General features: G+C 38.6%; 1 non-coding gene and 1 pseudogene across 1 annotated transcript; one reads left to right on the forward strand and one right to left on the reverse strand.

The window, feature by feature from the left end:
* The first annotated feature begins 35,729 nt into the window (after nucleotides 1-35,729).
* On the forward strand, nucleotides 35,730-36,273 carry LOC124971438 (60S ribosomal protein L18a-like; annotated as a pseudogene).
* Nucleotides 36,274-54,667: 18,394 nt separating this feature from the next.
* On the reverse strand, nucleotides 54,668-54,740 carry Trnav-aac (transfer RNA valine (anticodon AAC)). The gene has a single exon. It is a non-coding gene; the product is annotated as a tRNA-Val (tRNA).
* Nucleotides 54,741-68,671: the final 13,931 nt, after the last annotated feature.

A 68,671-nucleotide genomic window follows, 5' to 3' on the forward strand; every position in this document is an offset into this window, starting at 1 on the left:
TTTATTTTTATAGTTGTGTTTTGCAAGTGGAGTCCAACAGGGTAAGGAAACAGGTAGTAGGCACTTGGAAAGTTGGCTTATACATATCTCCCTGATCTCCCCAGGTGGGTTCTTGCTGGCTACTCCTCCACCTCCTAGCACCCTTGACCCTACCCAGCCTCCCTGTCTCCGGCACTTGCAAGCAACCACAGTTGCCCACAACACTGAGTGGGAGCCTGAATGGGAGCGTGGGGAAAGTCAGGTAGAGTGGGTTCGCCTTGTTGAATCTTGGGACAAGGCATAGTGGTAGCATTCCCATGGTGAGTGCCATATCAAATTCAGCAGGTGACTAGGCAGGGGTAGCCTGTCACCCACCATTATCGAGGTACTTAGTCTAGTGCACAGAGGTTACAGCATGCTTAGAAGTCTCCCATTCCCAGTTGGGGTGGGACAGCAGGCTGGCAAAAAGGAGAAATGACTAGCTAGCTGCCCTGCTCTCAGCAGGGGCATATCACATCAATCTAGAGGCTATGCAGAAAGGAAACCTGGCAACCATCAGGCTCAAAGGAGAGTGCGTATGCCATGTGTCACAGGACAGGGTCCCAAGCTGCCTGTGAGCATCTGTACTTGTCTTGAGAGTAGCCCAAACAAAGGGAACATCCTGTGTCTAGGGAGAAACTTTCTTCCTCCTTCGAACCTTCCTGAATCTTGTTTTTGTTCATCTCTTCTGGCCAGATCCAACCAGTCTCCAGGACAACTCACAAAATACACAAAATACAAATTGTGAAATTTCTGTTATTCTACCTAGGAATTAAATATTCTCACATTTGCTTCAAAAACTAAAGGTATACAACATAAAGATGCAGGATAAAATTCATACTAATAAAACACTTATATATATTTGAATTGAACCCAGGGTACTTAACCACTTAGCTGTATCCCCAGTTCTTTTAATTTTTTTTTTTTTTTTGGCAGTGCTGGGGATTGAACCCAGGGCCTTGTGCTTGCGAGGCAAGCACTCTACCAACAGAGCTATATCCCCAACCCCTTAATTTATTTTTTTGACACAGGGTCATGACAAGTTGCTGAGGGTATTGCTAAATGGCTGAGACCGGCCTTGAATTTGCAATCCTCCTGCCTCAGCCTCCCAAGTGGCTGACTGGGTACAGGCATGTATATGGTCATAAGATTATATTAATATTTTCCATTCAAATATAACATTATAGGGTTTTCCCAAATGATTATTTTATATACACACACACACATATATATGATATATATATATATATATATATATATATATATTTTTTTTTTTTTTTTATACTGGGTATTGAACCCAGGGGTGCTTTACCACTGAGCCACATCCCTAGCCCTTTTTACTTTTTATTTTGAGACAGGGTCACACTAAGCTGCTTAGAGCCTCACTAAATTTTCCATGCTGGCCTTGAATTGGCCATCATCCTGCCTCAGCCTCCCTAGTTGCTGGGATCACAGTCGTGCACTACCATGCTGGGCATATTTCTTTTTCTTACACTGAAAGTTTCGGTTCCTTATATTATTAACATAGTTACTCATTTTCTTTATCTCTAATATATACACACGTATATAAGTTTCAATTTTTTTGTTTGTGGTGTTGAGTGGAACACAGAGACTCACACATACCAGGTGAACATTTTACCACTGAACTCCAGCCCAGGTCTTAAATTTTTTTTTTTTTTTTTGGGGTGCTGGGAATTGAACCCATGGCCTTATGCTTGCGAGGCAAGCACTCTACCAACTGAGCTATCTCCCCAGCCCCAGGTCTTAAATTTTTAAAACCAATGTTACCACTAACAATAGAACTACCAAACAGTGTTTAAGATTTATTTTTACTTCTTTTTTACTTTAGTACAGTCTGAATACTGAGTTCATAAGTTATTTGAAATAATTCTTATCTCTGTGTGATTTTGTTACTTTGATACATAGTTAGGTTCTTTGTTTTTGGAATCATAGTTTGGTTTGTCTTTTTTAAATTTAATTTTGTAATTTGGATGCTAAACTTATAAATGAAAACTATATAAAAAGGTTGGGTGCAGTGGTGCATACCTGAAATCTCAGTAGTTCAGGAGGCTGAGGCAGGAGGATCATGAGTTCAAAGCCAGCCTCAGCAACTTAGTGAGGCCCTAAGCAACTTAGTGAGACCCTGTCTCTAAATTAAAAAAAATTAAAAATGGCTAGGAGTGTGGCTCAATGATTAAGTGCCCCTGAGTTCAATCCTCAGTACCAAAAATCAAGCAAACAAACAAAAAAACTGCATAAAAAGGCATACTCGGAGAACTCCTATCCTCTCTTCCTTAGTCACTCCAACTCCAAGACCTCTATAATGGCCATTTCTATTAGTTTCTAGTTATTCTTTCAGTATTTGGGGGGGTTATCAAACACACAAACACACACGTATATTCTTTTTTTTTGTCCTGAGGATTGAACTCAGGAATGCTCTACCACTGAGCCAAATCCCCAGCCCTTTTTATTTTTTATTTTGACAAGGGTGTCATTAAGTTGCTTAGGGCCTCACTCTGAGGCTGGCCTTGAACTTGTGATTCTCCTGCCTCAGTATCCCAAGTCACTGGGATTACAGGCATGTGCCACCATGCCCTGCCAACACATATATATTATTTCCCTCCTTTCATATACAAATTATAAAACACTGTATACAAGCTCTATACTTTAAAAAAAACAGCCTCTATGTCAGTAACATATGTCATAAACATATTCTCATCTTTATTATATAACTGAATAGTACTTCATTATGAGGCCATAACTTAGGTTATTCAATAAGCCACTTACAAGTGGACATTTCAGATACTTCTAGTCTTCATTATTTCAAGAATGTCATAATAGATAATCTCATGCATTCATTATTTCATAATTATGGAAGGATACTTTTGGAATTAATTCCTAGGTATAAAATTGCTGGGTCATGGGGTAAATATAATTTTGTTAGATATTGCCTACTTCCCCTCTTTGAGAATTGTACCATGTTACCCTCCCACCAGCAATGTATGAAAGGGCTTATTTCTCCACAGAATTGTCAATACAGTCATTTGCAAATTTTAGGGTTTTGGACAATCTGATTTGTGTAAAATGGTCACAAAGCAGTTTTAATTGGCATTTATATTATTTAGGAGTCTTTCAAATGTTCATTTGTATTTCTCTGTCCTTTGGGCCCATTTTTTCTTATCAAGGCCATGGTCTTTTTCTCCCCTGCCTCCAGTCAGTGGAAATCAAACTCAGGGGCACTCTACCACTGAGCTATATCCCTAGCCCTTCTTTTAATTTTTTTATTTGTTCTCTTTAGTTATGCATGACAGTAGAGTATATTTTGACATATCATACATACATGGAGTATAACTCTCCATTCTTGTGGTTGTACATGATGTGGAGTTTCACTGTGGTGTATTCATATATGAACACAGGAAAGTGATGTCCCATTCATTCCACTGTCTTTCCCATTCCACCCCCTCCCTTCCCTTCATTACCCTTTGTCTAATCCAAAGTACTTCTATTCTTCCCTCCCCGCTTACTGTGTGTTAGCATTCACATATCAGAAAATTCAGCCTTTGTTTTTTTGGGATTGACTTATTTCACTTAGCATAAGAGTCTCCAGTTCCATCCATTTGCCAGCAAATCCCAGCCTTTTTATTATTTTTTTTTTATTTTGAGATAGGTTCTCTCTAAGTTGTATAGGGCCTTGCTAAGTTACTGAGGCTGACTCCTGCCTCAGTCTCCCCAGCCATTGAGAATACAGGTGTGTGCCACCGTGCCCAGCCAGTCTTTTTCTTATTTCTTAAGATCTCTTAATTGATTAGGGAGATTAATCTTTTTATCTATCAAATACTTTTTGCAGGCTTGTCATTTCACATTTGATTATCATCGTGTGTGCGTGTGCGTGTGTGTGTGTGTGTGTGTGTGTGTGTGTGTGTCTGTGTGTATGTGTGTATGTTTGTTGGTACCAGAGATTGAACCCAGGGGCACTTTACCACTGAGCCATATCACCAGTCCTTTTTATTTTTTATTTTGAGACAGGGTCTTACTAAGTTGCTTAGGGCCTTGCTAAATTGCTGAAGCTGTCCTTGAACTTGGAATGCTTCTGCCTCAGCCTCCAAAGTACCTGGAATTACAGGGATGTACCACCATGCCTGGCATGATCATGTGTTTTTAATGTAAATAAACTTATTAATCTTTTATTTATTGATTCTGATTTTTGAGACAGAGTTTGAAAATCTTTCCCTACACTCACATTAAAAAGAAATATGGGGAATTTGGGATTCAGGCCAAGATGGAGTACCTATTTTTCCCAGGCTCTTCCTCAATGAAACCTTGATTGTAGCACAGCAAATAATCATAAGACTCTGAAACATTGAAAGAAGAGGGCAGATTTCATCAGGTCCTTGGATTTGAGGGAAAGCACAACAGTGAATTCCTTTGGCTTCCTTGCTGCTCCCCCATATCCCAGACTGGTCACTAACTGAAGCCTCTAAACTAGAAGAGCCAACAAGCACAGATTTTAAAAAAGAAACAATCTCCAAGAAAAGCCTGACAGCTGTAGTCAAAGGACCAGGGAAACAACAGCAGCATAACAGGAAACCACCGTACTCCAACCAAGCACCAGTAGAATATCTGTACCCCTTCCCTCAACCCCACAGGGTTTTCCAGTGCTCATGCAGAGCAGATGATGCTGATTCCCTTGCCAAGGTGCCAGTAAGGCTTAGCAGAGAGCTGAGGTTCTATTCCTTTCCAAATGGGAGCAGGCAGTTGTCCGGTTCCCCCACAAAGCAGTGTCAGTGAGGTCCAATAGTGAGCTGAGCCTACATCCCCACCAGATAGTACTGAGACTTAAAGAGACAAAGAGAAAAGGGACTAGTCCACACTCTTGTCTCCTCCCATTCCAAGGGCGAGCAGGCTCAGCGGTGGAAAGTAAGTATCCACCCCCATCTGGCATCAACAAGACTGAACAAGGCCATGCCAGTCAGATCTAGTCAGCATCCTGTTACCAACTCTCCCCAGCCTCTGCAGTTAACAGAGTGCTGTAGGGAGCTGAACCTCCACGCTGACCCAACAACTCTGAATAGTTGATGTGAAATAAGAAACTCATATTCCCACCTTCTCCTGGCATCATCAGGTCGCAGTAGAGAGCTGAGGCTCCAACTCCTCCCAACATGAAGAAGACTGAATAAGGTGTTGCAAGGTAGGTCAACCCAACCACTACTTCTTCCCCTAGTGTCAGCAGGACTCAGTTGAGAGATGAACCTCCATCCCCACTAGGCATCAGTGAGGCAGAAAGAGCTATTAAGAGATGGGGTTTTCTCTCCTGTAGTGTCTGCAGGATCCAGCACAAAGCTGAGCTATTGCCTCCACTCTGTCCCCAAAAGGCAGAATGTATCAACCCTTGGCTTCCTTCTTTACTGGTCTCCATAAAGACCAATGGGAAGCTGAGCTCACATTTCCACTAGAGGTAGCATGATGGCACAAGTCACTGCCCCATTTTCACCGGGAAGATGTTGATGGAGACAACATCTTGCCCTCTACCCATGTAAAATATGGGGGCAGTTAGGGACAGAGCCTGACTGGTATCCACAGAACAGGTCATCCTATCTATACATTTCATTTTGGAAGTAGATATTGCCTTCCTCTACCACTGAGCTATATCCCCAGCCTTTTATTTATTTATTTTTTTAAATGTTGAGATAAGATCTGGCTAAGTTGCTCAGTCTGTCCTTGAACTTGCAATCCTCCTGCCTGAGTCTCCTGAGTCACTGGAATTATAAGCATGCCCCATTTTGTTATTATTTTAGTAAAATATAGATAATGTTAAATTTAGAATGATGACCATTTTAAGTGTATAATTCAGTAGCATTAAATGTATTCACAATGCTCTCTAACTATCACCACCTCCTATTTCTAAAACTTCTATCACTCAAAACAAAGATTCTTAGGATTAATTAAAATTCCCCCAACTCCTGGTAAACTTATTCCACTTTCTCTATGAATTTGCCCATTTGTACTATAATTTTGCAAGATGTTATCATTGGGTAAAACTGCATAAAGTTTGGTACACAGGATCTCCCTGTATTATTTCTTTATTTTCTTTTTTTCTTTTTGATACTGGGGATTGAACCCAGGGGCACCCTACCACTGAGCCATATCCACAACCTTTTAATATTTTTATTTTGAGACAAAGCCTTATTAAGTTGCTGAGGCTGGCTTTGAACTTGTGATCCTCCTGCCTCAGCCTCCTAAATCACTGGGATTACAGGCATGTGCCACTGTGCTAGTTTCTGTATTATTGAGATCCAAGATGGTGGACTAGAGGGAGGCTGCATTCCGTGTCACTCCGTAACTCCGGTTTCAAGCAGAGGATATCTGTTTCTCAGTGAGGCAGTTTTTGCTGCTTATCAATCCCCTGCTATTTACCCATTTGTCTGCTGTGATGACCTGCAATCTGCCAGCATATTTCTTAAAGCTGTATATGAATTCACGATTATTTCAAAATTTAAAATAGGAAATTCATCCAGATTTTCTCCTAATTTTTATATATTTTTTAGTATTATTATGATCTAGATCTCTGATCCACCTCCTAATCAACCTCTTTGTCTTTGGAACTGCTGTTGCATCACACAGCAATGTGACAACCATCCTTGCCCTCACCCAACTCTTTCTACACTGGCTGGCTCAAATTATATACACATAATTTTTTTTAACTGGGGATTGAACCCATGGGCCATTAACCACCAAGCCACATCCCTAACCCTTTTTATTTTTTTTTATTTCGATACAGGGTCTCACTACGTTGCTCAGAGCCTCACTAAATTGCTGAGGCTGGCTTTGAACTCACAGTTCTCCTGCCTCAGCCTTTAGAGCTGCTGGGGTTACAGGCATGTGTCACCATGCCAATCTTGGCTCAAATAATTTTGGTCTTTCAGCTTCTCTCATGCATGCTTTCTACCCCTTAACCATTTCACTTGATGCTACCAGAAAACCATATAATTTAAAGGAAAGACAAAAATTCTAACAGCTACAGAATCAATACATTATATTAATACATATCAACAACAATAACAATAGGAACTGCTGCAATAGTTTATTGCTTGCTAAGGGTTGTATGTGATTATATCATTTATTCTTTACATCAATATGGCAGGACAGGTGTTAGTTCAAATTTATAAGTTAGGAAATTCAATCTTAGGTTAAATAACTAAGTCAAAACCACACCTTTATTCAAATGATGGAGCAGCTCTAAGAATGCAGATGAATTTGGCATACAAGTCTATATGCTTTCCTTCATGAAGAACTGAACTGAACCAGGAAAGTGGCAGGATTATTCAATTAGTCCAGATCTTTTCTTGCTATAGACCCCAGAAATAGAACAGTATTAGTCAGTTCAGGCTGCTGTAACAAAATATCACAGACTTAATTAAAAGATGAAAGTTATTGGCTTAATGACAGAAATTGTCTCGCAGTTGTGGAAGCTGCAAGTTCCAAGTTGAGGTGTTGGCAGGGTTGATTTCTCCTGAAGCCCCTCTCCTTGGCTTGCAGATGGTCACCTGCTCTTATGGTCCTTCCTCTATCACATACAACCCAGGTGTATCTTTTTGTGTCCAAATGTTCTCTAATAGCAGATTGGATTATGGCCTACCCTCATTTCTTTGTTTGAATTTAATCTCTTCTTTAAAGGTCCTGTCTCCAAATATAATCACATACCCAAGTACTAGAGGTTAGGGGTTCAACATATGAATTTTAAGAAGTTCAACTCAAAATAGGCCCCGAGACTGAAAAGGAAAAAAGGAAGTATAAAATCAACATAAACACCTCTAGAAAAATCATAATTCAAGCATGTGTGATCATTCTTATGCTTGTTATAGCCCAATATTCAAGTGTTTTTTACAATGTCAATAAACTAAAGTTTAATTTCCCAAACATTCATATTCCACCTATTTACATGAGTTTATCAAATAATTACATAAATACTTTGTCTAATAGTCCCATTCTTTCTTTATTATTTTTTAAAACCTTGATATTGCATATACAGGAAAGAGAACAAACTGCCAAAGAGGGATGTGAATATGGCTACAGAGCTCAGATAAAATAAATTCAGTTTTTGTTTCCCCCACCCCTTCTCTGTAAGTCCTCCCCACCCCACTTCCTTGGGTTTGCTGACTCGAGAGCCCAGGTTGAGGAGAGGGGATGGGGTTGGGTTGCAAAACTTTTTTTTTAATCATGGTAAAGACTTTAGAACACATACATTTTGTCATTTTGACTTGTGGCTCAATACATACAAATTTTTAAAAATAAAATCGGACAAGTTTCACCAATTCATGCTGATCTTCTGACATTTTCTCTTTCATTCTATTCTATTTTATTCTGTTCTCTTTTAACCAAAAGCTTGCTATTAGTTGCCCCTCATCAAATTGATGTTAGGAATTACTTTTTTTGTAATGTATATTTTTAGTTGTAGGTAGACATGATACCTTTTTTTTGTTTTGTTTTGTTTTTGTGGTGCTGAGGATTGAACCCAGTGCCTCACACATGCCAGGAATGCTTGCTGCCACTGAGCCACAATCCCAGCCTGGAACTATTCTTTACCATCTGCTGTTTGAAAAAGCAATGTTCTAGGTTGCATTGTCAGCTGTGATTATCAACATTTTTTGTGTATTTTATCCCCTCATCATTTTCAGGCATATGTCCAAGCCCCTATAGATGCCTGAAATCACAGGTACAATACTGAACCTTATGTTGTTTCCTATACTTTACTACATCTGTCTGATAAAATTATGAATAATCATACTAAGAGATTAACAGCAATAACTTTCTATAGATTTTAGCAATCTCAGCATACATTTATCTCCTTTCCTTCTTAAGTTGAGAACTTTCACCTTTTTACTTAGTAGAAGTACTTTATGACTTCTCTTGGGTACATCTGAATTGCCAGCATCACTACTCTTGAAATTAGGGGCCATTATTGTGTAGAATAAGGGTTATTTACACAAGCATTATGATCCTATGACAGTGGATAGTCCATCTGATAACTGAGACTGCTACTGAGTGACTAGAAAGTGATTAGTGGATAGGGTGTGGATGTGGACACCCTGGACAAAGGGGAGGGAGTCAGAAAGCTCAAGATTTTGTCACACTACTCAAAATAGCAGGCAATTTAAAAACTTGAGAATTGTTTATTTCTGGAATTTTCCACTTAATATTGTCACATCACACTTGGAATCATGTAACTGAAACCACAAAAAGTGAATCCACTACTGTGGACTACAGTATTCTCAAAGCCCTGATTACCCTATCCTATCACCCCACAAATTATTGGATCAACTGCATTTTGTTGTTTTCAAAACCTTGATCCACTCATTAGTTTTATGCATCTGTATTATCAACTGTCCAGGAAACCCTGTTGCCATTTTCTCTGTAACAAATAGTAAATTGCCGTCTCATGGTAGAAGGGAGACAATGCAGGCCTACAGTTAGCATCTTCCCTTCCAGTTCTTTCTTTATCCCTGCATGCCTCCTTTCCTTCTTTCTTTTCTTCTTTCTTTTTTTTTTTTTTTCTGGTACTAGGGATTGAACCCAGGGGCATTTAACCACTGAACCCAGCTCTTTTTTTTTTTTTTTTTTTTTTGAGACAGAGTCTTGCTAAGTTGCTGAGGGCTTCACTAAGTTGCTGAAGCTGCCCTCGAACTTGCAATCTTCCTGCCTCAGCCTCCCTAGTTTCTGGGACGATAGGCATGCCCCACCACACCTGGCATCATGCCTCCTTTGTGAAGCAATTTTTAAAAAACATTTAACAGTGTTTTCTAGCAGGGACTTTGTCCTTCCCTAGAATTTTTAACTCTTCCTAAAATGTTATTACAGTCTGTAAATATGGCTACTCCTTTCCTTCCAAAGAAGTTTGAAGATCTGGGTGCTAGATGCATGTTTTAGTTGGGTTTTGTGATGCTGTGACCAAAATGCCTTATAAGAACAACTTAGAGGAGTAAAGTGTATTTGGGGCTCACAGTTTCAGAGACTTCAGTCCATAGAGGCCCAAATCCATTGCTCTGAGCCCAAAGTGAAGCAGCATATCATGGTGGGAGGACCCATGGGAGGAAAACTACTCAACTTATGGTGGGGACAGGAAGCAGAGAGATGAAGAGGGGAAGGGACCAAAGGGAACATGTACCCTTCCAAGGCATGCCCTCAATGATCTATTGCTTCCAACCATGCCCCACCTGCTTATATTTACCACTCAGTCAGTCTACAAACAAGGATGGAAGGCCAGGCGTGGTAGCACACACCTGTAATCTCAGCAACTTGGGAGGCTGAAACAGGAAGATTGAAAGTTCAAGGCCAACCTCAACAATTTAGGAGGCCCTAAGCAACTTAGTGAGACCCTGTCTCCAAATAAAAAAATAAAAAAGGACTGAGGACATAGTTCAGAAGTAAATCACCCCACCCCAAACTAGCATGAACTGATTACATTGTGGCTCTCATTTCACATCTGAATATTCCTGCTTTAACAGGAGTTTTGGGGGGACACCTCATATCCAAACCATAACAGTGCAGTTCTATCTTATACTAGCTGTGTGACCTTACACATGCCACTTGCCTCTCAGCCACAGTTGTTTTAACTACAAAGTGAACATAATAAAATATGTCCTGACAGCTTCATTGGGTTGTTTTGAGGTTTGACAATGAAAATACATCTTGGTTCTGCCCCTTTCTCCTTCAGTCTGTTTTCAACTCATCAGCTAGATTCTGTTAAAATTAAATCAGACCATGCCATTCCCTGCTCTAAACACTTCATTGGTTTCTCAGAGTAAAGAGCCAAGTCCTCACAATCACCTAGAAGACCCCACATAATGTGCTGTCTGATTGTCTTGTTGTCCCCATCACTAGTGTCTCCTGCCTCAGCTCACTGTTGCAGATATCTGTTCTTGTTTTATGTCTCAGGAACTTTGCATTGGCTATTGCTTCTGATATATGTTTTTATATATTGAACCCAGGAGCACTTATCCACGGAACCACATCCCCAGCCCTTTTTAAATATTTTATTTAAAGACAGGTTCTTGCTAAGTTGCTGAGGCTGGCTTTGAATTTGTGATCTTCCTGCCTCAGCATCCCAAAGCACTGGGATTACAGGTATATGCCAGCATACCTGGCTTCTGTTTGGTATACTATTGCCTCCAGACATCCAAATGGCTCTTGCTTCTTCAGATCCTTATTCAAACATCACCTATCAGTGAGGCCTTGTCTAACCACTATATTTCTAAGTATACCACCAGGACTCCCTAGAACATTCCTTGCTTTATTTGTCTCCATAACACTTATTGGCATCTAACCTATGATCAGAACACATACTTTTGATCTGGTTTATTTACTGCTGTATCCTCTAGCCTATGATAATGCCTGACATGTATTTGCATACTTAGTAAATATTTGTTGAATACATGAATAATTGGGTGAATGCGTGAATTTAGTTCAATAAGCATGTTCTGAGTAGCAGCTAGGTACTAACACTCTGCTCAGAACTCAAGAGTTAGAGGTTACTAGTAAAGACAGTTTCTGACAGAAGGACCTTATGTTTTAATAAGGACATCAAGATGAAAAGATACTGTCACCATATAATAGAAAGAACTGGGGACTGTGAGGTCCAATATGATGTCTGCTTTGGGGGTGTGAGGGAATTCAGGAAGTCCTCTGAAGATGAAAAATGAGTCTTGAAAAAATGTGAAAAAGTTAGCCAGAGCAAGAAGGGAAATGTGCCGCAGGCAAATTGACATTAATGTTATAGTGGTAGTGTTTAAGAATGAAAGGTGCTCTAAGAATTGGGTGCTTGCAATTTAGAAACAATTGTAAGTAATACCTCTGGAGAGTTGAAATAGGCTTTTAAGTTTTCATATCTAGAGAACCTTAAGAGCTAAATGTTAGTTTAATCGTAAAAAATACTTTATATAACCATCTTTCCCAGATATGAGCTAGAAATCAGTATTTATGATATAGTCTATAACTTACTCCTATATACCTATAAAACTTATGTTTCTATTTCAATTAAATAACCATTTGCAAGACACATTGTGTGGAAAGCATTAATGTTATAAGACTGTCAATATACAGTTAGGCAAGTTGTATGCTGTATAATCTCAGAGGGCACATCCTTAGACTAGGACTCACAACCTACGCCACCATTAGGTGGAGACCCTGTTATGGGACAAAATAAGGAATAAGAATTCTGAACTCAGGGGGCTGGGGTTGTGGCTCAGTGGTCAAGCGCTTGCCTAGCATGTGTGAGGCACTGGGTTTGATTCTCAGCACCACATATAAATAAATTAAATAAAGGTATTGTGTCCATCTTCAACTAAAAAAAAATTTACAAAGAATCCCAAACTCAGATTGACATTCTAGGAGGAGGAATAGGACGAGCACCAAAATGATAGTCCTCACCTTATAGGACAAAAGGGGATGTGGTCACAGCTTAATGAGGCTTCTTAGGAAAAGGTAAACAGGTAATATTTTAATGTTGATAGGGCAAAGGAATAAGGAAAGAAGGAAGAGCAACATGAAAGAAGGGTGGGGAAAAATCTGAACATGTTGACTAATGAGAAAGTGGTCTTTTTAAACTAAAGGATGGAGTAAGGAACACTCGCTAAAGGGAGATTTGGCTGGAAATAGTCCATATTATAGAGGATGTTAAAGTTCTGGCACTAATATTCACATCAATTCAGTGTAGGAGGTCAAGCCAACATTCAAAACCACTGATTTTCTGATGTGACATTTGTATGATTGTGCAGTTTGCACACTGCCCAACCTTCAGGGACACTAGTTACATGGTGGTCTACATGAATAATGCTTATAGGATTGTGCAGTGCTCAGTCTACACGACTGTACTCAGAGGCTCTGACTCCCCAGTCTCTCTTCTAGGGTGGTTAGCCCCTATACCAATGGCTCATGTGTAGACTTATTTCAATTAATTGGTTGAAAATATTTAAAATTGAATTTCACATAACAATCCGGATATCAGCATGGTATTATTCATAAGAAATGTACTCCAGTGCTAGAATCAACCATTTTTCCAAGGGATCTTGCTTCTTGTTATAGAAAATACTATTAAAAAATCAGGATCTGGGCATTGAGTGTGCTCATTAGTACCGAGGTATTATTGCTTCTAGATCTTCTTAGCAGACAGAGCAAGGAAATTCATGTATGAATCCTAACTCTTGTATGTATGCATGTGCATGCACACATACACACTCACATTCACGTATATTCATCCTGATATTCCTGGTTACAATTCAGTACCCCTTTACAGTACTTATTTATTTGTAAATTCTTTCCCTGTCAGTACTGGGGATAGAATTTGATAGTGCTCTACCACTAACATACATTCCCAGCCTTTTGTATATTTTATTTTGAGACAAGGGCTCACTAAGTTGCACAGGCTGGCCTTGAACTTGCAATCCTCCTTCCTCAGCCTCCTAAATCGCTGGGATTACAGGTATGTGCCACCATATCCAGCTGTACTCTCTTTGTTACTTTTCTCTAACTTTAAAATTATACCAAATTTTTTTTAAAAAATTAATTAGCTCAGTTTCTTTTTTTCCTCACAGCCTTCACTAAAATTATATCATACATTTGGAATATACTAGAATTCATATGTCACAAATTCAATTCCATCCCAGAATACTCTGAAATCTTGGTTGATTTCTTAATATTGCAGACAATAAAGTTCACTCATTGTGCTGTAAAGTTCTACAGACTTTTACAAATCTACATAATCATGTATCCAGTACCATACAGAACAGTTCCATCACATAAAAATTTTTCTGTGCAGGGACTGGGTTGTGACTCAATGGTAAAGTTTTTGCCTGGCATATGTGAGGCCCCAGCACTGCAAAAACAATTCCCTGTGCAATTCATTTTTACTTAACCACTCCTTTACCTGAACCTTTGACAACTACTAATTACTAACCCATTTTCCATTCTATAGTTTTACATTTTACAAAGTGTCATATAAATGGAATCTTATAACATATAGCCTTCTGGACCTAGCTTCTTTTATTTACCAAAATGCATTTATGATTCATTCATGTCACTGCATGAATCAAGTATGTTCCTTTTTATTACTCAATAGTATTTTATTGTACAGATATACCATCCCCCATCATTGGTTCATGGATACCTTGATTATTTCCAGTTTGGGGTGATTATGAACAAATCTGCTCTAACATATAGATTTTTTTAATGTGAACATAATCTTTCATTTCACTTGGATAAATACCTAGAGGCAGGATTGTTGAGTCATATTATAAAACTATGTTTCACTTTATAAGAAACTGCCAAATAATCTTCCAAAGTAGTTGTAACATTTGGCTTTTCCAACAGCAATAAATAAGATCCCTATTACTTGTGTTGTTGACAGTGTTTGCTATTATTATAGGGGGAGGGCTCCCAAGACCACCTGCAGGTTCAATAATTCATTATAAGGATTCACAGAAACTCAGAAAATCTGTTCAACTCATGGTTATAGTTTACTACAGTGAAAGAATATAGATTTAAAATCAGCTAAGGGAAAGGGTGTATAAGGCAGGGTCCAGGAGAGTTCCAAGTTGAGAACCTTCTAGTTGTTCCCTCCCAGTGGAGTCATGGACAGTGCTAATTCTTCTCACCAATGATGTGCAACAATACACACAGAATATTACTAGCCAGGGAAGTTCACCTGAGTCTTGGATTCAGAGTTCTTATTGAACTCACTCATATACACATAGTTGATCACTTGTGTGGTTGACCCAGAGGGGAGCTGATTTTACATGACCCAAACTCTCCACCATAAATCACATTGTTAGGGGGTGTCTGTTGTGGGCAGTGGTACCCTAGTAGGGGAGTCAGAACAGTCACTGCTCTGTCAGCTGATGATGACATTCATCAGGAAGCTAATTCTCTGCCCTTCTCCCACCCCCAGTAGAACCAGGAAGTGCTCCCATTCCCTTGCTAGAAGATGAGTCTCTGCCCCCACCCAGGAGCTACAAAACATAATGATGCTATGTCCCCACTATGCATGATATTCACCTGTTGTGTGAGCAGATATCAGCCAAGAGCTGAGCCTCCAACCACAACCAACATCAACAACGCAGAATAAAGTGGTAGGAGATGGGTCCAGTTGGCAGACCAGGTGAGGGATCACTGGGCAGCCGATCTTCCACCTCACTCAGAGGCAATGAGGCAGCATCAGTGAGTGCCACACATTTGCAGGGCAGGTGTCAGTGAGCAGAAATGAACTTTCACACAACACATCTTCAGTGAAGTCATATGAGGCAGTGACCCACTTTTCCTGGGATGGGAGATCAGTTTCCCCATAAATCCCACCTTCAAGGCACATCCCAACAGTGGAACTGCCTGCTAGGAAAAAAAAGACTAAATAGGATCCATAGTATCATGATACAGTATTACAAAGTGTTCAGGATACTGTAGAAAATCACTCATCATATCAAGAACCAAGAAACTCACAACATGAACAAGAAATCAATAGCTGCCAACATCAGTATGATACAAATGATGGAACTGTCTGACAAGGATTGTAAGACAGCCATAATAACAATGCTTCAATGAGAAATTTAAAAGTCTCTTGAAATGAATAAAAGAAGTATAGAAAATCTCAGCAAAAAGTTATGAGAAATAACAAAATGGAAATTATAAAACTAAAGTATCAACATCTGAAGTGAAAATCCTATTGGGTGGGTCTGATAGCAGACTGGAGATGACAGGTTAGAATCAGTGGAGTACAAATCAACAGACTTTATGCAATCCGAACAATAGAGTGAAAATCAGTGAAGAGTCTCAGGGACAGCAGGACAGGAACAAAAATACCTCTTATTCACATCATCAGATATTGGAAAAAGTATTCAAAAAAGTCAGGTGTGGTGGCACACAATTAGGAGGCTGATTCAGAAGGATCACAAATTCAAGGCCAGTCTCAACAATTGAGAAAAAACCTATCTCAAAGCAAAAATACAAAGGTTAGGGATGTAGCTCAGTGGTGCAGTATCCCTGGGCTCAATCTCCAGTACCAAAGAAAAAAGTATTCAAAGAAATAAGAGCTGAATACTTCCCAAATTTGAGAAAATACCCAAACCTACTGATTTCAGAATATGAGTGAATCCCAAATATAATATACCCAAAGAAATCCACATCAAGAGACATCTTTTTTTTTGTACCAAGGATTGAACCCAGGGGTGTTTAACCACTGAGCCATATCCCTGACCCTTTTTATTTTTAATTTAGGGACAGAGGCTTACTAAGTTTTTTAGGGCCGCACTAAGTTGCTGAGGCTGGTCTCGAACTTCTGATCCTCCTACCTCAGTCTCCCAAGCAGCTGGGATTACATGTGTGTGCCACCACACTTGGCTCAAAAAAACTTAATTTCTGAAAACAAAGCTTTGAGATACCATCTCACCCCAGGTAGAATGGCTATTATCAAAATATAATAGTGAGAATGCAGAAAAGAAGGAACCCTTTATTGTGTGTGGTAATGGGGATTGAAACCAGGGCTTCATACATGCTAGGCAAGTGCTGTACCATTTAGCTAAACCCCAACTGAAAAATAAACTCTTATACACTGTTGGTTGGAATGTAAACTAGTATAGCCATCATGGAGAACAATATGGAGGTTCCTTAAGAAACTAAAAATAGAACTATCATATGATCCAACTATCTCACTCCTGGATATATATTCAAGGGAAATGAAATCAGCATACCAAAGAGATACCTGCTTACCCATATTTATTGTGGCACTGTCCTTAATAGCTAAGATATGAAATCAGCCCAGGTGCCCCTCAAGAGATGAAAAGATTTTAAAATGTGGTATATACACACAGTGGAGTATTACTCAGCCATAAAGAAGCATGAAATACTGTCATTTGCAGGAAAGTGAATGGAATTGGAGGGTATCATGTAAAGTGAAATTAGGCACAGAAAGACAAGTACTACATATTTCTCTCTCATATATGGAAGCCAAAAGAATGTCAAGCTAAAAGTAGAATATTGATCACTAGCAATTGGAAAGGGTTGGGGGAGAGAGGAAAAAAGGTTGGATTTGATTAATGAACATTCTATACATATATGAAACTATCACATTGAACCCCATTAATATGTACAATATATTAATGGGCTGGGGATATATATAAATTATATATATAAATTACATATAGTATATATTAATTATATATATATATATGTATATATAATCTTGGAAATATCTAGAGAGAAATGATGCATTATTGGCAGGGGCATACCAATTTCAATGATAACAGATTTTTCATTTGAAATCATTGAGGCCAGAAGACAGTGGCACAATATTTTTCAAGTGCTAAAAGACAAAAATGCCAACCAAGAATTCCACATTGATTTTAAAGTATCCTTAAGGAATGAAGGGGAAATAAAAGCTATCTTAGACAAAGCAACTGAGGGAATCTGTCATGAACAAACCTATCCTTTAAAGAATGGCTAAAGGAAATTCTGTAAACATAAAGAAAATGATCACAGAAGGTAGCTCAGAAATTCAGAAAGGATAGAATGTCAGGATGGGTAAAATAGGAGTAAATATAATAAACCATCTCCATGATAATCTTAAATGATAATTGATGGTTGATGCTAAAATTTTATCATCTGATGTAGTGCTCAGTTGATGTGGAGGAAATAATGCAACTGTTTTTAAAAGTTGAGAGGTTAAGCTGCATGCAGTGATGTTTCCTACAATCCCAGCTACTCAGGAGGATGAGGAAAGAGGATCACTTAAGCCCAGGCGTTCCAAAGTCAGCCTGGGTAACATAGCAAGACTCTGTTTCAAAACAATTTATCAAACAAAACCATAGGTTAAAAGAAAATAATGGAAAGTAAAGTTCATACACTTTTCACTCAAGATAGTGAAAGGTAGACACTAGTACACTCTGACAATTTACCTAAGCATATTGTAATCTCTATAATAACCACCAAGAAAATTATGCAAATAATATTTTCAAATATATTATAAAATATCAAAATGGAATTACAAAAACTGTTCCCAAAACACAAGAAGACAAGAAAAGAGAAAATACAAGCAGAGGAGATTTTTTTTTTGTATTGGGGATTGAATCCAGGGGCACTTAACCACTGAGCCACATCCCCAGCCCTTTTTATTTTTAATTTTGAGACAGGGTCTCTCACTGAGTTGCTTAGGGCCTTGCTAAGTTGTTAAGGCTGGCTTCGAACTTGTTATCTTCCTGCTTCAGCTTCCCAAGTTGCTGGGATTATAGGCATGCACCACTGTGCCCAGCTAGAAGCAAAAGAAATGAACAGAGAATATGTAACAAACTCAGGAACTAAAGTGCTAAAATAATAATTAATTACATTAGATATTAATGGTATATGTACATCATAAAATCTACCCTTTAAAAGTGTGGATCTGCTAGGTGCAATGGCCCATGTCTGTAATCTCTGTCACTCAGGAGGCTGAGGCAGAAGGATCTCAAGTTTCAGGTCAGTCTCAGCAACTTAATGAGACCCTATCTCAAAAAAAATAAGCCAAACTTTATTATGACTTTATGACTTTACTTTAACCTCCCTTTGCCAGTGGCCTCTACAGCCCTTTCTGGTTCCTTCTGCCATTTCACCAGCATATGCTCACCTCAACTTTTACACATTCTGTTCTTCTGTTTGGAACACAAGTTTAAGGTCAGCCTCAGAAATTTAATGAGATACTGTGGTAAAGTACCCTGGATTCAATCCCTAGTACCAAAAAAAAAATGTGATTTCAATCCCAAGCATCACAGAAAATAAATAAATAAATAAATATAGTTGTTTCCCTAAAAACTACAAGGCAATCCTACTAAGACAGTTGAATAACTTTTCAATAGTCAATTATAATCAAACAGAAACTATGAAGACTAAATATGCCACTTATTATGGAAGCAAGCCTATTTTGAGACCTAAGAATAATTTGACCAGATGTGAGAATAGTGCCTGACACATAGTAAATACTCAATAAATATTTGTTGGATGAGTGACCAAATGAAGGGCAGACATATTACTTTTATGTAATTAGCTAAATTAACAAAGTGTTGAGTAGGAAAAGTCATTAGGGGATTCTTTGAGGAAGAGATAAGGTACATTTGTAATTTGCATAATTCTAGTGACAGGCAGTTGAAAATACTTGATCTTTTTATTTCTTAGCTATTTAACATATCATTCTCAAGTCTTATAAAATTATTATCTATGGTGTCCAACTGAATATAATTTTTCTGTACATGGATGAAATCCATAATTATTTGCTTTTGGATTTTTTTCAATTGAATGAATTCATAGCTCAATTTGTGTTGCCAAATCTATGCCATAATTTCCTTAACTTAGTGGCAAATTATTGATCGCAGTTCCTTAATTTTTCAGGTCCCATAACTTCTCCTAATCCTGCATAACCTGATTGTCAACTTCCCTATAACAAGCAGCCCATAACTTCCTTCATTATGATGCTCAAAGCAACAGGAGAGTAAAACGTCATGTTCTTCTTTGTTATTAATAAACCCCTCATCTCCCCATTAGAAATGGATGGGAGAGCTTGTTTACTGCTCAATAACCGTTTCTCTGTTCTGTATGCCTCCCGAAACTGCTTGGTACCTCTTCTAGGAAATGTCAAAGGATTTTTTCATCTTATGAAAGGGTCATTTCTAATTTTTCCTCTGATGAAAAGAGAGACTTTTGAATCCCTTACCTGATAGTTTAAGTAAATGATCTTTTAAGTCAGAGTGGGAAAAAAAGAAGGTAGGATAAAGGAATATACTAGAAAAAGTATATACAGCAGATCTGTCTTATAAGATGAAAAGCAGACAACAGTAAAGAGAAATTTGGGGCACCAGTTTCTGGAGTCAAATGCTGTGCTTCAGGGGGCTAACACACCAGTCTTGCCCCATGAGTCGTCCATCTTCTCGGCAGGCTTCAAAAGTGAGAGTATTCATTTCTGTTTGATGCACTCAAAATATGAGTCTTTGATTTATCTCCTACTAGTCTTCCACTCAACATTCTTTGAAATACAACTTCCATCTTTTTTCCTTACCTAAATTGTAATCTGTCCTTCTAATTACAGATCGTCTCACCTCCTTGAACCCTTTTCTGACCTTACCCATGGCATCACTGTCTTCTCTAAATTCCCAAATCACTTCTTAGAGTCAATGCACAGCAAGGAAATCACCATGAAGGACACGAATACAATATACCATACCTGCTCTTCACTATCCAAGGGGTTTCCTACCCATTAGGCAAATAAAACAAAAATATACCACAGTAAGGAAATGTCTCCAGTAATTAATTGCATGAGAGTTTAGAGAAGGGAAAAATCGCTGAACCCTAAAGTGCTTTAGAAAGGATTTGCCACAGAGACATTTGACCTAGGTCTAAAGGAATGAGTAGAGTGTAAATAGATGGAGAGGAAGCCATTACAGGTGGATAGGACAGGAGAAAATGAAGAATTAAAATTTAAAAAAAAAAAAAGAACAGGGCATGTTCCAGGAATAGGAAATAGGAAAACTCAACCCTATTTTTTTGTTGTTGTTACTGGGGATTGAACCAAGGGGCACTCAATCACTGAGCCACATCCACAGCCCTGATCTATTTTTCATTTAGACACAGGGTCATGCTAAGTTGCTTAGGTCCTGGCTAAGTTGCTGAGGTTGGTCTTGAACTTGGAATCCCCTTGTCTCAGCATCCTGAGTCTCAGGGGTTATAGGTGTGTGCTACCACACCAGACTTCAGTTTTATATATATATATTGTGTATGTGTGGTGCTGCGAATCGAACCCAGGGCCTTGTGCTTGCAAGGCAAGCACTCTACCAACTGAGCCATCTCCCCAGCTCTCAGTTATATTTTTAAATGTTCCTGGTCCTGTGTTTTACCATAGTAGGTGCTCAGAATGTATAATTGATTGTATACACTGAGAAAGGCAATGATTTTATTCTAGTAATAATCTGTCATTCAGTTAATAGATGATCAGAAGTTACCTTCATTTCAAGGAAATGTAAGAGCATTAACTTCCCACATAATATCAAAAAGGAACTTGTTATCCTATCTTCCTTATAGATGGCATTAACAAAGTAAACTGAAGTACCACATATTTTTAAATTATTTGAAGTTAATAATAGAGAAATAAATATGATCCCAATCAATAACATTGATAATGGTTGTTCTCTATATTTATATTCAGTGGTCTGAAAGGTCAGTATTTGGGTCAATTATCTACATAAATATATGCAGCAGATTTTAGCATAGTTCCCTTTTATTAAAAGTGTTGACCCTTTTTATTTTTGAAAATGCCTCTTTTGAGATAATGCTTCACAATGCCTTCTATAAATAAAGACCTATGCACTCAAGTCACACTGTGTCTGTGACTTGTCTGTGAGAGCAAGCAGTGACTACAAGAAGAAAATTTCTCCTTTTGGTTCCCCGAACCACTGTTCCACAATCGCTTAAGGCAATATCACAGCATTCTTGAGTCAAGGCTCTTCTCCTGCTGAAATCTGCAACATGTCCCAGCAGAAGTTGGGATGGCTGCTGTGGACTTGTGTGACCCGTTCCCTCATGCCTGCCTTTGAGCAACAAACTGATCCCTTATCAGCCTTTGTCCCCCTGAGGATCACACAACCTGCATCAACTGTGAGAAACCTAACTGTCCAGTTGCTTAATTTCACTAACCAAGTGAGCTGGTTTGCGTTGTGTGGGTGTGTTTGCACATGTGGCATGTGTACATAAACTGAGAGGGATGTTTACAGACTGTAAAAACACAAACTTGAAAAGAAAACTAGATCTCAGGGAATATAAACTAACATGTCCAAACCATGACTGACTGTGGGGAAGATGTCACATTTTCCTCCATATAAGGCAGTTCTGACAACATCAGTTTCTTTACTCCTGTGAATAACTCTTGGTGGGTCATTAATTAGGCCTTTACACAATAACATAGAAATTAATAAGAAAGTTTGATATTAAATTAAAGAGATGGAAAAAGAATTATTTCTCATTAAGAAAGAACAAAGCTATTTTCATACTCTTAAGCAAATGAACTGAAGTGTTTTGTTGAGTTAAATACAGGTTTAGTTAATTCACATAAAGGTACCTTGGAAGATAAAGATTTTTTAGTAGAAGTGTTATTCTCGAAGAATACCCATGAGGAAGAAAAATGTAAATGAAATCAAATTGGAAGAGAAAATTAATACATTGCTACAATAGACTGGCTAATATTCATCTCAAAACTCCGTTATGAGAGATATATGAAAACCAAATACACCTCTATTAATACAAGTGAGAGTGAACAGAGTCACTTTCTCCTCATAATTGGGTCAAGAACCCATAGTGAAGAATATACACAAAATGGTACAAAAATAAGAGATGGGCAGAGAACAAAGTTTACAAATTTCCTAACTATTGTCAAACACACCAAACTCTGAGCCCGAGGTTCAGAGACATGAGAATCCTTCTAGATCATGTCTAGACACACTTTTTCCTGTTTTTTCCTTTTTCTTTTTGGTCCTAGAGATTGAACCCAGAGGTGCTCTACCACTGAGCTACATCCCAACCCTTTTTATTTTTTATTTTCATATAGGATCTTGCTAAGTTACTCAGGTTGGCCTTGAACTTGCCATCCTCAGGCCTCAGCCTCCTGAGATGCTAGGATTACAGACATGTGGCACTGCACCTGGCCAGATTCCTTTCCTCCTTCTATTTTTTTGTCTTGGACCACAGTTAACTACTTTTCAAAATGGCATGGCTTTCAGGGACACAGTTATTTCTCTGCCCACCCACTCTCCTCGTATCACAGAATCAAGAGTATAAGTACCTTGCCCATGGCAGATAACCCCAGCTCACTTGCTTATGAATTTCCAAACCCCATGGAAACCTGGCCAATAGGACCTTAAAAACTATAAGAGAGTGCATTTTAAAAACAACCTAACAAAACAAGATCATTTTTGTATTTATTTTGTTAACACTATGCTTGTGCTCAGGAGATGAGGAAAAGCCTTATTTTCTGTGTTAGTTCTTACTTAGTTTAAGGCATTTCTTCCCCCATAAAACACACAACTGAAACTAGAAAGTCCTTCAACTAGATGACCAATATTTTTGTAGAATGTCATAAAAATGTCATGCCTTATCACCTGGTGATATACTACTAGAAGGTCACCCTCAAACTTCTAAGGTAGAAAGTGACTAGGGGATGGGATGATCCATATTGTTCAAATATCCTTAGAGAAGATATGGTGGACTCATGAACTCACCTATAGACTTTGATAAAGCATCAGTCATTATATACCTCATCCTGACTCCAGCCTGAGATTCATCTTCTGAATCCTGAGTTTCAGTAAGAGTGATTAGCCATACCTGGAGATGTGGGACAGAACTCTACTGAAAAATGAAAAATCAAATTTGTCAAAAAAATGATCTTTTAGCTGGGTGTGATGTGAATGCCTGTAATCCCAGTGACTTGGGAGACTGAGACAGGAAAATCTCAAGTTTGAGGCCAGCCTCAGCAACTTAGCAAGACCCTGTCTCAAAATTTAAAAAATAAAAATCTATGGCTAGGGGTGTATCTCAGTGATAGAGTGTCTCTGGGTTCAATTCCTGATACCACAGAGAAAAAAATCAAAAAAGAAAGAAGAAAGATCTCTTCCCCATACCTAAACAATTTCCCTCCAAAGAGACAAAAGAACTAACACAGTTTTCTTAAAAAAGAAAAGTGAGAACCCAAAAGGTGACATATTTTAAAAAAACTTCAGTTTTCACACCAAGATTCCACATCACTACATTGATGATGTAATGAAAGCAGTTTCTTGTGGGCTGACTGAGCAAAGGTACACAGTGCCTCACACATGGAGGAAGAGCCTGCATCAGCAGCAGCCCTGCGCATGGACCAATGACTGAGCACACCAACAGAAATAAAATGATCACTGGTGTTGAGTGCAGGTCAGTCCCTATGCCAGCTACTTGACCTGCACTTTATCACTTCACTCTCATGGCAACCATCTGAAATAGGCATTTTTATTTCCACCTTAAAGATGAGGGGACAGAAGCATCCAGAGGCTAAGTAACTTGTCAAGCTAATTGTATGGAGGCTAACACAACTAGCAACAGGCAGAGGCAGGAGCCTGGAGCTTTCTGACTCTTCCCCTTTAGCAACATTGCCTCCCTGTGTTCAGGGATGACTGATGGATCCCTCACAGGTTTCACAGCCATTTCTTGAACAGATACTCAAAGAACAAAGCCATGGTTAACTCAAACCACATGGAAAAACACCATTATATTAATTCACTATGTCTGGATTGAGTGCTATTTTTTTTTGTTTGTTGTTCTTGGTTTTTGTCCAGGAATTGAACTCAGGGGCACTCAACCACTGAGCCACATCCCCAGCCCATTTTTGTATTTTATTTAGAGACAGGGTCTTGTTGAGTTGCTTATTGTCTAGCTTTTGCTGAGGCTGGCTTTGAATTTGTGATCCTCCTGCCTCAACCTCCTGAGCCACTGGGATTACAGGCATGCACCACCATGCCCAGCAAGTGCTGTTTTTTTATTTGCTAATATACCTGTTATTCAGCTTTCTCAAAAATCTGAGATAATCAACATATAAAGAGAAAAGTTTCATTTTGGTGTATGGTTTAGGAGGTTCCTATCCATGATCGATTGATCCTGTTGCTCTTAGGCCTATGGTGAGACAGCACATCATGATGTATCATGAGTTCAGGAGTAAAGAGAAGAAAGAGACCAGGATATAACAATCCCCTTCAAGGGTGCACCCCTAATGACCTAAAGACCCCTCCCTAGGCCTCATCCCAAAGGTTCTACCACTTCCCAATACTGCTAATCTGGGGACCGAGTCATTAACACTTGGGCCTTTGGGAGACATTCAAGATCCAAACTGTACACTGGATGTGAAGGTACACACCTATAATCCTAGCTACTCATGAAGCTAAAGCAGGAGGATCCCAGTTCAAGGACAGCCTCGGCAATTTAATAAGACCTGATCTCAAAATAAAAGATAAGGGTTAAGAATTTAGCTCAGGAGGCTGGGGTCATGGCTCAGAGGTAGGGTACTTGCCTAGCATGTGTGAGGCACTGGGCTTAATTCTCAGCACCGCATATAAATAAGTAAATAAAATAAAAGTCATCAATTAATAAAAATATTTTTTAAAAAAAGAATGTAGCTCAGTGTACCCTGAGGTTTAATTTCCAGTTACCCACAGATCCAAACTATAGCAATATGCCATTCCTTAAAGTGTTATATAGCTGATGTTTTTATTTTAAATTAAAATAAAAAAGATCCAGGTTTTAAAACTGTTAAAGATGTCATAGCAGTGCTCAAATTTGTTTTTCGACTGGGAAGTTTCAAAACCAGAACTGAGAATAGCTTGTTTGAATCATTACAAAAAGAACTAGCCTTGTAGACTTATCTAGATGAAGCTCACCTCTTGGCACCATGAAGTTCTGAAGGACACTTTGACAGAAGGAAGGTGGGAGATATCTGTTATAATCCACACCTCAACTTTCTCCTGCCATCCTTTGGTCTCCTCAATAACAATAACTTTTATACTTAAAACCTCTGAAACAGCTCTATGCTCTGTCAATTGCTAACTACTTTAATTCTATCTCTGCAATTTTTCCCTCTCTCTCCCTTTTGTTGCAACTGCCCATATCCCATTTCAGATCCTTCTTAACTCTCACCTCTGAAGTGGCTTCTTTCCCTGCCCCCAGTTCTTCCTGCTCTATCATATTAAGCCAGAGTTTATCTTCTAATGCACATTAGTCTGTTAACATAAAGCACAGATCATCTTCAAAACCTTCAGTCGTTTCCTATTGCCAAGCCAGAAACAAACAAAACAATACAAACCAAAATAAAAAGCAAAACACACTTGTCAGTTTGGTTTTAAAGGCCCTCCCTAATCTGACCTGTTTACTTTTCCAGATCACACTGTTTCCCAATATCCCAGCTCCCACCCCCATATCCTCTTCTGCAGCCCCAGAAGACAATGTAGCATGTCCCTAAATGCCTTACATTCTTCTTCCAGACAATTCTCTGCTTTCAAGTACTTATTGTGATCTCACATGTAAATTCCATGAAGACAGAAACTTTGGTGCACCAAAAGTATCCCCAACACCTAAGCATGCTATAAACATTTGTTAAATGAATGAGTGAATGAATGATGTTCGCCCTGCAGAATGTCCTTTTCTTCCATCCTTACCTGTCTATGGACTATCATTTCCTTCTGTGCATCATTTAACTCATTCCTTCTCCACAATGCTTCTCTGATGATCCTTACTAAGTCAATCTTGCCTGTCTGCTCCTCCCTTGTTTGGATGCTTCTCTGTTCCAGCATGTCCATTGGCTGCCTCAGATCACAAGCCCTCCTACCTCTGGTTTCTCCTGATAGAAAATCCCCCGGATGTGTGTTCCAAGCATGGACTTATACAAAGCATCATGTATCCAATTGAACTTTATTAACAATAGCCAGGCCATCCAACACATTCCTGTATGCCAGGGTTTTATCTGTATGAGATTTGTATATGAAGGAACAAAATGGAGAGAATGTATATAATATATGTAATAAAATCAGGGATCAGTACACTTTTTCCAAAAAGGGCTAGATATTAAATACTTTAGGCTTTGTGAACCATAAGGTTTCTGGCAGCTCTAGAAAATACATAAACAAATTGGCATGGCTATATTCCAATAAAACTTTATTTATAAATGCAGGCAGTGGGCCAGATTTGGCTCCTGGGCCATAGTTTGCACACTTTGTATTAAATCTTAACATCAAATTAACAAGAACAATGACTGCTGTGTTCTTCAGCTTCTCCTTTCACTAAGGTAGACAAAATGCTGTTTCCAATTAGGATCAGAACACAGTTGTTCCTACACTTCAATAAATGGCTTCTCGGTGTTCACATGTATTTTCCTGTTGTGGGGGGATTCAAAAATAAATATGTGAAAAGTCACCTGTGAGGGTGACATATAAATATTTGGCATTTTCTAGTATTATTTCCTTCCTCTCTATTTCCCAATTTATATCTTATTGACTTTTAAACTTCATTTGCTCATTTTTGGCATTAAAAATAGATGTTTCCAGAGCAATGTGCATATATATATATATATATGCATAAATATATAAATGTATATGGATATACACACACGTATATATATCACTTTCCCCTTCTATAGAATTTCTTTCTAATTGAGGGGGGAAAGCACATAAAATTAGAATACTGAATTGAATATTCATTATAGTCTTAAATATATAACAAATGTTCATAAATTGCTAATTGAATATTTTTCAGTATCGTAGAGAAAAAGTTGGTTTTAATAGAAAACTCTGGATCATTTTCTGGATTATCAGATTCTAGTCCTACTCATTGTCTTTGAACTATAATGCATCTCTGTAAATTTCAGGAAACTAGTAGATGTGAAAACTCTGATATATGATAGAGATTTAATTGACTCCCACTTCCTCTGGGAAAACCAGTTAAGGTTCCTAACTATAAAATTGGACTGATCCTGTTAACTTACTCAGATTGTCAATTTGTATCAAATTTTCAATTATTCTAGTTTTCTTCAATATCTCTCTACAGTTCTCCAAACTAACATTTTCCCAATTTTTCTCCCTCCTGCTTTACTTAGCATCACCAAGAACTAAAACCTGACTGTCCATATCCCTATTGTAACATTGGTCTTCTTCATGCTGTGAATGTAGCCCTTGCTACTCTGCTGTTGTGACTTATTTTTTAAATGGACATGCTCTTTCTCTTCCTCTCTCCCTCCCTCTTCCTAATCTTCCCTCCCTAATCTCAGGAAACAGTATTACCTTTCTTCTCCATCCTAGGCAGAGTGATCAGTCATTGAACACAGATCCACCACATTAACAAAGTAATTTAGAATTTGGGGATGGCTTCAGAAGATCTAAGAAATCTTGACTATCTCCCAAATTAACAAGTGAATTACAACCCCAGACAGGGAACACCTGGAATGTAGGCCTTTGAATCACCTCTATAAAAACCCTGTTCCCCTTGATGGGGAGAATCTGCCACAGGAGTCCCCAGTGTTTCTCCCTTGCTGGCAAAGAAATAAAACTTCTTTTTCCTTTTTTCACAAAATCTTGTCTTCATTATTGGATTGGCATGGGAAAGAGGACTGAGCTTTTGGTAACACTATTGAGACTCTTACAGCTGGTCTTTTCCTCAGAGCCTGAAGAAACCTTGGAAGTTGAATACCGAATGTGAGAAACATGCTCACCTGTCCAAACCCAAAGAATGGACTGAAAGACACAAAGTATAGCAAAAAAGCAAGGCTTTACTTTAATGACTGTCTTGCAAGATTGGTTGTCTTGCAAGACTGGGTGTCTGTGGGGAGCAGGCACACGCTGATTGGGTGCAGCCAGCATTTTATCTTCTAGAGTGCAAGATCCCTCCTCATTGGATGAGCGCTATGGGGTGTACAGTCTTTCTAAAGGATGTCTAGGCTTAACTGTCTTTATTGGGTTAAAGGAATATACCTTTAGTTGTTCCCACTTCCCTTTTACCTCTTATGGTAGGAAAGCCTCTTGAGGTGAATATGTTCTAACATGTACACAGTTCTTACTTCTTTACCTAAGTTACTATTTCTCTTTCTTTAAATAATTTTTTGTTGTAGATGGACACAATGCCTTTATTTTATTTGCCTTTTTATGTGGTGCTGAGAATTACCTCACACGTGATAGGCAAGTGCTCTACCACTGAGCTACAACCCCAGCCCTCCTAAGTTAATACTTCTTAACAGAGAGATTTCTAGCTCTGTTGGTTAGGCCAACTCCTTCCCCCACCTCTTATTTCAGGTGCATGGACTTTGGATCTGCCACACTGCTCGCAACTTTCCATTCTGCTCTATTTCCCCTCTGGCTTCCTTTCTTACATCCTAATTTTATGTTTAAGACTAAATACTGTATTCTGAAAATGGACCACCAGACTTTCTATTTCTCACACTGAAGACTTGATTTAAACTTCAAAAGACTCACTATCACAGCAAACCATGCATGAATGCATGGGCCAGAATTCTGACTTAACAAGCCATTGTCTGGAACACTAATTAGTCTGAAGAAATACATGCCCAATAACCAAGACTGTAGATGTTACTAAACATGGACAACCTAACTGGAGAGCATCAAGAAAGTCAATGAGCTGTGCTGCCTAGTCAACCGGTGCTCACATAATTTTGGCCTCCAGAGGGGGTACCTGCAACAGTATTCAAAAGCAACTGCTGTATATTTTATTTCCCCAAACTTCTCTGACATCTTAATTTCTTTCAAGATGCCAACCAAGAAATTTCTTAAATATCTACCATTCTCTTGATCCCTGAGCTAAATATTTCCCTCCACCCACATCTTGGAAATCAGGCAACTAGGTATCTTTGGGGTTCAACTCTTAGCGTTTTAGGTTAGAATAACGTTTATTTTTAAAGCAATACTTCTTTTTTTTTCACTTTAGGCATCACTCCTAAAAATGCCTGATTTCTAGGACGCTGAAACAACTTACCTTTGCCACCACCTCTCAACAGATGGATCCACAGGTTTTACAGGGACAGTGCTGTAGGGGAAAACAGAATTTTCTCTCTACCTTTAATTGTTTTTAACTGGGACTCCCTGTAATGAAAGACAGATTAACAAAAGCAAAACAGAAGTTTATTATCATGTAAGTCTTGTGTAAGGGGAGACAAAACCCATATAAATGAGTAAATCTCTAGAATGGATCTCAGAATCTCAACTTCAGGCTTCAGTGCCATCATTTTTCTGAAACAAAGAAAGAAAGGGTGTAGGGAAAGGCCCTGCTAAGATGAAATAACCAGCAAGTGGGCCTTAAACAAAGGTAAGGCTTGTTGTGCAGATTAAGTCATGCCTTCTCCATTGTTTAGAAGTCTCTGGTGATTTAATCATCACACAGAGATGGAGAGACCCTTACAAATGGAGATCTCCTTTATAGATGTAAATTTCTCTCACAAAAGGGTTATTTTCCAGAGCTATGCCTATGGCACCACTTTCTCTAAATAACCAGCTCGGAACAATCAATATGCCAAAGAGGCATATTTTGAGGTGGTATATTCTGGTGTTCCACAGTCATACAAGGGAGGAGTGTCCCCTGAGGTCCAACAATTCCAAGAGTCCTGGAAAGATTATTTCTTGGATCCAGCTTCCCCTCTCCAGAGGTTTATGATAACTGATTGGTGAAGCACCCATGATGCTCATCCTGAACAAAAAGGGGGGAGGCTGACTGTATTGAATTTTGTCTGAGCCCCATGCTTCTAGAATGCAGCAACATTTAAGCAATTCTCCCCTCTTTATATTTCAGGAAATAGTAAATGTGAAGGACCACACTGATATTAGTATTGAGAGATTACACCCACCTCTTCATTTCCCCTGATAACCTCACGATTCCCATAAGACTCCCTGCCCATCTTTCCCATGATTCCTTTGTTTACTTGCCTCTGTAAAATCTCAGGTGTTCTCCTTCTCCTTTGATGAAGAATTAATTAATGAACATTTCCCTATTGCCACAGCCTGAATAAAATCATCTCCTTGATTGTGCAGTGCACTTTGTCTTTGACAGTATTTTTAAAATTTCTACAATGAGCATTTATTATTCTTACAGCAAAAAAGAATGTGAGTAGCACAAGAGACCTTTTTTGTGTGAATTCCTTTTAGAGAGTATTTTGTGTTTTCTTTGATCGAATGATGTTTTTCTGGTGGAAGAAAAGGAGTAAATAATTTTGGAGCTTTGTATCAATTACAGCTATGGTTTGGATATGGTTTGTCCTCCAAAGGTTCATGGTCTTCAATGCATTCAATGTAACAGCATTGAGAAGTGCTAGGACATTTAAGAGGTGGGGCCTCATGGGAGGCGATTGATGGTCATGGGGGCACTACACTAATGTCTTTTTCTAGAGACTGGGTTAGTTCTCTCAAGACTTAATTAGGGCTGGGGGAGTGAGTTAGATCTCAGTGAAGTAGACTAGTTACTATAAATATGGGTTGTTACAAAGCAGGTCAGCTTCTCTTCTACCTGTCTCATATACATGCCTCTCTTCCACAGGCATCTGCTTGCTCTTGTGTTTTTCCACTATTCATGGAACAACATGAAGCCCTCACCAGTAGCTGACCAGTTGCTGGTTTCATGCTCTTAGACTCTAGGACTGTGAACCACAACAAACTTCTTTTCTTTGCAAAATACCCAGCCTAAGGTATTTTATTATAGCAATATAAAACAGACAAAGACATTAGCTTTACATACATTTTTTTGGTGACAAATGTGGTTGTAGATATTATGATCTCTTTTTTTCTGATGAGGACACAAGTTCAGGGGCATAATGCCTCACTGTGCTGGACATAAGCTGAACTGGTACTCGGCATTATTTGTACCTCCTTCTATGCTCTCCCGCTTTTCAGAGGTTAGATGCCTGGGAACCATATTTTCCAGACTTCCTCATCAGCAGGATTCTGAATTCTGGATTCATTTTGGGTTCTCCTAATGAAAAGTATTTGCACAAGATTTGGAAGATATAGACAAGGCACCAGAAGACCCATATGCTTTCAGGCATTTCTGTGCTAATCACTCTACCTGATGTTGTTGCCAGTTCATTGTCACCTGAAATTCCTTTAGAAACAACTTTCTGAGTCTCTCAAAGCTAGCAGTGAGTATGACAGCTAGCAACCTTCCCTGACCTTCACTCCTCTAGCCTTCCCAACAAGCACATGAGCACCTAAATCTGTTTTCACTTTTTTTTTTTTTAATACTGAGGCTTGAACCAGGACTTTACACAAACTAGACAAGCACTCTGCCACTGATCTACATTCCCAGGCCTTTTATAAAAATTTTATTTTGAGAAAGGTTTCCCCTAAATTACTGAGGCTGGTCCAGAACGTGCAATCCTCCTGCCTCAGCCTGCTAAATTGCTGGAATTATAGTCATGCACCACCACACCTGGCTATCATCCCTTTTGACAGAAATACTGAGAGTAATTTCTGTTTTGTTATCCTAACTCTGACTGGTATAAGGTACCTGATATTACAGACCTTGTGAGCACAGAGCTAAACTTGGTCCAACTCTGTTTGAGTCCATGGCCCAAGTACTTTGTCTAGGAAGGGTACCAGAAAATGCCACCCCCAAATATGCCTCTTTGGCACATGGGTTATTTTGAGCTAAAGGATATTCAGAATCAGCAGATGCAGGAATAGCTGTCTACCTCCCCCCTAACTACCTAAAATAGAATATAAATTTCCCCCTTTAAAAGGAATTTTGCATTTTAAAGAAAAATTCCATTAAAAAAATCTTACACCAGGAAAAGAACCACTTGAGGAAGTAATTGTATCATCAGACTTTCATCTGCATAAAAAAAGAACCTTTATTTATCATACATTTCCTCCTTACACCTTTCTATAACTTGCTTCCCCATCTCCACCTCCAGAAGCCCCAAACCCCTTTTCCTTTGTTTAGTCTAAAATGGTGTATAAGCCTCACTTTGGGTCTCATTGCTTCGTGAGACTCCCATATGTATGCAATTAAATTCCCGCCCCCTCTGGTTAATCTAACTTTTACCAGTTTGATTTACAAGCCTCAGCCCATTAAACCTAGAGGGTTAGAAAGAAAAGGCTATTTCTTCCCCTTCATCTACTACCTCCCTGGCTCACCTCCATTTACCTGCATTGCAGATTTTCCATCCTGGAATGACTTCATGAAGGCTCCTCAGTTCTAAGGGTCAACTCAGTGAAGTCTTGAGAGCAGGAAGGGGGATGAGAGGAGGCAGGAGAAGAGCTCAAAATGTAACCCAACAGAGTGAAAACACACATTCTGTAGCTGTTGGAAACATGAGAAATGTCAGAACAGAACCGATAAATGGTTATTCTATATGATATAAAACAAACAAAAATGTTTCATCAAGTGATGCCACAATAGAGCCAGTATCTAGTTTATGTAACCTGAATCTTACTAAAACCCTCCTCCACCATCATGCAGGGACTGCTGTGTCTGCAGGGAAAGAGAGGGCTCCAGGCCAATTTGGAAGTGGTCAAAGTCGGCCCTTTGGCACCAGTTCACCAGTTCTGACATCAGCTCCCCATTTTCCCTCCCCAGTTCCCACCCCACCCATTCTAGGTGTCAATCTCATTAATCCCTGTTAACTGATCAGTATTTAAAGTGTGACAGGCTCCCAGGATATTTGAATTTCAATACCCAAGCAAAGCCTTCTCCAGCTCACTCCCCCCACCCTGCTCTTCTATTTTATATATATCTCAAAACCCTGATTTAGCCCACACCCACAAAACATAACATAGACACTATTCCTGTTAAGATAGGAGTCTACTCTTTCCTTGGAAATCTTCAGGAAAGTCCCTCTGCTATCAGGTTCTAGTTTGAAACATTTCAGACATAAAACATGGGGGTTACTACTAAGCTCCTACCACATCAAGGTAGAAAAGGATTTCCTAAATACAAAACTATAAGGTTGTTGGTCTCTCTGTCCCTGTAAATGCATGAGGACTGGGGTCAGGGGATTTAAGAAAGCAGGAGTGCTTTAAATTCCCTCCCCTGTTTGCAACTTCTCCAAGATCAAGTAGGTTTCAGTTTGGTATCAGACTGCAAAAAGGAGTATACCACATACATGTGAACATATACGTACATACACCTCTCTTTTCTGCTTCCAGTCTTTCTCAATTGTGTTATCTAAAATTAGATAAATATTGAATCTTTCCATACACATATTATACACATATTACTATGCTCAAATATGTTTAGGTTAAATTTCTAGCTGTTATCAGCATTAGGGATATAGTTAAAGATGGCCCCTAAGGTGAACCACACCGAACTCTCTCCCGGATGGATGAAATCTTTGGTAGTTTGAATCATTTCCACTTCAAAAGGGTTTTAAGAGATGCTTGCTGGTCTCCTCTGACAAAAGCCTTTTGAGCCTTTAACAGAGTGTTTTATTTCTTCAAAGATCAAAGTCACACAACCCCATGAATAAGTGAATTCAAGATTAAGGCATTCAAGTTCACTTTAAAAATCTAACCTCTGGCCCAAATTGGGCTCTCGATTTAACAATTTTTTTTTAACTTAAACTGATTTTTTTTTTTTAAAAAAAACATGCCTGCCTGCAACTCTCCCTGCCTCCTCCTTCTCTTTTGTTTGTATCTTTTACCACATCCCACAACTACATTTATGATTTCCTTTGTTTGCACCCCAGAAATGTAATCTTTGTTAGCAATCATAAGACTTTAAATTCTTCCAGTTCTAGCCCTTATATGAGATTGTTTAACACCCTGAGAAGTTTTTATTTAAGATATTTAAAATTCAACTAGTAAATGGAAGATCAGTGACATCAAAGATTTCATTCAAGAAGTAGCAAAATTACCAGGTGTGGTGACATGTGGCTATAATCCCAGCTACTCAGAAGACTGAGGAAGGAGGATCACAAGTTCAAGGCCAGCCTCAGCAACTTAGTGAGACTCTGTCTCAGAATGAATGTTACAAAGGACTAGGGATGTAGTTCACTTTTAGAGCATAGCTGGGTTCGATTCCCAGTGCCCAGTACTGAAAAAAAAAGTTTTGAAGGAGTATAAGAACTTAGTTCATCTGGTTCCAAGTTCAGCACTTAAGGATTTTTTTCAACAAATATTAATAAATGACTTCAAGTCAGGTATTATACTAGACACCAGAAATACTGTAGGGAGATAGGCAGTTAACTTATAGCTCTACTGCCTACATTCACTCTAGTTGTCCCCTAGTCATTTCACATTTTCTTTATTTATTTTATTTATATATTTAAGTTGTGATAAACTTCCTTTATTTTAGGGCAAAGTAAATGTTCAATAATACTTGCTGAATTGAATTGAAAATACACTATTACACACATGAAAGATGAGTCAGATGGCCAGCAGCCAGATTCTTGACTGAATAGGTATGGATTTTTATAGGGTACATCTGCTGAGGGATGAGTTTCTAGGTTTTATTTATCAAATAGAGAGTGACAGATCTTTCCTTGGCCAAAGTTTAGTCAGGTTCCTCTGAATCTTCCTCCAAACTAGGCCTTAACCTTTAGGCTTCAGTGTCTTCCTTTGTATCACCCAACCTTAGCAAAGATACTGCTAAGTCAGCTTTGCCAGAACTCCCAACCCTCATTTGATCCCCCTCAATATCTGATGGGGGTCCTCATCTCTTAGTATTCCCCAAATGGTATCTGATGATTCTAACCTGTTTTCAATAAGAATGTTAGTTTAGATAGAGTCCTCCTGATGGTTCCTGTTAGTAATTTTCCATCCACTGGCCCTGCCCTACTGATTGACTATAAATTCTCACTATTCCTTGTTGTATTTGGAATTGAGTCCAGTCCTATACTGAGGTTTCTTTTCTTTTCTTGCAATACTTGTTGCCACTTTAACTATGACCAGTTCTGGTTTGTCTTTAACAATAACAGAAAAAAACTTACATTCAGTTACCAGAAGTTCAGCCAAGACTAAATATGATGGCCTCTGCTTTCTTTACTACTAGAAGTATGGTCTCCAAACAGAAACCAAAGGAAACTTGTAATCATACAAACTGTGTTAGTTCATTTTCCACTGCTATAACAAAATACCAGAAGCTAAATCCTTTTTTTTTTCATTTCATTTTTCTTCTTCCCTAAGCTAAATACTTTCTAAAGAAAAGATTGTTTGCCTTTCATGGGTGGCAATAAGCACAGAAAATACCATAAAGACCTTGGGATACTTCATGAGCACAAGGTAGTGGGGCACTGTCTGCCTACTTCCAGATACTCACCACTTCTCTACCAAGTGCAAAGTTTTGCACCCTATTACACTGTTGCCAATTCTTGCTTCTAGTATTTTATATCTCAGCAAAAGAAGATGAAGAAGTCTACTGTGGGCAGGTGTTTGAGAAGTCCCCCCTTATGGGTGAGAAATTTTAGCATCTATCTATCTATGCTACAACTCCCACAGCAGCATCCAGAACACGTACGGGGAGTACTATGACCTGATCACCACAGAGGCCATCATTCAGTGCTACCAAGATATGGGTGCACGGCACTGTGTCTAGGCCCACTCCAACCAGATCATGAAGGTGGAGGAGATTATGGCCAGCAAGTGCCATCAGTCAGCAATCAAGTAGTTCCATGACTCCAAGATCAAGTTCCCACTGTTCCATCAGGTCCTCTATCACCAGTACAAGCCACACTTCAACACCAAGAGACCCAACACCTTCTTCTAGGTGCAGTCCTTCCCCCAAGGTCTGCCCAAATAGACTCCATAGGAGTGCCCTGGTTAAAATAGAGATCTCTTTAATAGATTTATTTAGATTAGGTGGCACCACTGATTTGGTCTCTGGTGAGGGCCTCCTTGGCTATATTACATCATGGCAGATGCCATCATTGCTGGCAGGCAGGCAGGCATGCCATAGGGAATAATCACATGGCAAGACAGGAAGCCAGGGAGTGAGGAAGGGTCAGGCTCACTCCTTTATAACAAGGTCTCTTGCAGGAACTAGCAGGTGTCTCACAAGGGCTAGTTAATCCGACCTGAGGGCAGCACCCCCAGTGACCTAATTGCCTTGCTGCATGTTTCACCTCCTAAGGTTCTGGCAGCTCTCATGTTGCCACACTGGAGATCAAGAGTTTTGCATATGAACCTTTCACCTACACTTAAACTATATCCAAACCAAAGTACAAACTGAAGGGAAAGAAAAATGACTTCCTTCTAGCCTTCTAGGTTCTTTGACTAGTCTACAAATTAAGTTGAATAAAAGAGATTAACAGGAGAAAAACTTTTCTTGTTATATGAGTTTGCATGGGAATCCCACAAAAAATATGAGACTTAAGTGACCAGATGATTGAGGTTTATATATCACTCTAAACTAGAGAAAGAAATAGAGATTTAGGGGTCCTAGGGTGTTGCAGTTTGGATATGGTTTGAATGTTCCCTCCAAAAATTCATATGTTGGAGGCTTGGTCACCAGGGTGGTGACTTTGAAAGGTGATACACCCTTTAATAGGTGGAGCCAAGTGGAAGGTAATGAAATCATGGGGCAACACACTTTGAAGGGATTAATGCAGGTCTTATGGGACTGCATCGTATCCAGAGAAAATGGGTTGTTATAAAGCCAGTGAGCTGTCTCAGCACACTCTGTTTTCCTATCTCACCATGTGATTTTTTTCCATACCTGCTCCTACCACTGTGATGTCATCTGCCATGACCTCACCAAAGTAAATAAATGCCAGCATCATGTTCTTGAATCTCCCAAACTATGAACTAAACATAAATCTTTTCTTTATACATTACCCAGCATCAGGCATTTTATTATAGCTACAGAAAAATGGACTAAGCCATGGGGAATGTTAAAAACAGATTTTGGAAAAGGGAGTAGAGAAAATACATGGGGAATAAAAATCACCTTGTTATACAGATGAAAGTCTCTCAGATGATAAAAGTTGTCTCAGCAGTAGCTCTCTTCAGGAACAGATACATTTACTAATGAAGATTTCTTTTATAAATGTAAATTTCCTTTACAAAAGAGAAAATTGTACTTTATTTTAGGCTGTTGAGAAAAGAGGTACAGAACTTTTCCTGCATTAACTGGTTATTTTTTTTAAGCTCAAAATAATCAATATGACAAAATGGCATATTTTTGGAGGACATGCTCCAAACCCCTTCAAAATCAAGTTTTAAACCTGCTTAAAATCCTACTTGAAATAGCTTCGATAGCTTACCACTATTATTGAAAAAAAAATCAAAACACCTTTCCTTGACCTAGCAATAATTGTTCTGAAAAAGCAGTCCCTGGACCACCAGCAGTAACAGTATCCCCAATAAATTTGTTAGAAATGCAGATTCTCAGACTCACCCCAGGTTACCAGAATAAGAATCTCTGGGAATGAGGCCCCCAAACGTGTGCTTTAACAGACCTCCAGGTGATTCTGTTGCTTTCTCAAACTTGGGAACCATTGGCCTACAAGTCACACAGTCTAGTTCTTACCAACATTTCCAAACTTATGTAGTTTAATTCCATCCTTGGCCCACTCCACTCAAGCTACTCTGGCCTTCTTTCTGCCTCTTGAATACTCCAGGCTGTTCTCTTAATACAGGAGTGTTTTAGTTGGTACTGCTTCTTCCTGGAATGTATTTCCTGAGATCTTGGTATGACCTATGCCTTTTCATTTTTGAGGTCTGAACTAAGATGTTATCTCCTCAGAGGAGCAATCTCTAACTACCTTATCTAAAGACACTGCTATAATTTGCATCTGGAATGTCCCCCCAGGCTGAAGACTTGGTCCTAAGGGCAGCAGTGTTCAGAAATGGGGCTTTTGGAAAGTGATTGGATCATAAGGCTCTGAGTTCATCAATGGGTCAATCCACTGATAGGTTAACAGCTGAATGGAATATTGGAAGGTGGTGGAAAATGTAGCAGGTGGGACCTAATTGAAAGGAGTGTGTCTTCGGTTTGTGCCCTTTGGGGACTATATCCTGAGCCCATTCTTCCTACTTCCCAGCTGCTGAGGTAAGCAGCTGTGCTCACACCATGTGCTTTCCACCTTGATGTTCTACCTTACCTCAGGCCCATAGCAATGGAGCCAGTCAACCACGAACTGAAACCTCTGAAACCATGAGCCAAATCAAACTTTTCTTCCTTTATTTCTCTCAGGTGTTTTGTCATTAGAAAGAAAACCTGACTGGTACAGACAGCTTCTTCAATCTACTATTTCATTTTTTTCCTTTTATTTTTCCATAAGTCATCACCACCACAAAGGAGGGACAAACCTTTCATCTACCCTCATATGTTCAGTAGCTGGTGGAACATGTGAATTGAACTGACAAAAGACATTAACAGGAGAAAAGGCATACATGCTTAATTGATGATTTAATTTTTTATGCATGGGTGGGGCTACACAGGAAAAATGTGAAAGCTCAAAGAGACTGTTAGATCTAGGGGCTTATGTACCATTTTGACATAAGTGTGATAGATTAGGAGAAATGAGTAGACAAAGGAAAAGGGATTTGGGACACTAAATTGTGGAAAGGTAAATGTATGAAGAAACTAATGGAAAATAAGAGATATCATGCAGACTCAAGTTGGTGTTGTCTCCAGTGTAAGAGTTTTCTTCTCGGTTCAAGAGAAGGAAAAAACAAAACTTTACAAATGGAAATTTATTCCCTGCTTTTAGCAGAAGGTGGAGGGAAAATAGTTCCTCTTGTGTCTGCTGTTTCCTTATTGCTTTCAGCTCAAAATAATCCTTACGCCTATATGGCATATTTGGGGATGGCATTTTCTGATCACCTTCGCCACCCTAAATTTTTATTTAATTGAACTTCTTAAATCTCTATCTACCACTCCCTCCCCATACACACACACTATAATATAAACTACTTAGAGACAGGGACATTACCTGTACAGCTGACTCAGTAATTTGTGAAAGGAACTGATCTGGATGACCTTTGTCCCTGCCTAAGTGTTCCTCTAGGTGTGTCTCACCTCAAGTAATGCACAAAGGACTATTGCCTTAAATAGATTGGAGGGGATTTTTCCTTAAACTTAAAAAGGCAAAATTATGTGTAAAAAGTTTACAAAACTGATGACATTGACAAAGTCGCTTCTAAAGAGAAATTGATAAAAATATTTTTGTAAGGAATATTTTGAGTTAATAAAACTTATTTTCCCCCTTTGGATTTATCAAGCTAGAGAAAACCTTTCTTCTCAGCTCACACTACAAGTTACTCAAAATGAAAAACACAGTTTCTAAATCAAGATCCATACTACATATCCAGCAAAGTCTTTCTCATTCCAACCCTCTTCCAAAATCACCATGGCCCTCCTTGTCACTGTTACTCAGTGCTCTTCTCTTGGAATTCTCTTTTTATTCACAGATTGAGTTTGGGATATTTGATCAGATCTATATTTTTCTCAATGAGAAGTTATTTATCTGCACTGTTTGTGTGAAATGGGGATAATAACTCCTTTCAATTCATCCATGCATGTGCTGTTTGAAAGAGCAACAGCATTACATATATGAAAGGTATTATCAATATGTTATTTCAAGGACATCTGCTTGGGAGAAGGAGCAGATGCTTCTATTTCCTTTAAAGATTTGCTACCAGTCATTCCCCCATCATCTATATTCCCCAAATGCATTGATTTTACATAGAATCAAGTAAGATTGATTTCTTCTGTAGAGATCCAACCTTAACTAGAGGACAGAAGCTAGGTGGCACAAAATCCAAGTCAGAAGTCTTCTTTAGGAGGGATCTGAAGGACATGGACATCCAAGAATGAAATTCTAAGTGCAACTCTGAGCCACCCATCACTCATCAGCTCTGATCATCAGAGCAGTCTTTGTAGTCATTACATCAATACCTAAAATGTAAAGACACGTTGCAAATTCTCTCTCTCTCTCTCTGTCTCATCACTGGGGATTGAACTCAGGGACTATCACCTAACTACATCCCCAGCCCTTTTTATTTTTATTTTTATTTTAAGACAGTTTCTCTAAGTTATCAAGGCTTCCCTTGAACTTGGAATCCTCCTGCCTCAGCCTCCCAAGTAGCTGGGGTTACAGGCATGTGACACCCACTTGGCTTTAGAAATTCTCTTTTGAAATACTTTCACACAAAGGCCACACTACTTCCCTTTCACAGATAAGAAATCTCTAAAAACATTGCAATTCTTTTTGTCACTAGGATTCTGTTGTGCAAGCTGCTGCTTTGGTATAGCAAGGAGATGTCTGAATCCTATGCAAGGCCCCACATCCTCCATAGCATGTATCTAACCTGCACAGAGAGAACAGCTGTATTGCAAAGGAGCACCTCAGATTCTGGAAGAACCCAGTGCAGTGTCTCATGCGGTTTCATTCTTCATGGTAAGGATTTGCATCAGTGACTGCAAGCCCACGGTATGGCACACTCATTACTCATCATACAGCACCACCACAGAAGAATTGACCCAGAAAGCTTTAAATGTGATTGTAACTCACAGGACAGAGGTGAAGTCATAACCATAGGTAATAACGCCTTGAAATAATGTGTCTCCTGCCCCTCTGGTGCTTCATGGGCATCTCTTTGTGCTTAGCTCTTGCTCTGCTAACTACCACAGAGATCTCCTCACCTCACCTCAGCAGAGGAAGCAAAAGAAATTTGTCCTTACTGTCCTTAGCTGGCTCTTCAGAATAGAGGCCCTTGCATTCATTTTTTTATTGTTGGACAAGAAATTATCACAAGTGCAACAGCTTAAAACAACAGTAATTTATTAGCTCACAGCGTCTATAGGTCAGAAGTCGACCACAGCACAGCTGATTCTCTGCTCAGGGAATAACATGGTTGAAATCAAGGTGTTGACCGGCTTATGTTCTTTACAAGAGACTTGGGAAAAATCCACTTCTGATTTCATTCGATCGTTAGCAGAATTCAATTTGCTGTAGTCGTAGGACCAAAGCCCCCATTTCCTTGCTGGTTCTCAACTGGGAACTGTACTATACTCTTACAAATGTACCCACACTCTTTTTTACACTGCCCCCTTCATTGTCAAGCCAGTTAGGATGTATGGACTCCGTTTGGTACTCTAAGTCTTTGACTTCCTACTCTGCAACTCACCAGAGGACAGTCTTTGCCTAATTAGGCAAGCCCACCCAGGGTAATCTCTCTTTTGCTATCTAACATATCAACCAAAGAGCACTATCACGTTGACAGATACCAACCACACTCAAAGGGGAGAGGATTATGCAACATCCGGGCTCACTGGGAGTCATCTTAGAATTCTGCTTACCACAACCTAAAGGCATATAGGTGATAGAAATAGTGAGTGAGGGCAAGGTGAGTGTATAACAAGCTTCTAAGGTCATTTCAAAGGCATAAAGTCCTCAGTTCTTCATAACTCCAAGCGCGTTTACCACCCTTTTAGACTGTGCTATTGAACTTGGAACACATTACCTGGGACCAATACTATCTCCAAAAAGTGTGATTCCTGGGGGAACTTTCCCAAGCCCCCCTAATTCAAGAGGCCCTCTGGTGTTTACTTTGTCACACAATTTATCACAAGGGGTACTGACAGGCCTTTGTGTGTTCTCCACCAGATCCCATCTTAAGGGGAAGATTATGTCTTCTTCAATGCTGTATCCCCATAGTGAATGTAAACAGTCACTTCGATGCATAGATAGCATATAATAATGATAGAAATGTCTTCAGATTTGCCAGGTGTGGCAGTGCACACCAGTGATTATAGCACCTTGGGAGGCTGAGGCAGGAGATTGCAAGTTCAAAGCCAGCTTGGGAAACATAATGTGACCCTGTCTCAAACTAAAAAATAAAAGGTGCTGGGGATATAGCTCAGTGGTAGAGTGTCCCTGAGTCCAATTCTCAGTCCTGAAAAAAGAAAGGCAAACAAAGAAATATCTTATGATTCCTCCATGACATATTTAATCATGTTTGCTGGTTTATTAACCATTGTTTTGACCAATGTACATGGTATTTACAAAACCCCATTTAAGTCAACCAGCATTTATTAAATGCCTATTATGTGCAAATTTTCATGAAGAATACAAATGATGAAGATAAAATCCCTCTCAAGGATTTCCTGCTTACTCTCTGGTAAAAAAAAAAAAAAAAAAAAAAGACCGACATGTAAATGACTAGAACAGTGACAGAAATCTGACCCTGCCACACTCCTGATTAAAACTTTCAGATAGTCCCCAGTTACACTTGGGTTAAAAATCCAAAATCCTTACTGTGGTCCCCCCTCCAGTCACAGGTCACTAGGATCCACTCTCCTTTTGTACCCAAGACCTTCAACTTGGCAAATGCCAGTAAATGTTTATCAATTGACTCTTCAAAAGAAAAATAAATAAATTCATGGAATTTGCCAGTTTCTGTGGTGTGAATACTCCTTCCATGATCAGTTTCAAATTAGCAATGTAAAGTCAACCAGAAAACAAAATTGTTGAAAATATAGCAATTGCATCTGCTGTTCTTTTTGTTGTTTTGTTTATTTTGTTTTTCATTTTGAGGGGAGTGAAACACAGTCTCACTATATTGCCCAGGCTGGCCTCAAACTCCTGGACCCTAGCAGTCCTCCCACCTCAGCCTCCTAAGTTGCTGGGACTACAGGTGCATGCCATCTTGCTGGGCTTAACAATTGACTTTTTTTTTCTAGGTCGGAGGAGCAATTGGCTCTTGAGAACAGGTTTGAGTCAGCTCCAGCACACCACTGCTTCAAACAGTATTTCTTTTGTTTATCCCCTTTACTGAGTTGAGTGGTATCCCTCCTCCAAACTGATGTCCCTCATTTGAAAATAGTCTTTGCAGATGTAATTCGTTAAGGATCTTGAGATGAAATCATCCTACGCTTAGGGTGGGTCCTAAATCCAATTGCTGGTCTCCTTAATAAAAGGAGAGGATATAGAAATTCACAGAGAGTCAGAGACTGAAATTACACAGTCACAAGGCAAGGAACACCTGAGGCTACTAGAAGTTGGAAGAGGCAAGAAAGGATTTTTTTCTAGAGCCTTCAGGGAGAGCATGGCCTTGCTGTATCTTGATTTCTCACTTCTAGCAGCCAGAGCTTGGAGAGAATTCATCTCTTGTGTAAAGACACCCAGTTTGTGGAATTTTGTGATAGCAGCTCTTGGAAACTAATGCACACCTCAAATTTGATCTTGGAAAATTCTTTTCTTCCTTTAAACTACAATATATAATACTTCCTCAGAGAAACCATCCCCAACTAAATCAGATCCCCTCTAAATTTTTCCTTGTTTCCTTCAAATATTGTACTTCATAATAAGGTGTGTGTGTGTGCATGTGTGTACACATATATGATTCTTTTACACATCTGTTTACTTCACTTGACATAAGCTCCATGAGGGCCTGGGGCTGGTTAATCTTGTTCACTGCTGTATTCCCAATACTAAGCAGATTATACTTTGTAGGTACTCTTGCTTTGTTCTCATTCTTTCTTGGATCTCATCCTACTTCATCTCTGCTCTTCCTTGGTCTCCTTGCTATTTCCTTTTCATCTCCCCAACCATTAAATGTTAAAAGTTTTCACGGCTTAGTCCTCAGACAACTTCTCTATCCACATTCACTCTTTTTTTTGGTACTGGGAATTAAACCCAGGGGTACTTTACCACTGAACCACATACCCAACCCTTTTTATTTTTTGTTCCAAGATAGCATCTTATTAAGTTGCTGCGCTAGCCTCAAACTTGTGATCCTCCTGCCTCAGCCTCCCCAGTTTCTGGAATTACAGGCATGTGCCACCAAGTCCAGCTTCCACACTCAATTTTGAGGTGACTTCATCTCATTTCATGGCTTTAACTATTGCCTATATGCTGACAAAACTCAACTTTCTATCTTCCTTAACTACAAATTTGTACATCCAAAGGTCTACTTGAAATCTGTACCTCTGTGTCTGTTAGAGTGTGTCTTAATCTGTTTTCTATTGCTATAACTGAACACCACAAATTGGGAAATTTGTAAAGAATAAAGTTTTGTTCAGCCCACAGTTCTAGAGTCTGGGAGATCCATGGTCAAGGGGCTATATCTGCTGAAGGCCTTCTTTCTGGTGGGAACTCTGCAGAGTCCCAAGGCAGCACAGGACATTACATAGTGAGAGGGGCACATACAAGAGGCAGAGTCCAACTGACTTTTATAATAAACCCACTTTAGAGATAACTAATTAATCCACTAGTTAATTAATCCCTAAATGGATTAAGGAGGGCTCTGCCCTTGTGACCTAATCTCCTCTTAAGGATCCCACCTGGTTGTACATTTTCTTTTGTACCAGGTATTGAACCTAAGGGTGCTTAATCACTGAGCCATATCCTCAACCCATTTTATATTTTATTTAGAGACAGGGTCTTGCTAAGCTCCTGAGGGCCTTGCTAAATTTCTGGTCCTGGCTTTGAACTTATGATCCTCCAGTAGGATTACAGACATGAGCCACCACTCCTGGCTAGTCCCACTTTCTTGGGGGGTAGGGGTACCAGGGCACTTAACTCCAGCCCTTTTTTGTATTTTATTTAGAGACAGGGTCTCGCTGAGTTGCTTAGCATGTTGCTAAGTTGCTGAGGCTGGCTTTGAACTCAAGATCTTCCTGCCCTTAGCCTCCCAAGCCACTGGGATTATAGGCCACAGCATCCAGCTTTGTGGACTTTTAATGAGCACTTCTCTGTTAGAATGCTATAGTTCAGTTAAGAATTGTTTTTAAAGTTAAAAATAATCAACAAGTTCTACAACAAAACTCTTCACCTGTTCCTTGCACCATCTTCCCCATCCTGGTATTTGGCAACTCCATTCTTCCAGCTGCTCAGGGTAGAAACATTGGAGTCATCCTTGATTTCTTCTAGATACCCCATGTCCAATCCATCCATTCTGCAACTCTACTTTACCTTCAAAATATATCCAGAATATGAGTGCTTCTTCCCACGTCCCAGTGTAAACCACCATTTTGTCCTCTTCTCCCTCCACCCACACACAGCCTATTCTCAACACTGCATCCCATCACTCCTCTGCTCAACATCATCCAGTGACTTCACATCCCACTCAGAATAAAACTCCAAGTCCTTTCCATAGCCCAATCTTATCCCTTCTGCTTTCCCCCCTCACTTGTTCCACATCACTGTCCTCCGAGCTCAAACACGCCAAGTATATTCCTGCCTCTGGGTCTTTGTACTTGTTATTCTCTTTACTTGGAATGTTCTTCCTCAAATACCTGCCAAGCTCAGTCCCTCCCTTCCTTAAAATTTCTTCTCAAATGTCACTTTTCCAGGGATGTATTCTTCAACCACACAATAAAAAATAGTAACTTAGTCAAGCATGGTGACACATGCCTATAATCTCAGCAGCTTGGGAGGCTGAGGCATGAGGATCACAAATTCAAAGTCAGCCTCAGCAACTTAGCAAGACCCTGTCTCAAATAAAAAATAAAAAGGGCTGGGGATGTGGCTAAGTGTTTAATCCCCAGTACCAAAAAATAAAATAAAAAAAAACAGTAATTTTCCTTTCCCTGTTACTCCCTAATTCCCTTACCTTGCTTTGTCCTCCCCCACAATATTTCTTTATTGTTTGATATACATCCACTAGAATATAATCTCCATGAGACTGGAGACTTTGTCTATTTTGTTCACTGTTCTATCCCAAGGCATAGAACAATGCCTGGCACATAGCAGGTAAACGACAAAGAAATTAACACAGAAGGCTCATTTAACCAATTGCTAGAAAAGCTGTATAATGAAATAGCTTTAAGAATACTGTAAAAGAATGAAATTTATTCTGATATCTATGGAGTGATAGAAATCAATAATATCTTAAAAAGGAACTAGTATTTGAAAACAGTCATAGAAAATGAATAGAATTTCCATTCTATAAGAAACAATAGAGGATATTCCACAATTCTTATATAAGCAAAAATATCATATTATTACTTGAAATTAAAATCCTGAAGTAAATAAAACAAATAGAAGGAATTGTCACATATTATAAAACAGGATATTTCCCTATGAATTGTGGGACTGACTGAGTCGGGCGCTGTGACACACACCTGTAATCCCAGCAACTCGGGAGGCTGAAGCAGGAGGATCATGAGTTCAAAGCCAGCCTCAGCAAAAGTGAGGCCCTAAGCAACTCAGTGAGACCCTGTCTCTAAATAAAATACAAAATAGGGCTCTAGATGTAATTCAGTAGTCAAGTGCCCTGAGCTCAATACCCAGTAACCGCCCCCCAAAAAAGGTTGTGGGACTAAGGTAGTTTAGGAGCATCAAGATGGCAAAAGCAGGTTATGAAAAATGCTGACTGGAGTACAAGATGGATGAGTCATCATGTTCCTGTTTACAATAATTCTTATTACCATGACAACTCCTGCCAGAGCGCTTATCATCCATGGCAACTCCTGCCACAGGTTCTGTATTCTAATTAGACAGAAATAAAATACCCAATGGGAATAAATGGAGCAAGGTCTTCAATCAGGTCCATGCAGACAGGAGACAAGCGACTCAGCTCAGCATGTAAGACCAGACTCATGCAGACACCAGGGTCTTGAGCCACTCTCACTCAGCCAACCCTGCTCTACTTCATGGAATGTTATTCTCACTTTCACTTGCAATAAATCTATGCTCTGCCTGTTTCTTCTTTGCGTCTTGCTCAATTCTTTGTTCAGCAGAATCTGGATCCCAACTAGACACCCCACCAGTATCAGGACTAGTTGAAGATAATGGGCAAAATTTATGCTGGATTAAATAGTCTCAAGAAATGCATTTTTTTTAGTACAGGGGATTGAACCCAGGAGTGCTTTACCACAGAGCTATATCCCCTGTCCTTTGTTTAAATTTTGAGATTGGTTTTGCTAAGTTGTCAAGGATCTCCCTAAATAGATAGGCTGGCCTCAAACTTGTGATCCTCCTGCCATGTAGCTAGGATTACAGGCATGTATCACCAGGCTGGGAAAGAAATATATTATTCTTTTTAAAATTTTTTTGGTACCAGGGATCAAACCCAGATGTTCTTAACCACTGAGACACAGCCCTAGCCCTTTTCATTTTTTTAAATTTTAAGATAGGGTCTCCCTAAATTGCTGAGGGCCTCACTAAATTGCTGAGACTAGCTTTGAATTTGCAATTCTCCAGCCTAAGCCTCCCGAGTTGCTGGGATTACAGTTATATACCACCATTCCCAATGGAAATGTATCATTCTTAATGGACTCTGTTTAAAGGTACATAATTTGCTAACCTAACTGTTCATCAGAACAGAAATGTGTTAAGATTACATCAGCAATGCCTCTTGAACTTGAATTCATAAGTATGCCTCAATCTGGTTTCAGTTTTTTTGACTACTAGTTTGAATAATAGTTTCTTGTGATGAAACTAGATTGGCATCCACACATCAGAGAAAACATTCAGTTTTTGGTTTTTTTTTTTTGGGTGGACTGACTTATTTTGTTTAGTATCTTTCTTTATCTTAGTATCTTTAGCTCCATCCATTTAACGTCAAATGCCATAATTTCATTCTTCTTTAAAACTGAGTACTATTCCATTGTGTGTGGGATATATATATATATATATATATATATATAACATTTTTTTAACCTATTCATCTGTTGAGGGGAACCTAGGTTTCCATAGTTTAGCTATTGTGAATTGAGCTGCTATAAATATTGATATGGCTGTGTCACTGTAATATGCTGGTTTTAAGTCCTCTGGATATAAACCAAGGAGTGGGATAGCTGGGTCAAATGGTGGTTCCATTCCAAGTTTTCTGAGGGATCTCCATACTGCTTTCCATAATGGTTACACCAATTTGCATTCCCACCAGCAATGTATGAGTGTACCTTTTCCCCCACATCCTCACCGACATTATTTACAAAGTCAATTCCTGCTCTTGTGTTTTATCTTGTTTTATTCTTGATAATTTTCATTCTGACTGGAATGGTAGTTTTGATTTGCATTTCTCTAATTGCTAAAGATGAACTTTTTCTCTTTTATTTATTTATTGATTGTATTTCTTCTGTGAAGTGTCTGTTCAGTTGGGGGGTGCTAGGGAAGAATAGAGTTACTTTAGATTAGGTAGAGGAGATTGAAGGAAGGGAAGGGGGTATAGTAATAGGAAGAATAGTAGAATGAATCAGACATTATTACTCTATATACATATAAAACTATATGACCAGTGGGATTCTACATCATGTATAGCCAGAAAAATGAGAAATTATACTCCATCATATATGATGTATCAAATTGCATTCTACTGTCATGCATAACTAATTAAAACAAATTTTAAAAAAGGGCTGGGGATGTTGACTTAATGATTAAACACCCCTGAGTTAATCCCTGCTACCAAAAATCAAAATAAAACAAAATTTATTTTAAAAGAAAACTTCAATAAAATAAAATAAAATAAAACTATAAAAAACCATGAGCTTTTATAAACATGACTATTCTTCTAAGATTTCTAAATCTACCAATATAAAACCATGTAAAAATGACTTCTTTCATTTCATATGTGCTTCATGTAAATAACAGAGCAGAAAATGGAACTGCAACATCTCTTTGTTATACCAGTATTTGGAAGAAAAGGAGAAAAACATAATACTGAATGATTCTAACATGTACCTCATTTGATAAATATATCACCTCAAAATTTAACACTGTTTGTGTACCAAAATGGGTAAAACAAAGTCAAACTTGCTCAGAAGACAAACCCCCACATTTTGGTAGGTTAGTCTTGGATTTGCCACTTATCCGTTTGGGCAATTCTCTGAGCCTCATTTGACCAACATTATTTACAAAGTCAATTCCTGCTCTTGCGTTTTATCTGTAGGAGGTAATGCATTTGGAATTAAATCAAGCAGTGATTACGGAAGCTTAAATGTTTTGAAATGCTGGTGCAGAAAATCATACACTTTCCCAAGGTAATCTGAGATTCAAGAGGAAGTTATTTTAATTGGTACAGATTCTGATGTTGACGTGCCTATGGCCTTACACCATGGGTCATTGTTTTCACTTCTATGTTCTTCCCACAATGAACCATGGAATGTTCCCATCCATCACTGAAGTCTTAAAATAATCAATTCATAAACCTGGTGACTGGGTTGTGAATCTGAGAACCCCTATAAGATCAAAATAAATTAAAAGACACCAGACTATTCTTGATGAAGTTAAAGTAAAAGTATGAGCTTTCTGTTTCTCTTCTAATTCATTCTCATGTGACAGCAGAGCCAGGGTGGGGGGTACCTCCTCTTTATGTTATGTCCCTACAAATTCCCTTCATAACTGGTGTGGAGACAAGCATAATGGCATTATTCAAGTTGACACTTAAACTGCTTCTGTTGCCTTCTGCTTAGAAGACAGTACATGCAGCAGCCTGAAACCTGACCTCAGACATGGTCTCTCTGTGACCCATGAGCCTACCCTGGGATGGTTTAGTTATACACATTTATGAATCATGCAGCTATCACTTTCCCCTGTCACAGCTAGTTAACCTCAGGGAATTACCATGGGAATGCTCTTGCCCCATCAAACACTCCCAAGATCCAGCATAGATACTGTGTACCTGCCCCAATTCAGCTCCTGGGAAAGTGCTGCTTTTCCCCAAGCCTGTCTCAGTAAGAGGAGAGCATTGTGAGACCCCTATGCTCCCCAAGGCTTGCACATCTGTAATGAATTCTGAGCCCACGAGACTTACTTCCTCCTTTTCCCAATGTTTAGATTTGAGCTGGGATCTTTGAAACCTAGAGGTTTCCTCATTATTATATTAACTCAGGAATTTCAAATATTTTTTAAAAATTTTATGTATATATATATATATATATATATATATATATACACACATATATATTAGTTGTTGATGGACCTTTATTTAATTAATTTATTTATATGTGGTGCTAAGAATCAAACCCAGTGCCTCACACATGCCAGGCAAGTGCTCTACCACTGAGCGACAACCCCAGCCCAGGAATTTCAAATATTTTAGTCCAGGTGTATCACAGGGGTAACTTCAACTCAGGGAGAGGGTCCTTCCTGGATGCCAGTTAAGCCAGGGTCATGCCAGTGGCTTCAGCATGCTGAGAACTTATTCTAGAATTTCCAATGGTGCTTCTAGAGGGGTATAGTGTAAAAGAAGATCCTGAAGACCTATAGTCCCCTGACATTGCCTGGGTCTGGAAATAACTTGAAGTCTTTTGTTGCTTGAGTTAAGAATATGCTTGGAAAAGTGCATCATTCAGCTCTCAAGCAGAATGATGTAGGTGCTAAATAGCTCCCATGACAATCTGTCTCAGAAAAGAATGCATTTCACAGAAATATTCAGGGATTCCATTTTAAAGAGTTCTTGTAAGCCAGCAAGAACTGCACAATAAGATATTAAGAAAAAAAGCATGGAGAAAACTCCTTTAAAAGGCACTTCTGAGAAATTCAATTTAGAGTCCTTATAAAATCACTACCATCCATTGCAACTAGAGATATTCTAGAGAAGAGAAGGTCCAGTTTGGGAAGAATTTCAATTTTCTTTAAGAATGTAATACAAGGGGTGGGGGTTGTGGCTTATTGGTAGAGCACTTGCCTAGCAGGTGTGAGGCACTGGGTTCGATCCTCAGCACTACATAAAAATAAATAAATAAAGTTATTGTGTCCATCTACAACTAAAAAAAAATATTTAGAAAAGAATATGGGGGCTGGAGTTGTGGCACAGTGGTAGAGCACTTGCCTGGCATGTGTGAGGCACTGGCTTCGAGCCTCAGTACCACATAATAAATAAAAAAAGTTATTATGTTCACCTGCAACTAAAAAATTTTTTAAGAAGAACATAATACAAAAATCAACATCGGTGGCATAGGTATTTACTTAAGATCACGTCCATCATTTGATATAACCTTTACTGAGAATTAAATGCCCACAACAAATACTTAATAGCAACTTTCTCAGCAAGTGGGACCAAATAGCCTCTCAGGATATCAGCTACCACTTGCATACTCAAGGCAGCTCTGGCATGCTCTGTCAAAGAGCACATTGGTCAAGTCATTTCTAAATTCACAGACTTCCATTACTACAAGTGAAATTCACTGGATCTACAAGGCTTTTTGGAGACCAGAGACACAAATCCAGGTCAGAAGGAGAGTTCTTCGTCTACAGATAAGTGTTCAACCACAATGGGTCACCAGGGATGAAGGATGATGGACTGTGAGCATTTTTGTTCACAGAGAAGACAGCAAACAAAATAATTTTCTTCCCCCATAATGCAGACTGTCGAACACTCTCTTGCCACTCCCTCTTCAAATGCCAAAGAAGAAGTAGTAAGATAGTTTATGGGTAAAGATGGGTTTAAGGGGAGAAAGAGAAGATAGGGGTAGAGATAGAAGAATGAATAAATTTAAAAAAGCATTATTGATTCCAGAAACTATCTTCACTTATGTCAAGTTTCTTTATTCCAAAATTAGGCATGTGAGAATTCATTTGAAAGTAGAAAACCACCTATTCCCCACTAGATCATAAATTCCAGGAAATGCCAGGTGCTTTGATTATTATGGACCATATGCCACGAATTCATTAAAACACAGACCTGTTTAAGTTACAGGAAGCACAACTTTGTGGAATGAGCACCAGGCTGATTCCTGGCTTGACTGTTCTTTTTAAGTGATGCTAGGCAATTCACTTAACCTCTCTGTGTTCTGACTCTCCAACTGTAAGAAGAATGGGGGAAGGGGAGAAAAAGTGAGGCGGGAGGAAGGAAGAAGGGATAAGAGAAGAGAAAGAAGAAGACAAGGAGAGAAATTCTCTATTTCTCCTCCTTGTCATTCAGGGATCCTGTGGGAACTGAATAGCATCCTTACCACACTGAGAACCTTCTGGAAGCTAGTCACCTTTATGCCATAACATTGGCTGTTGATGATGTAGGGTCTCTAAGAGCTGCATGCCTGGTACATGCATTGGACCTCACAATGCCTAAGATTTTTGACAGAGGTTCACACTACAAACTTCCTCCTTTACCAAGTTCCACTTGTAAATGATGGTTCATTGGTATTCTATGATGTTCCTTGTGTAGGAGGTAGGAGCTGACTGCTTATTTTTAAAATAATTTCCTAAGAGGGATTTAAAAAAATATATCAAAGCACTTTAACTGGGGAAAGGAAGGAAAGGGAGACATCTAATTCAATGATAAATGGATTGATCCATTCACTCATTCCACAAACATTTATGCTACAGTTCCAATGTACCAGAAACTTCTAGACTATGGGGATGTAAAACCTAGTGAGGCAGGGCTCTGACCTCAGGGAGCTATGGTCTCACAGGAGAAAATGAACCAAACTATGATTCTAGTACTGTGTTGAGAATTAAGACTGGGTGCTACGGGAGCCCATTGGAGCTACATCTACACCGCACTGGGGTTTCCCGCACTCTACCGACTGAGCTATCTCCCCAACCCAACAGTGGAGTGTATTTTGATGTATTATACACAGAAGGACAATAACTGATCCTAATTAGGATCCCATTCTTGTGGTTGTAAATGTGGAGATTCACTGTGGTGTATTCACAGGCCATGTCTTGAGATGGATTGTAAAGACAAATAGGAATTATATGTGGCGGGGGAGAAATTAGATGAAGAAGAAAGAAAGAGTATTTCAGGCAGAGGGACAAGCATATGAAAACAAAGGAAATGAAACAGCTTTGCTACACAGCAAAACATTAAATGATATCATGTATGGGGTTCACCCAAGGAAGAGTAGGCATTTAAAACACACTGAGACATAGCTAAGAGTGTAGCTCAGTGGTAGAGGGCTTGCTTTGCAGGCTGGAGGCCCTGGGTTCCATTCCCAACACAACACCAAAACAAAGCAAAACAAAAACCCACCGAAACAAATGGGGGATGGTAGTTAAAGGGTCAGGCAGGAGCCAGTGCTGGCACAAGTGCCTCATCTCATCTGAGAGACCCTTAGCTTGGACTACTGGGGAGTGCTATCCATAGGATGCCAACCTTGCCCCTGCCACCTCATCTTCCACTCTCAAGCATCCAATTGCAGGTCCTGCCCCAGCATCATGTAGTGGGGGAAATGACTGTGAGCCAGGCACAGTGGTGCACACCTATAATCCCAGCTACTTGGAGGCTGAGGCAAGAGTACCACAAGTTTGAGGCCAGCCTGGGCATCTTAGAGAGACCCTGTCTCAAAATAAAAAATAAAAAGGACTGGGGATATGGCTCAGTGGTAGAGCACCTGAGTTCAATCCCCAGTACCACACACACACACACACACACACACACACACACTCAGTGTGTCAAATATGCTTTTTCCAGAATCATCAAGTTGACAAGGCACTGTGAAATGCTGGGGACTGAATAATATCTATATTCATGAGAGTAGAACTGTAGAAAATGTGCACTCTGCTGGACAGTGTGAGCATCCTTAGCTAAAGAGATGCAGCCCCAACTGGATGAGGTGATCTGAGATCTTGGAGATGGTGCTTTGGTGAGTTGGAGCAGCTGCCTTCTGAGAACACCAAGGACAATTCACATTTATTGACTCTCACTAAATGCCACCTGATGACTAAGAAACAGTTCTGGACCCTCAATGACCTCTGAGAAGCTAGCAAAAAAGCAAGGTCTTAGGGGCTGGGAGTATTGCTCAGTGGTAGAGCACTTGCCTAGCATGCAGGAATTCAGGGATTCCTGAATTCCATCCCCAGCATCAAAAACAAACAAACAAAAAACCAAAACCAAAACAAAACAAAAGTAGCAAAATCTTCCCAACCTTTTATGAGCACGTGAAATTTCTGGTGTTGGTATTTTAAGGATAGTCATTTCTCCCAGTTGGGCAGCCTGGAAGACATTTAAACCAAAAAGAATCATGTGGAAAGTCTCCATTTAGTAACAGTGCTGGGAGACAGTTTAGCAAAGCCAAGTATCTGCTGCCCCCATGTGGCCACAGATATCCATTGCTTTCCACCATCACATGGAAGTACACCATCAGAAGTGAGAAATCAAAAATTTTGATGAATAAAGCTACAGCCTTCTCTAAAAGTTTTTTCCTTTTCCGTGTCCCTAGGGAAATCCTATAATAAAAATAGAAAAAAATTCCATAACAGCCTGGAAGATCCCAATGGTAAATTCTGGTTTATTCTTTGTGAACTGAAGACCTTATTCTTTTTTTGTGGTGGTGCTGGGGATTGAACCCAGGGCCTTGTGCGTGTTAGGCAAGCACTCTACCAACTGAGCTATATCCCCAACCGCAAAGACCTTATTCTTGCACTTTAAACTCTAACATTTTCTGCAATGTCCAAACTATTAAAGCATTTCGTTTTCATGAATTCAATAAATTCTGGAAGCAATTTAAATCACTGCGAAAACTGCGAAGAATTTCAACCAAATTTCAATTTGGGTTTTTTTAGGTCTTCAACTATCCTCTCCATCCTACACACACCCCTTAAAAATCTGTCACAGAATAAACTTAGCCAGGCAAATACATTTGTCTTTTTCCACACATAGGTTATCAACTACTGAATCAAATTTCCCCCCAAATTTATTTCCTTTTTTCTTGAAATGTTTATTTGTTTTACCACACCGATTCCTTCTATTCTAGGAAATTTCTACCTGGCAATTAATCTGACCTACCCAGAAATTATGCCAGACTCCACCTAGAAACTTTAGTCAAGCCAATGACTTCAGCATCTTCCACCTCAAGGGAAAAAACTAGGGACAGAGAGGCAAAGACAGGATGACTAGGAAGCTTTTGTTATTAACATACTTGCATATAAAATACTCAAAAGCAAGAACTACTTCTAGTTTTTCCAACTTTGTCTTTTCTTACACTATTACACACACACACACACACACACACACACACACACAGACTCTTTCCCATATTTTTCTTGGTGCATTATAGTTGTACATAAATGGTGGGATTTGTTGTTACATATTCATACGTGCATACAATATAACAATATATTTTAACCAATATTATCCCTGAATAGTTCCCCCTTATTTCCTCTCTTCCATCCCTGGGGTCCCTTTACTCTAATGATCTCCCTTTGATTTTTATGAGATTTTCCCACCACACTTTCTTTTTCTTTTTCCTCTCCTAGCTTTCTTTCATATGAGAGAAAACATAGGATCCATGACCTTCTGGGTTTGGCTTATTCCACTTAACATAATGGTCCCTAGTTTTGTTGCTGAAAGCTCGGTCCTTGTCCCCATATCAATTCAATGATGAGGACACAGTTTTGAGAAAAAGGAAAAAGAAGTTTTATTGCTTTGCTAGCAAAGGAGAAGCACGGGGGACTCCTTTCCCAGAGACCATGATTCTGCCCATCAGGAGGAACAGGGGGATTTTAAAGGAGCTATTCAAAGGCCATGTTCCAAGTGTGCCCTGATTGAGGGGGGGGTTCCCCAGACATCCTGAAGGTGTGTTAGGATTCACTTGTTAATTTGGGAGATACTCACTTCCTAGATCCTCTGGCATATATCTCTTTCCTGTGGAACACAGATAACTAACTCAAGGTAGTCTTGTTCTCGGCCCCCAGGTTAGGGCGGGAAGAGGGAGAAGAGGAAAAGGAAAACATGTCCCTTTTAAAAATAAGCCTCAGAGCTATATTCAAAAAGTGAAGTGGACCGCCGTTACAGTTTCATGCATTTTCCTGCAAATGGCACAATCTCATTCTTCTTTATGGCTGAATAAAATTCCATTGTGGTATATATACCACATTTACTTAGACTGGTTCCATGATTTGGCTATTGTGAATTGAGCTGCTATAAACATGGGTGTACCTGTATCACTATGGTAGGATGTTAATTCCTTCAAACGAGTAGTACCGCTGGAAGAAAGGGAGACTTAATGAGAGCATATGAGTTCGGGACACCACTTTTTCTAAGAATTTTGAATTTTGAGATCAGGAATGAAATACAATGAGGAAGAAAAAAATAATAGAACTCTGAATATACACCTATAAATAAAATTAGTTCAAAACATTACATTTGTTTGCAGATATGTCTGTCTCCTCTGTTAAATATCAGGCACCTTGCACCTTGCAGGTGAGAACCAAACCTCCTCTTTTTAAAAACAGAATTGTTAATGAATAATTTATATGCTGCAAAACTTAACCATTTCGAGTGTATAATTTCATAATTTTCATAAATTTATAGAGTTGGGAACTAATCGATACAATTCAGTTTAAGAATATTTCCATCACTTCCGAAAGGATCCTGCCTGATGTTTTCAATTGTTACCAATTGAATGGCTTACCACTCAGGCAGCCATTAAATTGCTTTCTGTCCCTATAGATTTCCCCATTCTGGCTATTTCATATAAATAGTCATACAATATGTAGTCTTTTGCTTCTAACTTCTTTCCCTTCACATAAGGTTTTTGAAGTTTTTCATTCCTTTATAGCTGAATAATTTTCTATTGGGTGATAATTCCATTATATGGATCTAATACATTTTGTTTATCCATTATCAGTTGATGGACATTTGGATTCTTTCCACTTTTTGGCAATTATTTAAAATATTTCCATGAATGTTGGTGTACATATTTTTGTATGTTATGATTTCATTTCTCTTGAGGAGATATCTACAGAATTGCTAGATTTTTAAGGTGACTTTTTAAAAGAAATAGTCATTTTTTTCCAAAATGGCTATTCCATTTTACGTTCTCACCAGCAACATGTGAAGAGTCCAGTTTCACTACATCCTCACCTATATTCTAATGGGTATGAAAGAGTGTCTCACCGTGGTTTTTATTTGCATTTCCCTAAAGATTAATGATGTCAAGCAACTTTGCATATGCTTATTGCTCATTCATATAGCTTTTTGGGGGAAATGTCTGAACTTCTGCCCATTATTTAATTTGAGTTGCTCGTCTTTTTACTACTGAGTTGTAAGAGTTCTTTGTACATTCTGGACAGAAGTCCTTTACCAGCAATATAATTTGCAAATATTTTTTTCTGGTCTGTGGATTCTTTTCATTCTCTCTCTTTTTTTCTTTTTTGAGGTATTAGAGATTGAACCTAGGGCCTCACCCATGCTAGGCAAGCACTCTACCACTGAACTATATCCCCAGCACTTTTTAAATTTTTTAAAATTTTGAGATGGGGTCATGCTAAATTGCCCAATCACCAAGGCTGACCTGGAACTTGTGAACCTCCTGACACAGTCTCCTGAGTAGCTGGGATTGCAGGTGTGCACCATTCCAACTAACCTTATTTTCTTAAGAGTCCTTTGAGACACCAAAGTTTTAAAATTTTGATGATGTTTGACTTATCAATTTGTTCTTTCATGTATTGTGTGTTTGGTAATATATTTAAGAGATTTTTTCCTAACCCAAGGTCAACAAGATTCTCTCCTGTTTTGTTGTTTTAAAGTGTAGTGCCTTTTGAGTGAAATTTGAGTATGTTGTAAAGTTAAGGTACAAATTCATCCTTTTGCACGTGAATGTGCAATTGTCCCAGCACCATTACTGAAAAGACTATCCATTTTACATTAAATTGTCTTATACTTTTGTCAAAAGTCAGTTGAGGACAGGGGATATAGCTCAGTTTGTAGAGTGCTTGCCTGTCAAGCACAAGACCCTGGGTTCAATCCCCAGCACTACACACAAAAAAAAAATCAGTTGACCATAAACTTGAGAATTTATTTCTGAACCCCAGTTCTATACCATCACTTATCCCCATGATAATATCATATTGTCTTTTTTTTTGGAGTAGAGTTTTTTAAAGTTTCCTTTTTAATTGACAAATAAAAATTATATGTATTCATAGTGCACAACCTGATATTTTCAAATATATATACAATGTGGAATGGTTAAATCAAGCTAATTAACATATGTATTGCCTACATACCTATCGTTTATTTGTGGTTAGAACATTTAAAATCTAATTTCTGAGCAATTTTCAAATATACTATATATTATTATTAACTATGGTCACTATGCTATAGTGATAAATCTCTATTCCTCTTATTTAACTGAAATTTTGGATCCTTTGACTAATACTGTTTTTTTTTTTTTTTTTTTTTTTTTTTTTTGCAGTGCTGGGGATTGAACCCAGGGCCTTGTGCTTGCGAGGCAAACACTCTACCAACTGAGCTATATCCCCAGCCCTGACTAATACTGTCTTGATTACTATAGCTTTATAGTAGTTTTTGAAATCAGGATATAAAAGTCCATCAACTTTGTGTTTTTTCAAATAGGCCTATTTTATTACAGGCCAATTCAGATTCTCTCTTTCCACCTGAATTGGTTTTGGTAATTTGTGTATTTCTAGCAATTTATCCATTTTTATCTACATTGTCTCTAAAATCCGTTGTTGAATTGTTTTACTATATTTTAAAAAAGTATTTTCTTAGTTGTTGCTTTAGATTTTACAATATCTCTAAATTTACTTGTCATTATTTCATATTAATACTAACTTATCTGGTAAAATATTTTAAAAACTGCACTAATATGTATTCATTCCCCCCCATGGTATTGTTTTCACATATATTATATATTTATATGCTATAAGCATAGAAGAGCTGTAAAAGTTTCATTTTATGCAATTGTGTATTTTAAATCTGTTAAGAAAAGATTTTTAAATGTGTTGATACAGCCAGGTATGGTGGCGTATACTGTAACCCCAGCTACTCAGGATGCTGAGGATCACAAGTTTGAGACTAGACTAGACAACTTAGCAAGACTCTGCCTTAAAATAAAAATAAAATGGGTTGAAACATAGCTTGGTGGTAGACTGCTTTCCTAGCATGGGAAGCCCTGGGTTCAATCCCTAGCACTACCAAAATATGTGTTTATACAATATTATCCATTTACCTGCATATTTACCTTTTCTGGAGCTTTTTATTTCTTTGAGTGAATCAGTTACCATCTAGTGTCATTTCCAACTAGTACGAAGAACTTTAATAATTCTAGAAAAAGACATTAGTCTACAAGAAATGAGATTACTTTGACTTTACAAACTACGGGCAACCCACCCAAGGCTAAAACAGGAGAGGTACCAATATTATATTTGTATTCCCATTAACTCCAGGCACATTCATATCCTCATGTAGCATCTATACATATTCTGGAAAATGGAACTCTGAGGTTGCCAACAAGTCCTTGGATTATTAATCCATCATCCTATGTGAGAGTGCATTAGACATTCAGACATTCCTTTTTTTAAAAGTATTTTTGAAAGAATATTTTGCACTAATGAATACTTTGTGGGCTAGGTTGTAGCTCAGTGGTAGAGTGCTTGCCTAGTACATGTGAGGTACTGGGTTCAATCCTTAGCACCACATAAAAATAGATAAAATAAAAGAAAGGTATTGTGTCTATCTACTAAAAAATATTTTTAAAAAGAAAATTTTGCTGCCTTCCTATGGACCTCACCACTACCACCTCAAGGTAAGAGAGGGAGGTCACATTATAACTCAGAATAATGGAAGTTGCCTTTCACATGGGGAGATTGACCTCTGCTGAGCTGTAGAAACACAAACCACCCAATCCTGTCTCTGGGGTACAGCTTGAGATAGTTTTGATAAACCTGACATGTATCCTCAGGGTTTTGGGATATAGGTAAGGAGAGAGACTGATGACTACTCCCACCTGGATGAACCAGTAGAGAGGAGATTGGTATAGTAGCCTCACATGGCAGAGTGAGGAAAGCGAGCAGCAGTCTAGACAGAACACATCCAAAGTTTGGTGGGGTGAGGGTGTGTGGGTTTTCCCAGGGGCCAGGGAAATGCCACAGGAGACAGTCAGCTGGAAAGATTGTGAAGGATCTTGACCCAAGTGAACAACCTTTCAGGTAGGAGATTGAAACTGGGGGTAACTCCTATAGTAGAAACTGAAGCAATAAGTAATTGAACTAAGTATTATTTGTACATGTGGTGTTGTTGGGCTCTTAGGATCATGAGAATACCTTCCTCTAGTATTCTTTTGTATTGCTGCTGAACCTGCATAGGCTTCACAAAGGTCTTGTTGTTATTAATGGTTTGGTTGCATTCAGGGGTTCCTAGGGATGTTTATCACCTCATTTTGTTTAAACAGTAGTCTGTGATTTTTTGTTTTCATTTCCTGTTCTTTTCTTCTATTTTCAAGATATTCTTCAGAGAAATGAAAAACTATGCTGCCATCATTAACTTGGCCCAAGTTCAATACTGATTTTTTAAGAGTTGGCTTATAGAATGCCCCACTTTCTGTATCATTTGATTGTTTCTTCATAATGTCATCTAACCTTTTTGTTTATATCCTGTATTTTCTGTAGAGTTTAAATTAGGTCCAGGGGCTTTATCAGTTTCATATTGTTTTTTTTTTTTTTTTTTTTGGTTCCAAGGATTGAACATAGGGGCCCTTAACCACTGAGCCACATTCCCAGTCCTTTTTATATTTTATTTGGAGACAGGGTCTCGCTAAGTTGCTCGGGTCCTCACTAAATTGCTGAGGCTGTCTTTGAACTTGAGATCCTCCTGCCTCAGCTTCCGGAGTTGCTAGGATTACAAGCACTACCCAACCTGGCTGAGGTTAAGCATTTTTAACAAGAATACTTGGGGCTTGGGATGTAGCTCAGTGGTACAGCACTTGCCTGGCATGTAGAAGGTTCTGGATTCAATCTCCAGCAACACACAAACACACACACCCTTAATAATGGCCAAGAATGCTTCAAAGGTAATAATGCACACTCCATTTTATTTTTATTTTTTTTGGTGCTGGGGATCGAACCCAGGGCCTTGTGCTTGCAAGGCAAGCACTCTACCGACTGAGCTATCTCCCCAGCCACAATCCATTTTAATGATGTTAAGTTTTCTAATTAGAAAGTAGTCTGTGGAATGACATTTTGGTTCTAGGTTAGCACTCTATTAAAAAACAACTTTTTATTGAATGCTTTTGACATCACCTAAGGTCCTCGCCTGAATCAATTATTATACTGAGTCTTGCAAAAATAGTAATTTACTAATTCTGTCATTATTTCTACACTTATTAGGTGGTATTCTTCTATAAATAATTGCTACAGTGAATACTGTGGTTTTCGGCTCATATCTCCTATTCAGGATCAACACACCGTCACCAGGCTTCTAGAAAAATCTGCTACTGACCTTAGAGCAATGCCCTTCCTTGGGAATTGCCCTCAGTTACATGGAACTGCCTCATTCGAGGTTAACTATCCCTCCCACCTCTTGGAGAACAAGTAGTCAATGAGTATCTGATGTAGGAAGGCAAGGATCCAGTTTATTCTTCTCAATTTGAGACTACTATGCAGGGCTATCTCAGCCCCAGAACTCCCTATAGGAGTATCTCAGGTCAGAGTTGTAACTGTGCCATGGGCAAGCTTCTCCCTCTGTCCAATTCTGTCTTCCTCACCCTCTTAGAGAAGTCTCTCCAGAGATCTTTCCCCAAACAAACCCTCTGTATGCAACGCTCCATCCCTAGAGTCTGTTAACCTGGAACCCATTCTAAAACAATAAGACAAAGAGCTTGTTCCTTTTTTCCTTTCAACTTTTCCTCCTTTTTTGGTGTTGTGGTTTTTGAATTATTGGTATGAATTCATGAACTTTTATTTTCCTAACCTGTTACAATAAATTGCAGACATTATTGTTTGGCATCCAAATGATATCAAATGTGGCCAGCGAAGGCCCTTAATGATGCCTCCTATGCCCTTTAGACAGACCTCATTAGTCTTTAAGTGCTTCCTTGCTTTTTAGCACCATAACACAGGCCATGATCGCCATGTATTCTTCCACTCCCCAGACTCAGAATCAGACATTTCCCTAAAAACCTCTGGTTCCATTTTAGTGAGAATAGTGCTTAGAGATCACGATCTGTGTCCTAAGGGTAAACTATTTTAATTTCATTTTCTGAATGTCTTTTTGCTGGTATACAGAAATACAGTATACTTTTGTACAGGTCACATTAGAATTAGAGTCAAGTTATGCTGAATCTCATCTATATTAGGGATATTTTCAGTTTCAAATAACAGGAAGCTAACTCATGAAGGCCTAAGAAAACAAGATGTTTAGTTAACTCACCTAATAAGGAGACCCAGATTGTTACTATTTAACCACTTATTAGTTTGTCCTCATGTTTCTTGCCTTGTTACAAGAAAGATGGCCCTCTAACATGTATTGTCTACTTTCTGAGCAAGAATAAGGAAGGATAAAGGAGCTAGTGGTAAAAAGGGAAATAATGGAGAATGATATTGGCTAATTATATTGTTATCATGTGCATGTACACATATGTAATAATGAATGCCACTATTATGTATAATTATAATGAACCAATAAAAATATGAAAAAATAAGAAAATAAAGAAATTAGTAATGAAAACTTATTTGCCTTTCCAGGTTTTGTTTTTTCATCTGAAAAATTACTTTCCAAATAATTTAACTTACTTATTATTGTACAGAACTGTGAGAGGTCCAATTCTTGGTACAAGGTAGGTTAGAAAGTTGAAATTTTTATTTATTTTTAAACTTTCAATGAAAAGAAATAAGAATTAGTAGGGATAAAGAATGGATGCTGATGGGCTAAGGAAATGAATAGACACTTCACAGAAGAAGATATACAAGCAATCAACAAACATATGGAAAAATGTTCAACATCTCTAGTAATAAGAGAAATGCAAATCAAAACCATCCTAAGATTCCATCTCACCCCAATTAGAATGGTAATTATCAAGAATACAAGCAACAACAGGTGTTGGCGAGGATGTGGGGAGAAAGGTACACTCTTACATTGCTGGTGGGGCTGCAAATTAGTGCAGCCACTCTGGAAAGCAGTGTGGAGATTCCTTAGAAAACTTGGAATGGAAACACCATTTGACCCAGCTATCCCACTCCTTGGCCCATACCCAAAGGACTTAAAATCAGCATATTACAGAGATACAGCCACATCAATGTTCATAGCTGCTCAGTTCACAATAGCCAGATTGTGGAACCAACCTAGATGTCCTTCAATTGATGAATGGATAAAGAAAATGTGGTATATATATACAATGGAATATTACTCAGCCATAAAGAATGATAAAATTATGGCATTTGCAGGCAAATGGAGGAAACTGGAGAATATCATGCTAAGTGAGATAAGCCAATCTCTAAAAACAAAAGGACGAATGATATCGCTAATAAGTGGATGATGACACATAATGGGGGGTGGGAAGGGTTAGTGTTAGGGTTGGAGTTGGGTTTAGGGAGGGGGGCAGGAATGGAGGAAGGAAGGACTGTATAGATGGAGGGGAAGGGTGGGAGGGGAGGGGGGGAAGGGAAAAAATGGCAGAATGAATCAAACAACATTACCCTATGTAAATTTATGATTACACAAATGGTATGCCTTTACACCATGTACAGACAGAGAAAAAACATGTATCCCATTTGTTTACAATAAAAAAAAAAGAATGAGCAAAAAAAAAAAAAAAGAATGGATGCTGATAAACTATGGAACCAGCCTAGATGACCTTCAACAGATGAATGGATAAATAAAATGTGGTGTGTGTATATATTTATGAATATTACTCAGCCTTAAAGAGAAATGAAATTATGGCATTTCCCAGTAAATGGATGGAATTGGAGACTATTATGCTAAGTGAAATAAGCCATTCCAAAAAAAAACCCCAAAGGCTGAATATTCTCTCTGATATGCAGATGCTAACTCCAAATAAGGGGGGTAGGGAAAATTAGAAGTACTTTGGATTAGACAAAGGAGAATGAAGGAAAGAGAAGAGATATGAGAATAGGAAAGATGGTAGAATGCATTGGACATAACTTTCCTGTGTGCATATATGATTACATAACCAATGTAGTTCCACATCATGTATAACCAGAAAAATGGGAAGTTATACCCCATGTATGTATAATATGTCAAAATACATTCTACTGTCATGTGTAACTAAAAAGAACAAATAAAAAAAGAATGGATGCTGACAGTACTCTTTGTAGTATCTTCATTAAAGTCAACATTCTTCCTACTAGAAAACTGTTAGGTAAACATTTGGCAAAGTGTGACAAACCTTAATTCATGTAAACAAGAATTCCTTTTAATAAAAATACCTCAAGGTGATTATATTAAGTGTGTGCATTGATGGCTTCTGAAGACTGAAGCTATTTTATAAAAATGTGATTTGAACACTAGAAAAGAATTTTCAGGTAATTTCTTGAATGCAATTAATTGAGGTATAATATTAACATCATAGGGGGAAATTCTTGCAAAGTGGAATTGTTTTTGACTAACTATCCTGTAGAAAACAATTAGGAAACCTGGGAAAATATAAAAACTCCTATTTGAAGACTTCAAGAGTTATTAAGGCATTAAGAATTTGTAGAGTTAAGATCCAGAAAGAGCAAGAAATCAGGAGAGGTCACCTTTTCCTGTCAAGGTGATTGTCAGTCTGTACATTCTGGAAGTTGAGAGTTACGGCTCAGAGATTTCAGTGGCCTCACAAGGCCAGAGAAAGTTAAGGGCATGACAGTGCAGAGAAGCCTCTGTAGACACCCCAAGATTTTAAACAGAGTGTGAACTGAAATAGATCACACCCAGGAATGAAATTCAGATTAAATTAGTTTTAGAATCTGACTGGATTAAGGTGAATTACAAATTACTATCAAGAATGAAAACAGACACTACAAGGTCATTAGAAAAATAGTATGAAAAACTTTTGCTAAAAATGTGAAACTCAGATGAAATGGGCTAAATTATTTGGGAAAAAATAATTAAATTATACATGATTAGAAAATCTAAGTTGTCCTATATCTGTTATATGACTTTAAGCCATAGTTTAAAACTCTTCTGTAAAGAAAAGAATCACTGGGTGTGGTGGCACGCACTTGTAACCCCAGACATTGGGGAGGCTGAGGCAGGGGGCTCAAAAGTTCAAAGCTAGTCTCAGCAATGTAGCAAGACTCTGTCTCAAAATAAAATATAAATAAAGGGCTGGGGGTGTGGCTCAATGGTTAAAAGAAAAGAAAACAAGTTCCACATGTCTTACATGATAATTCTTATTAGATATTTAAGTAAGAACTAGCACTAACATTACACAGAATATTTCAAATTAAAAAAGTAATTCTCAAAATGAAAACTAAAGAATTCTTTTCATCTTGTTTTATGAGGTCAACATTACATTGATTCAAAAACTGACAAGATGATGAGGATGTGGGGGAAAAGACACACTCACATTGCTGGTGGGGCTGCAAATTAGTGCAGCCACTCTGGAAAGCAGTATGAAAACTTGGAATGGACCCACCATTTGACCCAGTTATCCCATTCCTTGGTTTATACCCAAAGGACTTAAAATCAGCATACTACAGTGACATAGTCACATCAATGTTTGTAGCAGCTCAATTCACAATAGCTAAGCTATGGAATCAAACTAGGAGCCCTTCAACAGATGAATGGAAAAAGGAAATGTGGCATATATACACAATGGAATATCACTGAGACACAAAGAAGAATGAAGTTATGGCATTTGCCAGTAAATGGATGGAACTGGAGGCAATCATGCTAAGCAAAATAAGCCAAATCCAAAAAACCAAGGCCAAATGTTTTGTCTGGTAAGTCAATGCTGATCCATAATAGAGATGGATAGGAAAGAATGAAGGGACTTTGGATTGTGCAGAGGAGAGTGAGGGGAGGCGCAGGGGATGTGGGGACGGGAAGGGCAGTGGAATGCAATGGACATTATTACATGTATGATTACACTATATATATGTATGATTACACTACCAGTTTGACTCTGCACCATGTACAGCTAGAGGAAAGAAGTTGTGTTCCATTTGTGTGCAATGTGAGAAAATGCATTCTACTATCATGTATAACCAATTAGAACAAATGAAAAAAAAATGCATTCTACTGTTATGTATAACTAATTAGAACAATTTTTTTTAAAGCTGACAAGAATGTTACATGAAAGTAAAATTCAGTCCAATCTTTTTCATGACATTTTAATTGAAACTTTAGTATATTGAATCTACAAATACATTAAAAGATAACAGATCATCACTGAACTGTTTATTCTGGGAATGCAAGTTGGGTTTAGTATTTGCAAGTCAATGTATCTAATATTACACTGATAGAATAAAGGAAAAAGTCACATCTCAAAAGATACAGAAAAGGCATTTTAAAATGCAAAGTTTACTAAAGCATCTTTGTGAATCAGGGATAGAGTGGTCTATAGGATTAAGTGAAGGGAAACAGTGAGGTGAGCTGCCTCTTAGAAATTTGTTAATCCTCAAGTTGTACAGAGCCAAGGGGAAAAGTAGAAAAAGATGACACAGAAGTGGAGAGTAAAATGATGTAACATGATCTACAATTCAAATAACAATCAGAAGAAAGTTGCTGTTCCTGTATTAATATAGTGGGTTGAATGGTTCCCTAAAAGATATGTCCAGGTCCTAATCCCCAGAACATGTGAATGTTACCTTGTTTGGGAAAGGGGTCTTTGCAAATTAATTAAATTAAGGATCTTGAGATGAGATCATCCAGGATTACTCAAGTGGCATCTAAATCCAAAGATAAACTGTCCTTATAAGATACATGAGAAGAGAAAACAAACATGAGGAGAAGTCATGTGAAAACAGAAGCAGAGAAGAAGAGGAAGGAGCTGTTGGAGGGATTATGACCCTGCTAACACCTTGATTTTGGACTTCTGCCCTCCAGAACTGCAAGAGTCAAATTCTATTTTTTAAGTTACTAATTTTGTAGCAATTTGTTATAGCAGCCCTAGGAAGCTAACACAGATTTTGGTACTAGGAACAAGGGTACTTGTGCAACAAATATCTAAAAATGCAGAAGCTATGGAAATGGGTGATAGAGGCTGAACTTTCAGAAGCATAATAGAAAGATCCCAGACTTCTTTGAAGTGACTGTGAAATATGGACTATGATTCTGGTAAGGGTTTTGAAGTAAATGAGGAGTATTAGTAGAGTAACCTTTTATCATTATGCAGAATTACATATGTTGTCATGAATAGAATATTGGTAGAAATAGGAATAGTAAAGGCACTTCTAGTAAGAATGCAAAAGGAAATGAGGGACATGTTATTGGAAATGGAAGAAAGGGAATCCTTGTTAAATAGCGGCAGAAATCTTGACTGCGTTGTATTCTATAGTTGTGTGGTAAGCAGAACTTGTAAGTGATGAACTTGAATATTTATCAAGGAGATTTCCAAGCAAAGGGTTAAAGGCATAGCCTAGTCTCTCCTTTTTGCTTAAAGTAAAATGCAAGAGGAAAGAGACAAACTGAGAAAGGAATTGTTAAGCAAAAAGGAAGCAGTATTTGATAATTTGGAAAGTTTTTAGTATTCAGTTTGCAAAGGAGGCTAAAATTAAGAAATTCACTGTTGAGAAAACATGCTCTGCAGAGAAGGAAAAGGGTGTAGCTAGATAAGTTTTTGCTGAAGAGATTCAGTGTACAACACATGAATCTAGTCACCTATTTTAGCAAAAGCCAGGAATCAAGGGGTAGAAATAAGAATGACACAACTCAACTCTAGTGACCTACCAGCAAGTTTTGTTTCCTATCCCTGTGACCTTATGCTTTACTGGCCTAGAGTTCTTAATTTCAAAGGGAGGAAAGCTTCCACCAGGAAGACACAACAATGACTCCATTATACTGGAAGTTATAACTACCACCCAGTTGCTTTGGGATCCTCATGCCTCTAAATCAACAGGCAAAGAAAGAATTTAAAATACTGACTGGGATGACTGATCTTGATTACCAAGGAAAAATTGGGCTACTACTAGACAATGGAGATAAGGAAGACCATGTCTCCATTGTGACACCAGGAGATTTGCTGTCTGAAATGTGAGTCTGAGTGCAGGATTCCTTGGGGATCTCTTAGTATTACTACATCCTGTGATCAAAGTCAACAGAAAACTATAGCAACCCAATTCAGGATTGCTAATGGGCCAGATACTTCAGAAATGGTTTTGGGTATCACCACCAGGCAAAGAACCAAAACCAGCTGAGGTGCTTGTTGAGGGTAAAGGGAACATGAAATGGTAATGAAAGAAGTTAGATTTTTTTTTTTGCGGTGCTGGGGATTTGAACCCAGGGCCTTGTGCTTGCAAGGCAAGCACTCTACCAACTAAGCTATATCCCCAACCCTTAAGAAGTTAGTTTTAAATAGATACCTAATTATGACCACATGACCCATTGCAGGAATGAGGAATGTAATTCTTACAAGCATTTCTTCTCTATTT

Source organism: Sciurus carolinensis, chromosome X, assembly GCF_902686445.1.
Source record: "Sciurus carolinensis chromosome X, mSciCar1.2, whole genome shotgun sequence".
Classification (NCBI taxonomy): Eukaryota; Metazoa; Chordata; class Mammalia; order Rodentia; family Sciuridae; genus Sciurus; species Sciurus carolinensis.